Here is a 72,089-nt window from a genome sequence, read left to right on the forward strand (position 1 = left end):
AAAGAATAGAAGGGGAGAAAAAGAGAGAGACTAAGACAGACGTAGAAAGAGAGAGAGAAAAAAACAAACAACAGGAAAACAGAAGCAAGCAACCGTGTTAGAGCTGGGAGGGTGGTTTCCATCTTTTCGGAAGGAAGGCTGGCTCAGGTTTAAATGATCTGGGCCTTGCCTTACCTGACCAAAGCAGTAGCATCATTGTTTTCTTACAATGTACAAACTGAGGGTGGGCTTCCCTCATAGCTCAGTTGATAAAGAATCTGCCTGCAATGCAGGAGACCCCAGTTTGATTCCTGGGTTGGGAAGATCCGCTGGAGAAGGGATAGGCTACTCACTCCAGTATTCTAGCTTGGAGAACTCCGTAGACTATACAGTCAATGGGGTCACTAAGAGTTGGACACAATTGAGAGGCTTTCTCTTTCACAAACTAAGGGCAGCCTGACTTTTTCCACTTTAAAAGAATCTTATCTCTATAGAAATCAGTTATTGAACTAAGAGAATCTATGTTGTCTATTCAGGTACTCTAAAATACGTTTTCTAATCCTCAACTTCTTTCATTCTTGGAGGCACACCTAGACAGGCTATAAAATGATTCAAACCTGGCTCCCCAGAAAAAAAAACAGCAAAATAAACAAACCTGATCTATAGCATTTGCTAATGCTAATAAACGCTCATACCGTGGCCAGTTTCAAGCTAGTGCCACGATGTGAATGCTGAGCTGTGAAAAGATGTCCCTGATTGCCTTTTAGGACAGGGCAGAATCTGGCTCCATCACAGATGTAGTCAAAAGAACACTAAGCAGGATTAAGAAGACATGGGATGGCTTCTCATCCATAAAATGTGAACAAAACCACCACTCAGACTGTTCATGGGGTATACAGTCATGTTCAAATGGAAATAACAAAAGCAAAACTGTAAAGATCTTTGAAAATATGAAACATTGATACAAGTATTAGGCATTATCACCATTACCATCTCAGTGAACCAAATCTTGCTCAATTCTCAAGTTTTTTTTTTTTTAAGTAGATTGCATTTGATGCTGTTTTTTTTTTTTCTTTTTTTTTTGATGCTGTTTTTTAAATTGCATTTTGTAGCTCCTAGTCATAAAATTTTCACACTATACAGAAAGAGCCAGCAGCCCATTTGGCCATAAGTTCAGAACAATGAACTCATCAGTGTTATTTGTATATGCACTGTAGCTTGGCCTGGAACCCCTGGTCACAAGAAAGCTTGAGAGTGTTCCCAGCAGCTTTTCTGCCTTAAACAGCTCCAGGGCAATGCCTACAAGGCAATGCAATTCCCCTTGGAACTTCTTCTGAGGCCTTGTGAGATTTGCATAATTTTAACTAATTAATCTCTAGCTTGATTTTATAAGCAATAGCAAAAGGAACAGTAAACAAAGGGAATCTCTCTTAATAGAGACAGTCTGTCTATAATTATCTTTTCAGAAGGGCACCGTCCAACAGAAATGCAATGTAAGCAATGTATGTGATAAAAAAAAATTACACATTAAGAGAAGTAAAAAGAAACAGGTAAATTAATGTCAATGACATTAATTCAATCCAATATATCTAGAATATTATCATTTCAACATGTAATCAATATAAAGCATATTAATGAGACTTTATATCCTTTTTTTTTTTCCTGTAGTTAAGTCTTCAAGTCAAGATGGTTCACACTTGATTTTTTCCCCAGCACATCTCAGTTTGGACTTGCACATTCTAAGTGATCAGTAGCTACCTACGGCCAACGACTACCATGCTGGACAGTGTGGGTACTTTAATATTAGGAAGCAGAGAATCTCCTGATTGCAAGAAAATCCAGTGTTTATAGAAACTCTTTTATTCTGACTTCATTGGATTTTGTTAAGGGAATTTATTCCTGAGAGAAGAGCAAACTCCCTCTCTCAAATCTCCGTTTCTCTAACTTTTCGTTCTCTATTATCCACTGGTTCAGTTGTCAGAGCAACCTAGATTGAATGTGTTTACTGCTTGTAAAATGACCAAACATTCTGGTCTGCACAGGACTGAGAAGTTCTCCAGTGTGGGGCACAGTCTGACACAGGGAGAGACCTAGGCAAACCACGATGAACTGATCGCCTTAAATTTGGAGGAAAAGGTTAAATGCAGGGGGAAGCACCTATTTGCACTTATAAGTCTTAAAAATTTTTTTTATTGAGGTATGGTTGATGTACAATATTATACAAGCTTCAGGTATAATAGTGATTCACAGTTTTTAAAGGGTATCAGTCGCTCAGTCGTGTCCGACTCTTTGCGACCCCATGGACTGCAGTATGCCAGGCTTCCCTGTCCATCACCAACTCCTGGAGCTTGCTCAAACTCTTGTCCATCGAGTCGGAGATGCCATCCAACCATCTCATCCTCTGTTGTCCCCTTCTCCTCCTGCATTTGCATTATTATAAAATATTGACTATATTCCCTGTGCTTGTAGCTTGTTTATTTTATATATAGTAGTTTGTACCTCTTAATCCCCTACCTCTATCTTGCTCCTCCCTTCTCTCCCCAGGTAACCACTAGTTTGTTCTCTATATCTTGGATTCTGTTTCTTTTTTTTTTTTTAACTATATTCACTATTTTATTTTTCGATTCCACATACAAATCATATCATACAGTATCTGTCTTACTCTGACTTATTTCACTTAGCATAATACGCTTCAAGTCCATACATGCTGTTGCAAATGGCAAAATCTCATTCTTTTCTGCCTGAGTAGTACTCCACTTTACTTATATACCAACAGCTATAAATCATGAGGCTGCAGTCTTTTAGCATCTCTGAAAGCTACTTTGGATCTTCTTGTTCCGTCAACCTGGGATTCTGGGAATTGACCCGGGAGCCTGGGCAGCGGGCTTTGCTATACTGCAGCAGTTCCCACCCTTTTTGACACCAGAGACGGGTTTTGCAGAAGACAAATTTTCCACAGGGTGGGGGTGGGCAGGTGGTTTTGGGGGGAGATTCAGGACAATTCAAGCGCATTATATTTATTGTGTACTTTATTTCTATTATTATTACATCAGCACCACCTCAGATCATCAGGCTTTAGATACCAGAGATTGGCAACCCCACCTATACTGTACTCTTGAATGTTTCAAAAGTCTCTCTGGGCTCCTGGCTACTATTCTAACTCCCTGAAACAAGTGACACTGTTCCCATGCATATGACCTTCTAGGTTCCTTCCAACCACCGTTTGTAGGTCTGTGTTTGTAGCTCCCCATAATAGTCAAGGAAACTAAGAATACTATCTGTTGTATCATGCTGGTTGCTGATTTCTCTGCCTACATGTCTTGAGCTGAGTCTTATCTTCTTGTAAAGTCAACGTGTTAGAGAGATGTAAATAAAAATCACATTGAGGTATTACCTCATACCAGTCAGAACAGCTATCATCAAAAAGTCTACAAATAATAAACACTGGAAAGGGTGTAAAGAAAAGGGAACCCTCCAACACTGTTGGTGAGAATGTAAATTAGAGCAGCCACTATGGAGAACAGTGTGGAGCTTCCTTAAAGAAGTAAAATTAGAGTTACCATATGATTGAGCAATCCCATTCCTGGGTATATACCCAGAAAAGATAAAAACTCTAATTTGAAAAGATACACGCAACCCAATGTTTATAGCAGCACTATTTACAACAGCCAGGACATGGAAAGAACAACCCAAGTATCCATCAACAGACAACTGATTTAAGAATATGTGGTGTGGGTATATATGTATGTGTGTATATAGTCACACAAACACACACACACACACACACAGAATGGAATATTACTCAACCATAAAAATGAATGAAATATTGCCATTTACAGCAACATGGATGGACCTAAAGATTATCATACTAAGTAAGTAAGACAGAAAGACAAATATTGTATGATTATCACTTACATGTGGAATCTAAAAAATGATACAAATGAACTTATTTATAAAACACAGACTCACAAAGAAAACAAACTTATGGCTACCAAAAGGGAAAGGTGGAGGTGAGGGATAAATTAAGAGTATGGGATTAACAGATACATACCACTACACATAAAATAGATAAGCAACAAGATTTACTGTATAACAAAGGAAACTATATACCTATAATGGAAAATAATCTGAAAAAAAAGTAAGTGAATCACTTTGCTGTACACCTGAAACTAATACATCATAAATCAACTATATTTCAGTTAAGAAAGTGACTTTGACCATGTGCTTCAATCTTTATAGCGCCATGTAATATTAATTATACACACTCTTTTTTATTTTTTAGTTTACAGCCAGTGTCTTCATTCCTTAATTGGGTTTTTACTTTGTAAAATCATTCAAGACACACTATCTTTTTTTTTAAATTTTTTTAATTTTTTTTTTCACACTGAGTATCTTAATCGCAAAATAACTTGAACTCTCTAAGTCTCCATTTCCTACTTGGCCTCAGTTTCCATATTGGTGAACGAAGCTAATAAATATGACCTATTTCACAGGATTACTATGAGGATGAAAAGTACGTTTTAGTGTCTAGAACAATGTCATTTGCTTTAAACAGGTTTCACAGACAGAGAATATGTGCTCAGTTGTGTTTATTATTATGAAATTTTCATGTCTATCTTGAGGTCGGGACACACATTTGATATCTCAGTATCCCTCCTTCCCTGACAATGATTAATACACCGCCCTAAGAGTAAACTCTTGCCTGGAAAATCCCATGGATGGAGGAGCCTGGTAGGCTGCAGTCCATCGGGTCGCTATGAGTCGGACATGACTGAGTGACTTCACTTTCACTTTTACACATTGGAGAAGGAAATGGCAACCCATTCCAGTGTTCTTGCCTTGAGAATCCCAGGGACGGGGGAGCCTTGTGGGCTGCCGTCTATGGGGTCGCACAGGGTCGGACACGACTGAAATGACTCAGCAGCAGTAGCAGCAGCACGAGTAAACACTCACAGAACATCTGCTGACTAGCCGAGTCCAGCAATCCCAATTCTCCTGCTTCTGCTCTGGATTTAGAAGACAGTTTCTGAGGCCTGCAATATATATGGTCAATATGGTACCTCCCTGTTCTGACTGGGACAGACTGCTTCCGGTCGTGTCTGATGTTCTGCTCTGAAATATGACGTCATCAGCTGGGGCCATCTCCAGCTGCAACCCTAAGCGTTACCTCACATTGTCTCACAAGGCAGTCTTTGCAAATATTACAAATTGGCCCTTGCCAAGAGCATTTGCCAGTGACTGAAAGATAACAAGGGCATTTGCCATCTACCTCTGTGGAGATTGAACCCTGTGCTGCAGCAGCTGCCCATTTTCAACAACCCCCGAGGGGAATTCAGGGTGGAGAGTGAGGCACTCTGTGCTACAGGGAAACTGGTGGAACAGGTCTTTAGGTAGATATTTTCAGAAAATGACTTCATGATCCCAATCCTTGCAACACTTCATATCTAGAAAATCACTAAATCCCTTCATGGTGACATTAGCTCCTTGTGACTAATAGAAAACCTTTATGTAAAGTAAGTGCTTGATTGCTTGAACACCCCCTTCACCAAAATCTATATATTGACCTTCCCCCACTGCCTCTCTGGAACAGTCTCTCAGAGCTATCTGAGCTGCTGTCTCCTGGGCTGCAGTCTTCATTTTGCAAATCCCCCCCACCACCCCCCCCCAAAAAAAATTAACTTGCAACTCGCAAATTGTGCATCTTTTTAGTTGACACAAAACAGATAAATTCTGGCTTTTCCAAATTTAAGTATATCATGAAAAGGCAGCTCTCATGTGGGATTTAAGTGATGTGCATCATGATTGATTGCCTTCTCAACCAGTCTTGGTCCAGTTTTTTGTTTTCAGTGGAACCTGCCTTTCAAGATGGAGACTTCCCAGATGGAGATAGAGAACACCCAACTCACTTTCCTAGCTTCCCCTGTGCCTAGATCATGTGACCTAGTCCTATCCAATAGGACCAAAAGGGATATTTTCCTGAAGATTCTGGGACAAATTTCCTCCTTCCCTTTCTGATGATACTTTCTATATGGAATTGAGGCAAACTTCCTGAGAGCCTGATAGTGAACCAAGAGAATCACAAAGAAGATGAAATTGGGTAGAAAATAAAGAATGAGTATGTGAGTCACTGCTCCTTTGATGTCGTTTAAATTCTGAATAAACCAAGTTTGGAGCCCCCTGCCTCCAGATCTCTTATTTTGTGAGATTTATTAGTTACTCCCTGCTGTTTAAGTCATTTTCAGTTGGGTAGTTAATTTCTGTCCCTGAAAATATACTAACTGACTAGAATGAGTTCTTTGATGGCCCTAGGAAGAATTAGTCCTTAATTGAGCATAATCCCATGTTCTCTTTTCAAGACCACTGCTGCCAAAAGCCAACAGTAATCTGCTACTTCTAGAATTTCTCTGCCACTTCCCCAAAGTCAATGTAGTTTGATGGCTGTGAACACAAACCCAGGAGTCAAACCTCTGCAAGTGTGACCTTTGGCAAGTTCCTTAAGCTCTCTGTGTCTTTTTTTCTTTATCCATGAACAGCAGATAATGATAATAATGCACCTGTCTTATAGGGCTATGTGTTAAATGACGTTGTGTGTTGTGTCACACAAAAAACACTTAAAATAGTGTCTGGCACATAGTAAGCACTGTAGTTGAGAACCATTTCACTTATTTACCTTTCATTTTATATAGCCTTGAGCTCTCTGAGATATAGGTAGGTAGGCAGATAGATAGATATTTCTTCTCCTCCTTCTTGCGCTGTTCTTTCATGTATCAAAGGTTGTTATTACTGCTCATGAAGACAAACTCCATCTTCTAGAAGAGCATGTTTCTAGATGCCAGAGGACGTATGTCATCAATTACTAGCTGTGCCATGAATACTTCACTTATTTTCTCTGCACTTTGGTTTCTTCATTTGGAAAAGAAGGCTACTGACTTTGTTTTCATTCCCCCATAAAGAAACCTCAAAAAAGTTGTGTATGTGGGAGGTGATTCAAGGAAATTCCATTAAGGAAGTGGGGGAGTGAGCACTGAAGAGAGAGCAAGGCAGGGGAGCCAACAAGGAGTGTTCTATCAAGCCACTTCCCACAAGGAACTGTCGGCATAGAACATCACGTGCCTCAGAGGGGGCCCCCATGGGATGAGCTGGTTGGGCTATTTAAACACCATCTCTGCAGGCCCTGGTTGAGGGCTGCTGAGTGGCCATTGGTACGTCCCTCCTCAGGGAATTCTAGCCTGCTGCTATGGGCAGGAAGGTCAGGCCCAGGCTCCAGAGAATATTGGCAAAAGTATAAAAGTCAGACACAATATACCACGATGCAAAAGCATGAGACAGGGCCTCTCGAGGCTGGCATGGTGATTGATTCAGCTCAGTAATTATGTTTTTTGGGGGGTTGGGAGGTAGAGGAAGCTATTCTATATGAGGAACTTTGCTAGCTGAATAACCAGACACAAAGACAAGTAAGAAATGGCCCAGACTTAAAAGGTGTCACAATTGAGTAGCAGAAATGGATTGCTCTACAATCTCTATATCCTAGTGGCTGATGAACATGTGGAAAGTTCTTCAACATATAATAATAACTATATAGCTAATATATATTATAATATAACTATATTAATACCATTAATATACAATATAATCAGAGATAGCATTATATATTATACATATATACAATAACTATATAGCTAATATATATTCTATAATGTATATTATAATTGTATTATTAAGTAACATATTAATATATAATATAATCAGAAATATAATTATATCTATATTATACATATATTTACAGTAACTATTTAACTATTATGTAGTCTATAGATATAACTACATTCATAATTAATAAACCCTTAATATATAATATAATCAGAAATACAATTATATCTATATTATGCATATATTCATATCTATGTCTATCATATAATAATATATAACTTATAATTGGTTATTAGGAAAATATAAATTAAAACCACAAGGAGATACAGCTACACACGAGAATGGGTAAAAATTTGGCAAGATCCAGTATTGGTAAGATTGTAGATCAAATGGAACTCATACAGCACTGGGGGAAATGAAAAGCTTGGCAGTTTCTAAAATTAACCCCTGATCAGCTTTATCCCTCCTAGGTATTACCCGAAAGAAATGAAAACACAGTACACTACAATGGAGAACAGTATGGAGGTTCCTTGAAAAACTAAACATAGATTTACCATATGATCCAGCAATCCCACTCCTGGACACATACACAGAAAACTGTAACTCAAAAAGATACATACACCCCAATGTTCATAGCAGCTTTATTTCCAATAGCCAAGACATAGAAACAACTAAAATGTCCACTGACAGATGACTGGCTTAAGAGGATGGGGTACACACACACACACATACATATACACAATGGAATATTACTCAGCCATAAAAAGAACGACATAATGCCATTTATAGCAACATGGGTGGACCTAGAGATTCTCAAACGAAGTGAACCAAACCAGACAGAGAAAAACAAATATCATACGATATCGCTTATATGTGGAATCCAAAAAGATACAAATGAACTTATTTACAAAACAGAGACCTACAGACATAGAAAACAAACTTATGGTTACCAAAGGGAAAGGGGAGGGTGTAAGTTAGGAGGATGCAATTAACATATACACACTTCTATATATAAAACAGGTAAATAACAAGGACCTACTATATAACACAGGGAACTCTACTCAATATTTTGTAATAACCTATAAGGGAAAAGAGCCTAAAAAAGAGTAGATATAGATACATATGTACAACTGAATCCCGGTCCTGGACACTTGAAACTAACACGACATTGTATATCAACTATACTTCAATAAAAAAATAAAAGTTTTTAAAAAAGAAATGAAAACAAACATCCACAAGAAGATTCATGAATGAAAGCCACAAAGGCCCAGTCCCAGAGTCCCTCCCTCCCCCTGCTCCTGGCTCTTTGGGGGCTCCTTCTTCATGCCACTACCCTCCATACTCTTACTTGTTTGGGTGTCTGTTTCCCAGCTGGACTATGAGTTTCCATAAAGCACAAACTGTGATCTTTGTTAAGATACTACAACTCCCAGGTATTCCCTTTTAAAGATCCCCAGAGCTTACTTAGCTCATCGCCTGATGCATAGTGAGCACATAAGAAATGTTGAATTAATGAATCACCCTAATTCCAAACCAGTCATTCAGAAAGAGAGCCAGCGCCATGTGTTTCTATTCTAATACCACTGCCTGTAGTGCTTCCTGAAGCTAGGCCGTAAAGGCAAGATCATTTGAACTCAACTGTGTGTATTAGTTGCTGAGCCGTTTCAGATTCTTTGCGACCCCATGAACTGTAGCTCACCAGGATCCTCTGTCCATGGAATTCTCCAGGCAAGAATACTAGAGTGGATTGCCATTCCCTTCTCCAGGGGATCTTCCCGACCCAGGGATCGAACCTGAATTTCCTGCACTGCAGCCAAATTCTTTACCGTCTGAGCCACCAGGGAAGCCCTTGAACTGAACTATGGAAGTCTAAATACTCATTTGCAAGAGACAGAAATCAGAACTTGACAGTGACTGATGGTGTCTGATTCAATACAAAGTAGCTAAAATGGAAGCAAGATGTGGTATGTTATGCCCTGTTACACGTGGTATGTCAAACAAAGCAGAATCAGTAGTTCTTACAGGCAGCTGTTCTTAGCAGGCTGTAAAAAATACGATGGAAACCTCTGAATGCCTGGATGTTAACCCCAAGTAAGTTAATTAGTGATCACACAATATTCTTATTCTCCAGGACTCTCTATATGCTGGCCTGAAGAGTGGATGGGAGAGATGGCAAAAGATAGAGAAACAAATAGAAAAAGCTGTATAACACAACGAGAAAGCCTTTCTCTGAAGGTCTCTGGGCCATCATCTCCTAATTATTTTGTTCCATCCTCCCCAGTGAATACAGAATGTCTGAAATAATGCTGGGGTTCAGTTGGCACAGCTCGGTACAGCTTGAATTGAGAATAACTCTTTGTTCTTAAAAGACTCTGTCTTGTACCAAGAACAAGGAAACATTTTGGAAGTAACAGTTCTGTATCACATCCCAGGAATAGATGACAATCCTAAAAGAACATTTCCATTTCTAATTTCAAGGGTACTTCGATGATACAAAGGATGTAGCAGCTAACCTTTGAGCATATAAAACCCAAGTATAATGTCTATGACATAGCCATATTTTAACATTCATTTAAGAATACCAAAGAGTCTACCAAGGTCAACTTTTCTTTTACCACAATAAATAGCATTGGATTGCCACATTATGCTTTAAATCAATGGACATGAATTTGAGCAAATTCCAGGAGACAGTGGAGGACAGAGGAGCATGCTACAGTCCATGGGGTTGCAAAGAGTCAGACATGATTTAGCAACTAAACAACAACTACATGTAAAATAAAATTAAATCCAGAATAATTTTCTACTAGTTATTGCTTTGATATATAATTTTTACATTTTATACTAAATGTGGGGGGGGGGAAATTCCTAATGCCAATTTTTAAAAGAAATATCATGCAATCTTGTGGAAATATTCACTGATATTGATTTGCTAGAGCTGTGGATTGGCATCCAAAATATTTCGCTGTTCTGCAATTTTAAACAGAAACACAGACCTTTCCCCTTTGGCTGTTTCCCAGTGATAGCTATGAATTAATTAGTTTGAATCATTTTAATAAACACAAATGTTCTTCTCTAATTTGTGAGCCAAAGAAACGTTCCTTTTTTTGTTGCTTCTGTTACAAGGTCCAATAGACCATATTACTTCATGCAGTTTTAGAAATTGGGGGCTGTGAATCTGATTCCCAACTTCAGCTTCCAGAATACGTGACAGAGCTCCCTTCTGGTCTTCAGAGATGCTTGGAAGACTGGCTGAGCCACTGAAAGCTCAGAAGCAGCCCCCACTGTGGCATCTCTTACCATCTTCCCTCGAGACCGATAGAATCCATAGGAGGGTGAGTGAGTGATTAGATTATCAGCTCTTCTGAACCTGTGAACATTCTGCTTCATTTTCAGAGTCCTCCTCTGTGTTGTGTAAAAACAATCACATTCATATAACTTTTCATAAAAGTACAGATTACATAAGCAAAATTTGCTAAGAGAGTAGATCTTAAGTGTATACTACGCATGCAGCAAAGTAAATATGTGAGGTGATGGATGTCTTAATTAATGGATGGAGGTCATCATTTGACAGTGTATACACAGATGATGGGCTTCCCAGGTGGCACTAGTGGTAAAGAACTTGCCTGCCAATACAGGAGACATGAGACATGGGTTCCATCCCCAGGTTGGGAGGATCCCCTGGAGGAAGAAATGGCAACTCATTCCAGTATTCTTGCCTGGAGAATCCCATGGACAGAGGAACCTGGTGGTCCATGAGGTTGCAAAGAGTCAGACATGACTGAAGCAACTTAGTGCATGCGTGCATGGGTGCATGTGCCCACGCACACACACACACACAGATATCATCACTTTTTACACCTTTAGGGAAAAAATAACATTGTGCAACCTAAATGTATATAATTTTTATTTGTCAATCATACTTCAGTAGAGCTGGAAAAAATGACAGAATTATAGTTCCAAGCATAACTGGCTTAAACAGGTTTGGGAACAAATAAAGCTGACTTGAAGTAAGTCCATTGGTGAGGGACAGTGCTCAAGGGGTACAGTGATCTATGAGATGTAAGGATATAAGAGGGAGCAGAGGTGGGTTTGCCTCTGGAGCTGGTTGGCTAAGTGTCTTCCCAGGAGCTCCTGCTGCATCAAAGCAGGCTGGCTTTGGGGCAAATCATGGAGATTTTTGCACTGGCTTTTCATCCATGGTCATCAATCACTGACTAAAATAGAGAGCCAAGGAAGTTTATGAAGAGTTACAGCAAGAAAAAAATGAAACCACCCTTGCCTCTGGAAGCTTACATTCTAAGCAAATCTGAAATGCTACCTGATAACTAATTCACCTTCCAGAGGAAGAACAAACCAGAAGTATGTATCAAGAAGCAAGAAGTCATTTCTAAATGCCCTTTGTTGCTGGCCAGTCCCTGATTGCTAGCAAATTTCTAGGATTATTGAGGTTTTCTTTGTAGGCTCTTCTGTGATACTCAGAAAGGTAAAGGAGACCAAAAATGTCCCAGTTTCTCCTTGAAGGAGCAAGTCTTTGTGTACTGAGACCCAAGGACCTTACGAACAATAAATGAGTGTGTACATGTATATATATATTGCTATTGTGTGTGCATACTTCTTTTAACCTTGCCTCCTTTGGTTAGAATATTGCTTTTGGGTCACAGCATCTTTTCTTTTTCTAATTCGTAGTATACACAGCTTCAGATTTATGTCCCTACGAAGCGGGTATTCAATTCTAATTTACTTCTGCTATGTAATCTTATGACAAACTGGGCAAGATGGTCATTTCAGGTAGCGCTTGGTTACTGGCTTTTATTTCCACATGCCTATCTACACAGTCCATTTATTCCAGCATGAGATAAGCTTCCATCCATTGTGTGATGATGTTCAAGCACAGCAGAAAGTTCTTCAACTGGGGAACTTTGTCCACAGTGACTCCTGACCCCTGGCACCTAGCAAAACAGGCCCAGAGACCATGCCCTGCCCTTTCTTTCCATCTGTTAAATCCTCCCAACAATGATTGCACTGTCTCTCCTGTAATTCTGTGTGCTTCTACCATTCTGCTTTAAGAATACAAGGACTGTCTTTTAAGAGGCTTGATAAGGAAAAAAAAAACCCAGGAAATTGGGCAGTTGAAGATGATTCCTTATCATGTTCTAAAACTAAGGCATTATGGAGGCTCTCCTGGAAGTCTGGCCTTCTTTAGACGCATGGCGATCGCTGTTGTGGTGAGTCAGGGGGTTTATGCGGGCAGACATACCAGGAGAATGGACTGGCGGGGGCGGCCATCCTGTGGGAAACAGCAGCGGCACTCCAGGGGGCTCCCTTTAGAGCCTGTCTCAGCGGAACTAATCTTCCCAGTCACCTCCCCCACATTCTTGTCACCATCCATTTACAGTGAACCCTGCTTGCTGGCAGCTGGCAGCTCTCCGGGAGCGGGTGGGGGTGGGGCTGGGTTGAACCCCTTCTCCCTGGAGCTCCTTCTGTCTCCTCCATCAGACTTTCAAAACACACAAGCGTTTTTTCTTTTTTGTTCTTTTGTTATACAAAGGAGGCGTATTTTGGCCCAGTCAAGGAGGAATCTTTTATGGATGATAGAGTTTTATTTCTGCTCTCCAGCAAGTGGAATGGGGGAGGAATAAAAGGAGAAAACGGAACCCCAGCAGGTGGTTTTGTGCTCAGGGGCTGAGCTCAAACACTGGTACTCGGAGGTGGTGCTTGCATGAAAGTTACAAAGCAGGGCCATGCCTGGATTCCCCCGACAGAGAGGACCAAGAATTGCTCTCCTGGCACTCAAGATTCTGGTGTGCTCTGAGATCGATATGTGTAGTTACTGACCTAAGGTCTGTGGGAAGGCAATCTAACCAACATCATCTGTTTACCTGTGGGTCCAGGGAATAACAGAAGGAGGGCTCCACACCCTGGCCTTTGGAACATGGGCCTGTTTGAGGCCACAGTCCTTGGTGTGGAGGGGGACACCCCTCCCCATCACAGGGCTCATGACCACTCAAAGCAGAGATGAGTCTCAGCTTCAGTTCAGTTCAGTTGCTCAGTCATGTCCGTCTCTTTGTGACCCCATGGACTGCAGCACGCCAGGCTTCCCTGTCCATCACCAACTCCCAGAGCTTGCTCAAACTCATATCCATAGAGTCGGTGATGCCATCCAACCATCTCATCCTCTGTGGTCCCCTTCTCCTCCTGCCTTCAATCTTTCCCAGCATCAGGGTCTTTTCCAGTGAGTCAGTTCTTCACATCAGGTGGCCAAAGTATTGGAGTTTCAGCTTCAACATCAGTCCGTCCAATGAATATTCAGGACTGATTTCCTTTAGGATGGACTGGTTGGATCTCCTTGCAGTCTCAAGAGTCTTCAAGACCTCTGCCTGAATCAGGCAGAGGCAAGAGCAGCCTGGGGAATCCGTTCAAGATGGCCCTCCCTATGATGGGGGAATATAGGAGTAACAAACTTTGTCTCTTGGTGTCTGGTATTTTCTATCTGATTACAATAGAAGAAAAGTGCCATCTGGGCAAATGAGGTGTATTCCCAGTTTGGGCATGGTCCAGGGAATGAAGAATTCACACATGGGTTGAAACAGCATTGCCCAGAGAAGTGTTCATTCAGACGCTTGAACCCACGTCACCTGCGTTAACTGCTTCTAATACAATCTCTGTCCCAGTTTGCTGAGCACCATCTTCCAACAAGTCGGTGTGGCTGTCATGAATGAAATTCAGTGGGAGCAGACATCTGATTGATGTTAAGGGCTTTCATGCCCCATTGAAAGTTCCATTCTCTAAAAGAAAAGCCACCTGCTTTTGAAGAGCAGCTCTATGGCTCAGGGTCCACCTCTTTGCATAGTACACTATTATTTACTTTTGATTTTTGACTTACCAGATTCCTCTTGGACCCTCGACTTACTATCCAAATACATCATAGAAACATGGGAACTCTGAGGTAGTCAGGAATAAAAAATGTGTGGAAGTGGAAATAGTCTCTCAGTCATATCTGACTCTTTGCAGCCCCATGAATTGTAGCTCCCCAGGCTCCTCTTGTCCATGGAATTCTCCAGGCAAGAATACTGGAACGGGTAGCCATTCCCTTCTCCAGGGCACGTTTCCGACCCAGGAATTGTACCTGGTTCTCCTGCATTGCAGGCAGATTCTTTACCGTCTCAGCCACCAGGGAAGCTCAAAAAATGTTTAGTAGAAGAAAAAAGAGGAAACTTAAGAGAGAGAAATTATGCATTATTTTCTTAAAAAAATTTTTATGCCAGGCACAAGTATTCTACTATTCACCAATAGCAATTTGACCTAATACTCATTTTTTGAAACACTGTTATCATCTTGGAGATCTCCTTCACTTTCCATGAGAGATACATGAAACAAAAGCCAAACATCCTAATGAAACGTGGCTCCAAACACAGGGACCATGAAAACACCAAGATCACTCAAAAGAATGTCTACAGTACAAGGGATCATGTGCACTTTTTAGGCAGATGCACCTTGTGCTTGACTGTGTCACTTGAAAGACACCATCGTCTGACATCTCGGGAGTATGAAGACGGCGCTGGGCAATTCAATGATTTTTGACAGAAGAGCTTGAGGCAACTTATCCGGTTGAGGAGGAGCCTCTCTCTCTGAATTATTGAATTGCTCCTTTTCCTGCACACAGAATTCCTCCCATGAACCAGTCTACCCCAGAGATGCTGTGAATAATGGCAAGTAAAGATGAAGCATCGAACAGAGGCCATTTTTGAGAAGGAATATTCTAGGAACCTGTGTGCTGGGGTTTGGGGTTAATCAACTCTGTTAACTCTCTGCTCTCTGGGGGAGGAGAAGCTAATGCTCATGACAACACTACTGGAAATGACCTTCACACACAGGAATTTGATAAATGCTAGCTTGTCACCTACTCTCATGTATATTTGGGGGAACAGAAAATGGAGACAACAAGCAAAATGTACAGGGTCAGCAATCCTGCCTGGGGAGGGGACGTGATCTTTCATTCAGCTGGTCTGCTGTTCAAATCAGACTTGTTCATTTCACGCAAACAGAGCCACGTGAGGGCCTCATCATCCATGTGGAGCAGAGGTCTGGCATGAGGGTGGGAGGCTGGGCTGACGGTGCCCAGGGTTGTGGGCTCAGATCCTTCTCAGCTCCCAAGGTGAGGCTCTGCTCTGGTTTGCAGCAGCAGCCACCAGAGGCAGCATGTTGATGCTGTTTGTGGATCTGTTTGATAACAGCTTCTCTGATGGCCAAGCAGTCCCTCCCTGCCTGCCTGTTCTTTGACTCTAAGAGCAGTCAACACTGATCTCTTAGCCCTCAAAGAAAATGGGGTCAACTCAGTTGAGTGTGTGTGTGTGCTCAGTTGTGTCCGACTCTTTGCAAGCCCATGGACTCCTCCCGCCAGGCTCCTATGTCCCTGGAATTTCCCAGACAAGAATACTGGAGTGGGTTGCCATTTCCTTCTCCAGGGGATCTTTCCAACCCAGGGACTGAACCTGCATCTCCTGCATTGGCAGGTGGATTCTTTACCACCGCGCCACCTGGGAAGCCCCAACTCAGTTCAATCCTCCATCTATTCACCCCAGCCATCCCCTCTGATTCTTCTTCCAGAGGGCCTCCTTTCCCTGAGGCCATCAACTACTTGTCTCTCAGACTCAGTTCTCACTAAACCACTAAGGCAGGGTTATTATTCAACCTCCAAGCTACTGACATAAGTCATTTGTTGTTGTGAGGAACATTCTAGAGCACTGTAGGATGCTTCACAGTAAACATGGACTCTACTCACTGGCGGTGCCCCTCTCCTCACCCCACTGAGTTATGACAACCAACAATGTCTTCAGGCATTGTTAAATGTCTCCCTGGGGTGAAGCTGCCAGATTTAGCAAATAAAAATACAGGCTGCACAGTTTACTGAGAATTTTGGATAAACAACTCATAACTTGTTAGTATATGTATGTCCCACCCAATATTAGCCATTTACTTGAAATTCAAATTTAAGTGGGAATCTTTATTTTACCTAGTGGCCATTCTTGGTGGGGAGGGGAGGGAGATGGGCAAAACTGCCTGGCTTGAGAATCACTAGGTTTAGATATTTCTACTTTGAAAGAACAGAGGAACTGATCTCTAATTGTAAAACTGCCACTTTAGCAAGCAGAGGGTGAAGAAATGGCCTATAAGCACATGAAAAGATGCTCAGCATCCCTGGTCATCAAGGAAATGTAAATCAAAACCACAGGGAGATACCACTTCATACCCACTCAGATGGCTAGAATCAGCTAGACAAACAATACCAAGTGTTGGCAAGGAGGTAGAGCTGTTTGAGAGTTGTCTCCAAATAAATTCTTCTCTTAGCCTTGAGATAGATCCTCCTGTGGGTGATGAAATGGTGAGTTTACCTTACTGATATGGAGGGGAAAATTCCATGAGAACAAAACACACAGTATTATTTTCATAAAATCTCCACAAATATGGCAGATCCTCACTGTTCTCTTTGCATCGGGGTTTCCTTGCTCCCATCCATCATGCATGCTGCTAAAACAGTGGTTTTTCTAAACCAAAACTCTATTTGATCCTACTTGGTGAAAATACTGATGGCTGCCCATTGACAACAGGACAGTCCAAATGTCTTCCCACCACATTCAAGTCCTTCCACGTTTAATTCTAACTCTCTGTATGTTAGTTATTATGTTGGTAAATAACTGTATGAATGTTAGTAACCGCTTTATTGGGATGTAATTCACAAACTATTCACCCACTTAATATGTAAATTCAAAGTATTTCAGTAAATTTACAGGGTTGGGCAACCATCACCGCAATCAGTTTTAGAACATTTTCATCACCTCCAAAGGAAACCCCTTATCTATCAGCAGTCACACCTCTTTTACCCTCAACCCCTTCTGCTCTATCCCCTGTGACCTTTTGTGTCTGGCTTCTTTTACTCAGCATAAAGTTTTCAAGGTTCGTACATGTTGTAGTGCATATCGGGACTTCATCCCTTTTTATTGCTGAATATTCCACTATATGCATAGACTGGATTCATCAGTTGATGAACCATTTTGGCCATTAGTCTGATTAAAAAATACAGAGAACATGGGACTTCCCTGGTGGTCCAGCGGCTAAGACTCTGTGCTTCCAATGCAGGAAGCCCAGATTCAATCCCTGGACAGGGAACTAGATCCCACGTGCCTCAACTAAAAGTTCACTTGCCGCAACTAAGATCCAGAGTAACCAAAATAATAAATAAATATTTAAAAAAAATACAGAGAACAATGTAACCAACACCCATATATGAACTTTTGTTCCTGCAGTGGATTTTTGTAAAGAGTAAGTGATAGCTCTTGGATATAAAGTACCTAGCACAGAGCCTGGCTCCAAATAAAAGCTGAGTCAGTGGGAGTCAAGAAGTGTTATCTCCTGGAGATTAACATATCCATACTACCATATATAAAATAGAGCACAGGGAACTCGACTCAATATTCTGTAATAACCTATAAGGGAAAAGAATCTGAAAAAGAACATATATATATATATATATATATATATATATATATATATATATATATATATATATATATAAATACTTATATATAAACTGAATCACTTTGCTGTATACCTGAATCTAACACAACATTGTAAGTCAACTATACCTCAATTAAATAAATAAATAAAATAAAAACAAAAAACAACTGTCACCCCCCACCAGATGGGAACACCCCGTGGCTGTCATGGATAGACTCAATCTTCCATGAGAGGCAATCCCAAACTAATGAGATCTAATCATGTATTTTCTTCATATGTTTTTAAGTTAAGGTGGATCGAATTAGATTTTAACAGCTTTTGAGAGTTTTCCTGTACCCATACTCAGCCCAGGGGCTCGCCTGGGAAGTGTAAGGGCCTGTTGGGAGGCATAGTGATAAACAGTCTAATATTTGCACTGTTCAGTGTCAGAGCTGTGTCTGCTACACGTCTGAAACATTTTCCCCCTTTGCTTACCCCCATCTCAAACATATGTCCTTAAAGTATTTCTCACGGTTCTTACCAGTGTTATACTAACCAGTTACTGCTTGCAGGAATAATTATCATGTCTCAAAGAGCATTAGCTGAAATGAAAATACACATGATCGAAACTTCTACTTTAAAGCCAGTGTATAAAAAAACACTAACTCTAAGGCTAGAGTGAATTTATGCCATTTAGAAAGATTTAATTCACTTTCTGTTCATAAAATAATAGCCTTCAGGAAGGCCTGTTAAAAGCAATGACAATATACAAATAAGAAAAATCGTTGAAATCAAGACTTTGTTTCCGTGTGGCTTTTTCAACATAATGCAATGAACTACTGAGGAAATTCCTGCTGGAAGCTTCCATATACATCTCTGTCTAGACTGTTTGTGGGAAACCAAGGCCCGTGGGTCCATTTTAAATCACAAAAGTGTTTTAGTGATTCTGGCTTGAATGGTTGCTACAGTTGAATATAGAGGGATACAAAGACATAGGAAAAAGGGTAATTCGGGAGTTTGGGACTAGCAGAGGTAAACTATTAGATATAAGATGGATAAACAACAAGGTCCTACTGTCTAGCACAGGGAAGTATATTCAGTGATCTATAATAAACCACCATAAAAGAAATTTATCAGAAAAAAAAGAAAAAGACATCAACTGTGAGTTCACATGGTTCTAAAATAATTTATTTGTTCCATATGAACTAATTATTTCATTAAAAGAAATCTTTCAAACTTAATATTATTAAGTTCCTATAGCGTTCAAGGCCCTTAGTGCTCCTGGGTAAGTAGATAAGTCTGTGAATTGAATTCATTTTTCTTCAAGTTGGTTGTGTGGTGTTGGGTAGCTATAGGACTCAGAAAACGGCAGGTAGAGAAGAGTGTGGGACATTTCCATCTATATACATTCTAATAAACCAGCCGTTCAAAAACTAAGTGTGACAGTTTATAAACGAAAGCTGGCTTTTTGTTTGGATATTCCCTAAACAGAAATTCTTATATAAAGAGCAGCAATATCTGCAGTCATCTTATCAGTGCTAAACAACTGAAGTTTAATTATACTTAGCAACTGGTCATGCTTACTACTGACAGGAGAAAGGCATTAACTCATCTTGTTCTGCCTTGAGGCGGTAAAGGTATGAATCATCCAGAACAGATGTCCTTTATCGCCTACAAGATCTCAGGGAAGAAAATTCAGCTTACCTAGGTGAACCAGAGGTTTCAAACAGGAATTTAGGTGAATTTTCCCCCCATCATTCACTTTCACCTAACTCCCCAAATGACCCCAATTTATCAGGTTATCCACCTAATGAAGAAAGACAAAACAAGAACGTGAAGAGTCAAAGTGCAAGCTTTCTTTGGTTAAAAGTGAAATTCCAAACTTACACAATGTTCCATGTCAAATGTATTCAAAGATAAAAACAAAAATTCCATTTTATTTAGGCTAGTTCGTATTAGGCTCTCCATTGCCAGTTTTGGGTATTGTGTTTTGCTTTAATAATATGATAACAGTAATGTGACTGATGACTTATATAATAACACTCAATAGAACAATAAACATATGATTTAATAATATTAAAATATATTACTATTTAAATTTTAGTGCTTTCCAGAATACACAGAACCTCTCCATATTTTTATTCATTTAATCTTTGGCAACCTTCTAAGGTGTACCTGACAACCCAAACTGCACAGATAAAAAAACTAAGTTTCAGGAAAGTCAAATGACTTAGTAAAAGTCACTTGGCTGGAAAATACCAGTACTTTAACCCAGGAATCAGCAAACTACCCCTTTCGGGTCAAACCCAGGCAGTCACTTGTTTATACTGCTCTCAAGTTAAAATGGTTTTAACATGATTAAATGGTTAAATAAAAAATAATAACATTCTATGACACATGAAAATTATATGAAAATCAATTTTTAGTGTCCACAATAAAGTTTATTTGGAACACAGCACGGCCATTTGTTTACATGTTATTTATATCTGCTTTCATGCTACACTGGCAGAGTTGAGCAGTCCTGACAGAGACCATGTGTTTCTGGAAGCCTAAAATATTTACTGTCTGGGCCATAACAGAAAAAGTTGACCAACCCAGCTATAATCCAACCTTAAACTTTAGACTTGGATGCCGTCCCCTGGCCCCAACAATTTTCCTTTCTTTTTTTTTAAATTTTATTGAAGTATAGTTGATTCACAATGCTGTGTTTAACTTCTGCTATACAGCAAAGTGATTCAGTTATGCATATGTATATATATATATATATTCTTTTTCACATTCCTTTCCCTTACAGTTCATCCCAGGATATTGAATATGGCTCCCTGTACTATACAGTAGGACCTTGTTGTTTACCCATCCTATATATAATAGTTGCATCTGCTGATCCCAAACTCCCAATCCTTCCCTCCCCTACTGGATGGGAATATGGTGTAGAGGAGCAACGTTTGCCACCCCAAAGTGTCTCTTTGGCATGTGGATTATTTCTAGCTGAAAACAATCAAGGCCCCAAAGACTCAGGAAGACCCATGGCCTTCCCCCAAGCTGCCTGAAGAATGTAGACAGAGGACCTGTTCCAGGGAGCCATCACCATAGATAACTATGGCATGAACCAGGTGTGTGGACAGTGGGGAACCTAGCAAAGTCTGTTTATTAAAATTCTTCTCTGGGTGCCACTGTCTCTGTGTGGCCCAGTAAATATTTTTCAAACACTGCTTTTCCATCTCCATGTGCATGGCCTTCCTCCTCTTTGGTGTCCCAAACTCCTACCCCCAACATCCTCTGTCTTTAGCTGAAGATGGTATTTAAGGTGAGGGTTTTGTTCATTTGGGTGAATTACTCAGTTTTCTTCATATACGTGTCATTAAGCTGTTTTCCTGCATATATGTTATTAAAACTTTTGTTGGATTTTTCTCCCATTACTCTGACTTATGTCAATTTAAAATTCTTAGACCAGCCAGAAGAATCTAGAATGGCAGAGGAAAATTCCTTCCTCCTCAACAGTGGAAAATAATAAAAAGATCATTCATTGAAACTTGGCATTCACCTTGTCACTTTGTCACACATGCAATCAAACTCATGAGATAGTTTTGCTAATATGGCCATGAGCTTTTGCAAACAGGAGAGCATGGGCTAAACAATTATCATCACTCTGTGTTCCCAAATATTATAGAAATATTTAAATTATTTAGAGCCTTAAAAAAGAGATCAATATAAAATCATCAATATTTCAGGAAGTATTATGAAATTTTTAATATGCAAATTTGTCTATTGCAACTGTTGAGACTTCGGCAGTGTTATTTTGTGAGGATAATTAAGTATGCACATTTCAGTAATTAAGTTTTGGAACTTTGCCCCAAAATTAACCCTCACTCTGCCTCTTGTAGTATAAATTCAACTGTCTGCTTCTGAGCTCCCCACAGGTCTTTTGCTTTGTTTTCAGAAATACTTTATTTGCCCCATTTGCCATAGCAATGACATACATTACATATTCAGGAAATGTGACATGAAAATGATTTTGAAAAACAAAGTAAATACTTGGTTTTCATGACAACTTGAAGGAACTTCATTCCTCCCAACCCCCCATTTCATTCATGCTGCCCCAGCTTAGTTGTCCTCCCTTTCAAGAGCACCTCAAAGAAAAACTTCCTCTTTATTAGCATCATTCATCATTGGGATTGCCCTCTGGAGATACCTTGCAATTCTCCATAATATAGGATATCTGAACTGCTAACGGGATAATTTTACTGTTGTAACTTTACTGAGATATAAACAGTGTCCTTTGAAAAGCACAAGTTTTTAATTTTAATGAAGTCCAATTTATCAATTTTTTTCTCATACACTTAAAGCTTTTTGAGCTCTAAAAGATCTTTACTCATCTCCAGGTTACAAAGATATCCTGTGTTTATTTTAGAAGCTCTATAGGGAAAGGACTCAAATCGATAAAATCAGAAATAAAAAAGGAGAAGTTACAACTGACTCCACAGAAATACAAAGGATCATAAGAGACTATTATAAGCAAATATACGCCAATAAAATGGTCAACTTGGAAGAAATGGACAAATCCTTAGAAAATTACAACCTTCCAAGATTGAACCAGGAAGAAATAGAAAATATGAACAGACCGATGACAAGTACTAAAAATGAAACTGTGGTGTAAAACTTTCAACAAAGTCCAGGACCAGAGGACTTCACAGGCAAATTCTACCAAACATTTAGAGAAGAACTAACATCTAGCTTTCCTAAACTCTTCCAAAAAATTGCAGAGAGGAACACTCCCAAACTCATTCTATGAGACCACCATCGCTCTGATACCAAAACCAGATAGATATTACAAAAAAAGAAGCTTGATAATTTCAACATTTACATTTAAGTCTATGATTCTTCCTGAATTAATTTTTTGCATAAGATGTAAGAGTCCAAATTCTTATTTTTTTAAATATGTAACTCTAGTAGTTCTAGTGCCAGTGATAAAGAGGTCTAAGTATTTTTATTCCTATTATTTAAAAAAGCAAGACTTAAAAAAAAAAAAAAGGAAAAGCAAGATTTGAAAAGCCAAGCATTTTGCCCCAGCCACATGACTGTCTGGGTGACTCCAAACTCCATGCTCTTTTTATCTCACCACAGTACTTTCGATACCAATTGTGAATGTGACAGAACACCGTCAATTCCTCTCGTATTACCCCCTTCCTCCGAAGGAAACAAGAATAACATACCTTTCTATTGTCTCACTGATTCTTTTTCCTCTCACATGTGGCATTCCCAGCTCCCATACCAAGTCTTTTACTATGGCCATGATGATCTTTCAAAATTTATAGCATATTAAATACAGGACAGTGAAAGAAAGAAAAAAACAAAGACCCTGAAGACACGGTGTCCAAGAAATAACCATCTTTATGTGAGAGATGATGTTGACAGACATTATGCGTGTCTGTGCGTGCTCAGTCGCTCAGTTGTGTCCAACTCTTTGTGACCCCATGGACTGTAGCCCGCCAAGCTCCTCTCGGTCCATGGGGTTTTCCAGGCAAGAATACTGCGATGGGTTGCCATTTCTTACTCGAGGAGATCTTCCCAACCCAGGGATCAAACCCACATCTCTTGCGTCTCCTGCATTGACAGGTGGATTCTTTACCACTGTGCCACTTGGGAAGCCCCATGTTAATTAGACATTAAAAATTTTCAACAGAGATCCTGTTAACTCAAATAGCTGCCTAGGATAAAACACCCAAGGCCTGAGAGGATAAATGATAGAGGGTGAAATTTTAAGGATTTTCAGTTCCCAAGCTTACCTCTGCAGATGTCTGTGCTAACCCTAGTTTAAGAAGCCTTACATTAAACCTGTCATGTAAGCAGATCACTTGGCACCAGTGTAATCATCCAGAGAAGGGCAAGTGTGGACCTTGAAATTGTATGGCAACCTAGGGTTATAAGGCGGTTGGCCAGATAACCCAGAATTTGCCTGTGTAAGACCAACTTAGAAAAGAACAACATTTAATGATTCCCATAGAGAATTTAGGGACCCTTGAACATATGTGCTTGGACCTCATCTGAGTGAAACCTATTTAAGAAGGAGCAGAGGACGAATAATCCAAACAGCAGAAAAGAAAGGTGGGAAGGCCTGGGAAGTGGTGGTGAATGGGGGTTCTGGTCTATTCAATCTTTCAAAATGAAGTCTTTAAAACCTAAGAAAGATGAGGCAAGGAAGGGAAGCCTTCTCTACCGTTAAACTAGCAAAGCCCTGGTTTGGTTCCAGCAGTGTCTTGTGAGTCTCTCTTGTCCATATGGGTTCACAAAGACCAGGGAGGCTAAGGACCATACCCTTTGCCAGTTCAATGGCATTGTCCTGGCCAGGACTGCTTGGCCTGAATTGCTTCCTACAGGCAGCTCTTGTAGGCTGCCTTACACCTGGATAAATATGGTTAATTTGTAAGGCACTGTGAAAGCGAAAGTCGCTCAGTCTTGTCTGTTTGCGACCCCATGAACTATACAGTCCATGGAATTCTCCAGCCAGATACTGGAGTGGGTAGCCTTTCCCTTCTCCAGGGGATCTTCCCAACCCAGGGATCGAACTTAGGGCTACCGCATTACAGGAGGATTCTTTCCCAGCTGAGTCACAAGGGAAGCCCAAGAATACTGGAGTGGGTAGCCTATCCCTTCTCCAGCAGATCTTCCTGACCCAGCAATTGAACCGGGGTCTCCTGCTTTGCGGGCGGATTCTTCACCAACTGAGCCATCAGGGAAGGCCAATGATATTATATGTATTACGTACAATATTAACCTTGTTTGGGGGTCATTGTCTATAAATTCTTAAGGCCTTAGTTCTAAAGACTATTCATTATTTTTGTGACCAAGTGGTTCATTTGATTATGCATACTAGTGAGTCTTCAGTAAACTTTCTCTATTTAGATGTGCTACAAAATGGAATTCTCATTTTTCATACAGTGATAGCCACCCGAGTCAAGAATCCTAGGGCTCCAGTGATAATGCTCCAAGGACAGAGACATAAATATTCAGGTCTCATTGCGGGAAGACAAAAGTCAATTCATTGTTTAAAAGTGTTCCATTTTTCCCTTGGTTTCCGAGAAGGTTTGAGGCTCCTACTAATATGCTGACCTTCTCAATCAATACATTTGGCTTGAGGCATTTGTGTAGTCAATTCTCCATGCCTACTCTTCAGCATCCTCTCTATATAAAATGGCTGGCTGTATTTGGTTAGAACCTTCCTTTCCTCATCAATATATCAACGTTATACAACAGCCTGCAAGGCATGGTTAGATGAAACAATTATGTTAACCCTAGTGGCTTGAGATTTCACTAATAATTCCCAAATCCTGTAACATTTAAAATGTCTCTCTATTTTTATAGAGCTACTACAGGAAAATAATTTTTTAGGAAAACTTGGTCTGGGCTATAAATGTATTCTTAGACAAGCAAAATCTGTCATTATAGTCAAGATTGATTGACCTGTCTATGTATCAAATAGATTAGTGTAGGTAAAGGTTTATAAATTAATGACTAGCATGTATTTTCCCCTCACGTCCATCTCTTTATTTCAGTGTTTGAAATCTTGACTGCCTTTGACTGTGTGGAACATAAACTGTGGAAAATTCTTAAAGAGATGGGAATACCAGACCACCTTACCTGCCTCCTGAGGAATCTATATGCAGGTCAAGAAGCAACAGTTAGAACTGGATATGGAACAACAGACTGGTTCCAAATTGGGAAAGGAGTATGTCAAGGCTCTATATTGTCACCTGCTTATTTAACTTACATGCAGAGTATATCATAGGAAATATTGGGCTGGATGAAGTACAAACTGGAATCAAGATTGCTGGGAGAAACATCAATAACCTCAGATAGGCAGATGACACCACCCTTATGGCAGAAAGTGAAGAGGAGCTAAAGAGCCTCTTGATGAAAGTGAAAGAGGAGAGTGAAAAAGCTGGCTTAAAACTCAACATTGAAAAAACTAAGATCATGGCATACAGTCCCATCACTCCATTGCAAATAAATGAAGAAACAATGGAAACAGTGACAGACTTTATTTTCTTGGGCTCTAAAATCACTGCAGATGGTGACTGCAGTCATGAAATTAAAAGACTCTTGTTCCTTGGAAGAAAAGCTATGACAAACCTAGACAGCATATTAAAAAGCAGGGACATTACTTTGCCAACACAGGTCTGTCGAGTCAAAGGTATGGTTTTTCCAGAAGTCATATATGGATGTGAGAGTTGGACTATAAAGAAAGCTGAGGGCTGAAGAATTGATGCTTTTGAACTGTGGTGCTGGAGGAGACTTTTGAGAGTCCCTTGGACTGCGAGGAGATCAAATAGTCAATCCTAAAGGAAATCAGTCCTGAATATTCATTGGAAGGACGGAAGCTGAAGCTGAAACTCCAATACTTTGGCCACCTACCTGATGCGAATAAATGACTCATTGGAAAAGACCCTGATGCTGGGAAAGATTGAAGGCGGGAGGAGAACGGGACGACAGAGGATGAGATGGTTGGATGGCATCACTGACTCAATGGACATGAGTTTGAGTAAACTCTAGGAGTTGGTGATGGACAGGGAAGCCTGGCATGCTGCAGTCCATGGAGTTGCAAAGAGCTGGACACGACCGAGTGACTGAGCTGAATAATATAGTTTATCATGTGGGAAACAGACATTATACTCCTAAGCTCTGAACCTTGAATTTCTCAATGTAAACTAAAATAGTGTGATTCACGCTGACTTTAATGGGAATTGGGCATTTTTGTTCTGTAAAAATGTGCATGGATTTGGAAACAGACAATGGGTATAGGTCTTAGCCCTACACTTATTGCCTAGAAAGTCTTGAATGAACTACTTAAATTCAGAAACAATTCACTTAACCCCTTAAACTAAAAAAAAATTTAATTGAAGTATAATCAATTTACAATACTATGTTAGTTTCAAGTGTACAGAGTGATTCAGTTATACATCTATACATCTTTATATATTCTTTTTCAGATTCTTTCCCCTTATTTACATTATTATAAGGTATTGAGTAGCGTTCCCTGTACTATATAGTAGGTCTTTGTTGATTACCTATTTTATATATAGTAGCGTGTATATTGAAGTGACTTAGCAGCAGTAGTAGCGTGTATATGTTAATCCCCAAATTCTATTTTACCTCCCCTCCCCCTACTGTCCCTTTTGGTAACTGTAAGTTCATTTTGTATGTCTGTGAATCTATTTGTTTTGTAAATAAGTTCATTTGTATCTTTTTTAGATTCCACATATTAAGTGATACAATATTTATCTTTCTCTGATTCACTATACTCAATATGATAAGCCCCAGGTCCATCCATGTTGCTGCAAATTTCATTATTCTTATGGCTGAGAAATATTGCATTTATAATATTCATATATATGTGTGTGTGTGTGTGTATATATGTATATGTACATAAGACTTCCAGAGCTGGAACTATGAAGTATTCAAGATATCTGATTTGTTCTTTGCACTCTAGACCGTCACCAAGGCAGGTCTTTTAAAGACAGTATTTAAACAGGGGATTAATCAAGATTTGACACTCAAATAGTTTCTTAAATACTTTTGGGGGAGCATAGAAGTTACTGGTCTTATAAAAGTTCTATAGTAGAAAATTGTTTCATATTTCAGCTCTTGGTTTGGAGGTTTTAAAAGGTTCAGTGTTTCTTTGGTTGAACATTGAAATAATTTCTTCTTATCTGCTTGTGAATCTTCTTAGAATTTTGGTCAGGTGGCTGCTGCGCCTGGTCTGTGTCAAACAGAAGACTACAGGAAGTCAGTATGATCTCCTCACCCAGCCGACTAACATACGACTCAGCTTTCCAGTAAAAGTGGAACCAGCCTGGCCCCCAAAACCTGACCCTGAAACATTTTCAGCAACTGTGAGAGCCCAATGTTGTCACATGAATCTGTACAAGCATTCTTCGGGAAATTTATGCTAATTCTTTCTAGAATAAATATTAAATCATCCATGCCTGTAATGGGCTTCCCTGATAGCTCCATTGGTAAAAAAAAATCCGCCTGCAATGCAGGAGACCCCAGTTCGATTCCTGGGTCGGAAAGATCCACTGGAGAAGGGATAGGCTACCCACACTAGTATTCCTGGGCTTCCCTTGTGGCTCAGCTTAGTAAGGAATCTGCCTGCAATGCATGAGACCTCGGTTCGATCCCTGGCTTGGGAAGATCTCCTGGAGAAGGGAAAGGCTCCCCACTCCAGTATTCTGGCCTGGAGAATTCCATGGACTATATAAGTCCGTGGGGTCGCAGAGAGTCAGACACGACTGGGTGACTTTCACTTTTGCCTATAATATCTAGAGTTTCTGAATTCTACTTTTAGAATGGGGTTGCAGTATCAAGTTGTAAGTTTGAGACCCTGATATGATGGCAGTTTGCTTCTTTCTGTGGCCTTGTTTAATCCTTTATTACTTTTTCTACATCACAGGGTGTTCATTTACACACTCGGTTAATAAAAAGGTTCTTGAACAGTGAACCTGAGTCATAAGGCACAAACCAACGATCACCGCTTCCCTTCACAAGAGGAGATTCTTGACCCTTCTAAATTATCTCCAACATGAATGCAGGAGGCTAATAAGAACAGTCTTGATAATCTTAAGTGATGTACTCTCTGCTTTTCTCTTTTTATTTGATTGTTTTACTCTGTCAAGTCCTTACAAGCCACATTTGTATCTGTGTCATTAACCCTTTAATTTGATTCAACTTCACAGGACCAGGAACATTCAGTGAGTGTTTCAATTTACAGTTTTGCAAGACTGCTTTTTCCTACACACCCATGTGTGCTTAGTCACTCAGTTGTGTCCGACTCTTTGCGACCCCAGGGACTATAGCCCGCCAGGCTCCTCTGTCCATGGGGATTCTCCAGGCCAGAAAACTGGAGTGGGTTGCCATGCCCTCCTCCAGGAGGTCTTTGCAATCCAGGGATTGAACCCAGGTCTCCTGCAGTGCAAGTGGATTCTTTACTGTCTAGCCACCAGGCAAGCCTATAACCATAACTAATCATTCTTTCCTATCAATCTGTACTAATAATACAGTGTAGCTCATGGGATGTAGTAAGGATTACACAAGTTTCTACCTATTTATTTTTTGTCTCCGAAGTCTACATAAAAAGAAAGGCTTTTATTTTCTGATGTACCCTTTAAAATTATTTTCCTCTTTCTCTGAAGCTTTAACTCTGTGTCCATTACTATCTTTGTTTCATACAATAGCCGTTCTCACAGATACTTGAAATTTTTTCAGAAGGTAAAATCAGAGTTTCCTGGAAGTTATAAAGGTGAAAGATTGTATAAGCAGGCATTTCTGGTCATGAATAAGTTACTTGCTTCCTTGAAAATTCCAACTATCTTTGTGTATACATTTAGAATTGCAGTTATCGAGTTGGACAGAGATACCAGAGTCACTGGTGAAGGTAGCCAAAGGTTGCATTTAGTCTTGCCAAGATTTCTGTCACTGGCTCTTAAATTTGAGCACTTCTCTCATTGGGGAGAGAAGCTACTTTGGTTTCTTAAATAATCATTTTCATCAAACAAACATATCATACCATGAATTTCACTATTTTAATAAGCACCAGGGAAGCCCAATAGGCTCATCAGCATGCACCAGTTTTCCTCTTTTTTTTTTTTTCACAAGTTTAGAGAAAAGAAACCATTCACCATTTTACTTTTATCAATCAAAATAATTGGACTGAAAATCAAATGAAACTTTTTGAGCCAATCAGTTATAATAATTGCTGTATGATTCATGTTGAGTGGGCTGTTGAAAAATAAGCTCTCTGGTTGATGGGCAATATATTATGCTGGCTATTTCTAAAGGCTGCTGCTCTGAAAACAAATCTATTGCTGAAGGAAGTACACTGAAATGGGGAACAAATTGTGCATTAGAAGGCACTAGACTTATGAATGTCAGTCTGTAATGGAAAACGTATAATTCAGAAACATTCTTGTTGGGAAGACAGACAAAACTTGAAGTCATAGGAAGGAAGGGCAGAGATGGAAAGAATCATTTACAAAGGGCTTCTGAATGTGATGTTCAAGAACACTGAGGCTTTTCAAAAATCAATTTTACTGCTGGAGACGATGTGGAGGAAAGGGAAGACTCCTACACTGTTGGGTGGATTTAAATTGGTGCAGTCACTATGGAAAACAGTATAGAGGTTCCTCAAAAAACTAAAAATAGAGCTACCATATGATCTAGCAATCCCACTCCTGGGCATATATCTAGAGAAAAACATGGTTCAAAAAGATACATGCACCCCTATGTTCACTGCAGCACTATTTAAAATAGCCAAGACATGGAAACAACCTGAACGTCCATCAACAGAGGAATGGATAAAGAAGATGTGGTTCATCTATACAATGGAATATTACTCAGCCATAAAAATTAATGAAATAATGCCATTTGCAGCAACATGGATGGACCTAGAGATTATCATACCAAGTGAAGGAAGCCAGACAAAGACAAATATCATTTGATATCACTTAGATGTAGAATCTAAAATATGACACAAATTACATATCTAGGAAAGAGAAAAAGACTCACAGACAAAGAGAACAGACTTGTGGTTACCAAGGGGGACGGGGAGTAGGAAGAGGGAATGATTGGGAGTTTGGGATTAGCAGATGTAAACTATTATACATCAGGATGGATAAACAAGAAGGTCCTACTGTATAGCATAGGGAACTATATTCTATATCCTATAATAAACCATAATGGAAAAGAAAAAAAATTAAAAGTATATCCACCAATTCTTTGGAACTTCTCCTCTTCAAAACATGGAGACTAATTCCACTCCCTTTGAGTGTAGGTTAAACTTAATGACTCACTTCTCAATCACAGAATATGGCAAAAGTGACCTTGTGTGACTTCTGAGACTAGATTCTATCAGCACAGTGGTTTCCTCCTTCCTTTCTTTCCCATGGCTTAGCTGCCAAGTTATCAGGATGCTCAAGCAATCCTATGGAGAATCCCGCGGTGAGAAACTAAGGCCTCCTGCCAATCACCACTGAGTACCCCATTTTGGAAGGGGATCTACTAGCCCCAGTAGAGCCTTCAGATGATGCAACCCCATGAGACCCTGAGACAGAACCACCTGGCTTCCTGACCCCTAGAAACTGTGAGCTAAGATACGTTTACTATTTTGAGCCAGAACATTTCTGGGTAATTTCTTACAAGGAGGTACCTAACTAAGGTAGGACCTCAGTGGGTCATTATGCGGGTCCAGTTTCAGGATCTGGGAGTTTTCTCCTCTCATCCTTCTATCTAACAGCAATATAAGGCTTCATATAGGAAAAGGCACTGAAGAGACCTCCCTGAACTCCTGGTATTGGGGATGTAACGTTTGACTCTTTACTCCCCTGCTGAGTCAAAAGGGTTTTTGCTGAAGTGGTTTTCCATGTGGGGGAGGAGCACCACTTGGCCTGTGTGTATTCTAGTGACAGAAACTCCTTTAGGAAGTTCATCCCCAACTCAATAAAGGATTGCATTTAATCCTGCAATGATCCTATGATGTAGGTACTAGTTGCCTGACCTCAACGTCATGGGAATTGAAATGTTATGTTTTAGGGATGTACATAAATTTGGGGAAATAGTAAAAGTCTTGTGGGTTTTCCTCATAAATATCTGATGACTTCTGCATTGTAGAAGAGACAAAGCCAGCCATTAAGAGAGGGACAGATAGAAAGCTCTGAGCACAGGGAGAAAGCTGCTCTCCTGGCTCTGGAAAGACACCCTCTTAAGGATTGCTTCCTGAAAGGCTGTTTGAAGGCCTAACCAACTTGACATGGTCCTCAACCCCCAATTCCCTTGATACCTTGGAAACCCTGCCAGCTCGTGCCTGAACAATGGGCCTCCACAGGGCTACTTTCCTTTGAACTTCTGCCTCCTTTGAAGGAAGCAGCTGAAGGTTTTGCAGGGCATAAGGGGCTGATCCCTATGTTCTCAAAGACAGTGTGAGCTAGGGAATAGAATGGTTCTGTTTGGAGCCTTACGTTGTGTCAGGAATTTGTCAACCACCATCTGGGGAAATTACATGACAGGGTTGAACCTGATATGGGATGTAACAGACACCCCAGACATGCTGTTCTACAGCAAAGGACATCCACTGCTCTGGCCAGGCTTCGAAAAGGAAAGCATCAGTGATCTGAAGCCAAAGAGATCCTTGTCTCTCCCTTAGTCTTGGTTCTACTACTAACAAGCTGTGTCCCTTCACTTTAAATGTTGCTCTCTTTACCTGCAAATGCAGATAAAATGTTTTCTCAGATCTTTTCTGGCTCCGACACTTATGATTTCATGATTCCTCCAGACAGTTGTAAAAGCCTCCAATCCTTGAAGTGAATGGATCCACATTGTTTTCTTTGGGTATTTTCACAAGTATTCTCCTTGGTAAACTACAGCTTTTCTCGATTAGCGTTGGGTTTGTGAAGACAAACTATTCAGCTGTGAAAGATGGAATATACTTGGTTTTCCTTTGGTCTTCCTGGAAACATCCAGAAAAAATGATGGAAGGCTGTTTATGAATAATTCCCATTTGGTTAATGTTGTATAACATCTTAGAGTCATTTTATCTTATTTTATCTATTTGTGTAATGGAAATGTTTCTTTTTTATGGAAGTATAGTTAATTTACAATGTTTGACAGTCATTTAAAAAATATAAAGAAGTCTTTATTTGAGGAAAACCTGATCATTAGGAGGCCTGGCTATGTGCTCATGTGCATCAAGTAGTTAAGATTTTCCATTTGTTGGAGAGGAGGAGGATTTTTTACATCTGTAAAACAACTCAGGAAATGTACATCAAATACTATTATCGAGACACTTCCAAGAGGAGCTAAAGCAGAGGATATGGAAGAAGGCCCCAAGGGGTCCTGCTCAGTTACAATTCCCCCCTTTTCTCTGATACTCCTCAATCTTGAGAAAATAAGCTTTGAACAAGAAAAGGCATAAAGGTTCAAGTAAGGAAGTTACTCATAAACTTCACAGAGGCACCCACATTAATGGTTGGTAGTGTTGGAGTCTGACACAGATACTCCATTTTTACTTCCAAATACATTTCTCTTTTCAATAAGCAAAGGTGATGTCACGACTAGTGATTTTAAAGCTCTTCTAGATATGAGAAGATGCAAGAATTTGGGCTCATAAATCCTTGTGAAAATTATGTAACTATCTGAGGACCTGTTCTGCCAGTTTTTCCCAGAGCACAAAAGGCTTCATTCCTGATCTCCACCTTGAACTCCTTTCATGGGGTGTTGAAGGTCAGCAGCTGCAGTGGAGAGGTAGGGCTCCTGCTGTCGCTGTTTAGTCACTCAGCTGTGTCTCTTTTCCACCCCATAGACTGTAGCCCACCATGCTCCTCTGTCCACAGGATTCCCCAGGCAAGAATACTAGAGTGAGTTGCCATTCCCTTCTCCAGGGGATCTTCCTGACCCAGGGATCAAATCTGCATCTCCTGTATTTGCAGGCAAATTCTTTACTGCTGAACTGCCAGGGAAAGCCAAAGACCAAAGAGAGTATGATTCAAAATTTCAAGAGATAAGATTAAAAAGTCTGAGTTTTCCTCATAGTCAGAACATTCTCTGACCTAAATCATAGCAATGTTTTGAGTCCATCTCCTAAAACAAAGGAAATAAAAGTAAAAATAAACCCATGGGACCTAATTAAACTGAAAAGCTTTGGCATAGCAAAGGCAACCATAGACCAAATGAAAAGACCATCTACTGAATGGGAGAAAATATTTGCAAGTGATTTATAAACAGCTCATACAACTTAACATTAAAAAACAAACAACTCGATTAAAAAATGGGCAGAAGATCTGAATAGACATTTTTCCAAAATGGAAATGCAGATGGCCAACAGGCACACGAAAAGATGCTCAACATAGCTAATCACCAGGCAAACACAAATCAAAATCACAATGATATTATCACCTTATACCTGTTAGAATGGCCATCAAAAAAAGAACTGGGGTCTCCTGCATTGCAGGCAGATTCTTTACCAACTGAGCTAAGAGAACACAAGTAACTAACGTTGGCAAGGATGTGGAGAAGAGGGAACCCTCATACATTGTTAGTGGGAATGTAAATTGATGCAGCCACTAGGGCATTTCTCAAATAATTTCTCTTTGAAAACAGACTGAGCACTAACAGAGTATTGGAAAAGGGAATATTTTATTTGTGACTCAGTTATTAATTTAATAAGGAGTCAATACAGGCTATAGGGGATATTTCACTTTTTAATTTCCTTTCTGGCATATTTCCTCAAAGTGACCAAAGTAAATGACCATTTACAGTGAGCAAATATTGCTTTTCCCCAGAAATTCCTAATGTATGTGTTCATTTTAGTTTAACATAGTTGTACTAAAAATGACAGAAACAATGACCTAGGCTTCTGTGGTGTTTTCCTTTTAGAGAAGGAGATGGCAACCTACTCCAGTATCCTTGCCTGGGAAATCTCATGGACAGAGAAACCTGGTGGGCTATAGTCCATGGGGTCACAAAGAGTTGGACACAACTTAGCAACTAAACCATGACCACCAGAGAAAATGTACAATGCATGCATTAACATGGATGGGCCTCGAGATTATCATACTAAGTGAACTAAGCCAGACAGAGAAAGACAAATACTATCTGATATCGCTTATATGTGGACTCTTAAAAAAAAAGAAAGAGACAAATTTATTTGGGACTTCCCTTGTGGCTGAGAAGGTAAAGAGTCTGTCTGCAATGCAAGGGACCCAGGTTTGATCCCTGAGTCAGGAAGATCCCCTGGAAAAGGGAATGGCTACCCACTCCAGCATTCTTGCCTGGAAAATTACATGGACTGGTGGGTTACAGTCCATGAGGTCACAAAGAGTTGGATATGACTCTTTTATTTATTTACAAAACAGAAAGAGACTCATAGACACAGAAAACAAAGCAAGCAGAGAACAAAGACCGAGTTCATCAAGCTTCCTCTTAAGAACCCAATTTCTCTCCCTCTCCGGTGGTGGTGGATTAGTTGCTAAATCGTGTCCAACTCTTTGTGACCCCATGGACTATAGCCCACCAGGCTTCTCTGTCCATGGGATTTCCTAGGCAAGAATACTGGAGTAGGTTGCCATTTCCTGCTCCAGGGGATCTTCCTGACCCAGAGATCAAACCCGTGTCTCCTGCAATGCAGGCAGATTCTTTTACCATTGAGCCACCAGGGAAGCCGCTTCTCCCTCTCTACTCCCTTCTAATGGAGAATGAAAAAGAATAAAAACCTGGTAGAAAGGGCCTGCACGTCTTCCTCCTACTCTTTCCATAGAGGACACAAGACAGGGCTGAGCAGTGTTTCCATTCCTTCTGGAATTCCAAGGTGATGTTGGCCTGAACTTGCATGGAACATTGCGCTGCTCACTTGGGTGTAACCTGACACATGATGTCATTGTCAGCCGTCTGGATTCATCAACTCCAGCTGCCAGACTCTCTGCTCTGTGTGGGGGTTCAAGCCTCCCCATCTGTTCCTGGCCCCCCTCCCCCACTTTTCTCTGCTTGAGCCTCCAGCCATGCCAGATGGCTCTTTTTTGGTATCAGAGATCATTTTTCTCTGATCAATGTCTCAGCCCCAATCCGAGCCGAACATTTCAAACCACCTCCATCACTTTCATTGCTTTAGGCATTTTGAGAGATTGATTTCCATGACACATGAATACGTATGTGCATGTACATAGTGACTACAATGCACATGCGTATAGAACTTCATTCTTTTTAACTTTCACACACCCCACAACCCAGGCTCAGAAACAGTATTTCTTCAATACTCTTGAACTTGGGTTGGATTCTCTTACAGTGGCTGTGGATGAGAAACAGGGCTTCTGACAAGTTGAGGATCATCTCCAAAACCCTTCTCTATTACACTGGAGTACTTAGAAACTACAAAAAGTCAAGTTTACCAGCCCCTAGGGTCTATTCTATATCCTGCTGATCTGGTCAAGCAACTTCATTTTTGGCTCTGGGAAATCTTGCCTGTAATTACAATACTCAAGTTCCAACAACGTGGGGATTTTCAGGAGTGGTTGAGAAAGACCGGCAGCTCACAGACTCTGCCTGGCAGCTGGAGCCCTGAGCCAAGGACTGTTCTCACCAGCAAACCACGGGTTAGGCTTCTGAATAATGTCTTTCACCATACCTGCGATCACAGTCATCTTCATGGGTGAAAGGGCGTAACTGATACAAATGTGTCACTTCCTTGAGGGAATATTTTAAAGCAACAGTAGTGTTCATTTACTATTTTAGGTCTGATCGTTAGCACAGTTTTTGCAATGATGATGAAAGCGGTTCTCTTTAAGACAATATCTAAAATAATCTACTTGGCTTCCCTTGGCAATCTTTATGCTTCATATAGGTGAAAAAATATTACTTCTATCGCAGGGGTTCTCAGCCAGGGGTGATCTTGCACCTTCCCCACCCACCCCGGGGGAGGTGCTACCAGTATCTAGTGGGTGGAGTCAGGAATGCTGGTCAGCATCCTATAGTGCCCAGTCAGCCTGACCTGCACCAACAGCAAAGAACTGCCTGGCCCAAATGTTAACAGTGTTCAGACTGAGAAGCCCAGCTCTCTCGGATTATGAATTATTTACGCCATCTGATGAAGCCCTGCTCTTTACAAAGGAGCACCTAAGACTGTAGCCTGAGGAGCCTGACAGGCTACAGTCCATGGGGCTGCAAAGACTTGGACGCAACTGAGCGACTAAGCATGCAAGAGTATAGGATTTCAGGTGTGAGGCCATCCTCCTTACAAAATCTTTTGAGCCAGGTGAAGGTTCACCCTAGAAACCAAAAGCTGTACCTGTATCTTGGCTAACTTCTAGGCACCAACAAGATTTCTATTTAATTTTGGTAGGTCTCTGGAGCTTGAGGCCTTCCTCTTCCTCTTCAGAGCTTTTTCCAAGACTAAGGATTTTATTGGGCTTCCCAGGTGGCATTAGTGGTAAAGAATCTGCCTGTCAAAGCAGGATATGCAGGAGACATGGGTTTGACCCCTGGGTTGGGGAGATCCCCTGGAGGAGGGCATGGCAACCCACTCCAGTATTCTTGCTTGGAGAATCCCATGGACAGAGGAGCCCCGGCGGGCTACAGTCCATGGGGTTGCAGTCGGACACGACTGAGCACTTACTTAAAGATTTTATTACCCTTGGTCCCTTGGTACAGTTTAATTATACTCCTTAAGAAACAAACAGAATTGTGTATAACAACAACAGAAACCTCGATTAAACAGTCAGGAGGTGCTCTCATGCCCTTCAACGACAGTCAACTCCCAACAGGAAGAAGACCCTTCTTTCCTGGCAAGGGCTCAGCCAATGGAAAGCATGGACTCTGTTTACTATAGCTCTATCACCTCTACAAAAGTGTTCTTCTTTCCCTGACATGTGGAGGCTTACCCATGGCTTGCCAAGGTTGCAGACCCTGAACTGCAATTCTCTGCTGATAGCTAATAAACCCATCTTTCCTAAAGAAGTATCTGGCAGACTGATTATTTCAGGTCAGCAATGTGCAGAAAACAAATGGAAGATCTTATAAGACTGATTTCTTTGGTGTAAAAAAGTAATAGTGGTACCAGCTGGGTTTGGGAGGAACTCGTGACCCTGTGAAGGTTTTCACAGGTCAACTTGCCTTCTTTTTGTTCTAAGTCATGAAACTTCTACAAAGCCAGTCTCACCCACGAAGTTCCATTTTCGTTCATCTGCAGAGCCAATGTTCAAGGGAGTGTTTTTTTTTTTTTTTTATTGTCATAAGCTCTCATTCTCATTAAAAAAAAAGTGATCAGTATATATTCTCTTAAAAATGAAAAGAACAATAACCTCAAAACCCACCTTTTGGGATCAGCGTTTCCAGATTACAGCATTACACAAGGATGACAGTTCAGTTTTAGTCTCTCCCAAATATCATGCTGCTCCTACTAGTGAAATATACAGGGCCAGGCCCTCTTTGGTGGACATGTGAAACTTTTCAAGCAAGTGTTCAAGAAAAGAACCACGTGATCTTTGTCTTTGGTAAGTTTCTAGTATAGCTTCTAGTTCTCAGGAAGAAATAGACTGTTAAGGATGCTGTATTTTTAAGTGGGATGATGGTGTTTAGTATGTTTTAAAAATTATTTTTAGAGTTAAGTTCTTAACTATTTATGGATTAAAACAATATAATGTCTGGAAAGTGCTTCAAAATAGTTCAGGGGAAAAGGTATGGATGAAATGAAGTTGGCCATGAGTTGATAATTGTTTTAAACTGATGATGAATACATGAAAGTGTATGTATTCTCTAATCGAAATGCTCCAGTGGAGTGGGAGAAATTGATGACCAAGGAGAGAGAGGAAATGGCCTAACAATAAAATACTTAAGACATGATGGACTGCAGTGAGGTATTACCTCACACTGGTCAGAATGGCCATCATCAAAAAAAGTCTACAACAATAAATGCTGGAGAGGATGTGGAGGAAAGGGAACCCTCATACACTGTTGGTGGGAATGTAAATTGGGATAGCCACTATGGAGAAGAGTAGGGAAGTTCCTTTAAAAAACTAAAAATAGAGCTACTCTATGATCCAGCAATCCAACCACCAGGCACATACCCTGAGAAAACCATAATTCAAAAAGACATGCACCCCAATGTTCATAGAAGCACTATTTACAATAGCCAGGACAGGGAAGCAATCTAAATGTCCACTGACAGATGATTGGATAAAGATGATGTGGTATGTGTAACACACACGTATATGATGGAAATTACTCAGCCATAAAAAAGAATGAAATAATGCCATTTGTAGCAATATGGATGGATCCAGAGATGTTCATACTAAGTGAAGTCAGAAATAGAAAAGCAAATACATGATTACTTATATGTGAAATCTAAAAAAAGATACAAATGAACTTACTTACAAAACAGAAACAGATTCACAGACTTAGAAAACAAGCTTATGGTTACGGAAGTGAAAAGATGTGGGAGGGATAAATTAGGAGGTTAGGATTAATAATACCCACTACTACATATCAAGAAATGGCAACCCACACCAGTATTCTTGCCTGGAGAATCCCATAGACAGAGGAGCCTGGTGGGCTACAGTCCATGGGGTCACAAAGAGTCGGACATGACTGAAGTGACTGAGCATGCACATATAAAGTAGATAATCAACAAGGACCTACTATATAGTACAGGGATCTCTACTCAATTCTCTTTAATAACTTGTATGCAAAAAGAATCTGAGAAAGGAAACATGTATGTATAAATTAATCACTTTGGTGTACACCTGAAACTAACACAACATCTGCTCCAATATAAAATGAAAATTTTTGAAAAGACATGATGGGACAGGAGGTAGACTTCAGAGACTAGAATCTCTCAAGTAATTACTATAAATTCAGCCTGATCCTTGAGCGTATTGAAAACATCTCCCTCCACTCTGGCCATTTTGCCAGATGTGGAGACATTTTGAAGAGGAGGAAGTTGTTTCTAAGCCATATTAATTTATACTTTGGCTTGATTTTTATCTTGATGCACTTAACATATTGGGAGCCACACTGGACATACTTTCTTCCTTTAAATGTCAAGGGTTTATTGAAGTTGTGAATCAATTTTCTTTTTCTAAAATATTGGCCTTGTGAGGCTGATATCTGGGCCAGTATGGTCAAAGATTTTACAATAGCATTTTGGTTGATGTCATATTCTTACTCTCCCTCAAAATAATGAGTGGCATGGGAACTGTAATGTTTCTTCCTCCATGAGGTCATGAGCGGGTGAAGCTTTCAAGCTCCTATCACTTTTTCCGAAAGATATCACTCATTCTGACTCCTAATTAATCGACATTATTATGTAGCAACCAAATAAATAGTCTCCTAAAGAAAGCATCCTCTCCTTGGCTGTTCCAGCAAACTCTGCTGACTCATTTGGTGTTGGATGTGAGTAAGTTTGCAGGCACATAATGCCTAAGAAACCACACTTTCTCTGAGCCATTCCCCTGCCTCCTTGTCCCTACCAAATAGGGGAAGCTAACAAGAAGCTTTGTTCTGGGTTTTCAGTATCCTTGCAAGAGAGGGGGTTTACCATGGCTTTGGCGACCACCTCTAAAGAATATATTCTATAAGCTAAAGACTCCTTTGCTACATTTGCTTGTTTTTCAACTGGAATTCCTTTAAACGTGTATCATATAATCTTTTATGCTCAGGTTCTGGGCTCGCAAGAACTGTATTGTGGCCACCTTGGTTGCCCCTTCATCACTGGGTGTTTCTTTTAATTAATTAATTTATTTTAATTGGAGGTTAATTACTTTACAATATTGTGGTGGTTTTAGCCATACTTCCACATGAATCAGCCATGGGTGCACACATGCCCCCACATCCTGAACCTCCCTCCCGTCTCCCCACCCCATCCCTCTGGGTTGTTCCAGAGCACCGGCTTTGAGTGCCCTGCTTCATGCATCGAACTTGCACTGGTCATCTGTTTTACATATGGTAATACACATGTTTCAATGCTATTCTCTCAAATCATCCTACCCTTGCCTCCTCCCACATAGTCCGAAAGTCTGTTCTTGACATCTGTGTCTCTTCTGCTGTCTTACATATAGGGTTGTCATTACCATCTCTCTAAATTCCATATATATGCATTAATATACTGTATTGGTATTTCTCTTTCTGACTTATTTCACTCTGTACAATAGGCTCCAGTTTCATCCACCTCATTAGAACTGATTCAAATGTGTTCGTTTTTATAGCTGAGTAATATTCCATTGTGTATATGTACCACTGTACCACAACTTCCTTATCCATTTGTCTGCCGAAGGATATCTAGGTTGCTTCCATGTCCTAGCTATGGTAAACAGTGCTACAGTGAACATTGGGGTACATGTGTCTCTTTCAATTCTGGTTTCCTGAGTGTGTGTGCCCAGCAGTGGGATTGCTGGGTTGTATGGCAGTTCTATTTCCAGCTTTTTAAGGAATCTTCACACTGTTCTCCATAGTGGCTGTACTAGTTTGCAGTCCCACCAACAGTGTAAGAAGGTTCCCTTTTCTCCACACCCTCTCCCAGTGGGTGTATCTTTAAGAGAATCTATCTAGATGACAGATGAAGAAACTGAGGCCCAGAGAATCACCTCAAGGTGTGATATGGAGGCTACCCAGTTGAGTAAAAGCAAGGTTAAGAGTTAGGAGGGTGAAAGAGGAGAGTGAAAAAGCTGGCTTAAAACTTAAAGAAACTAAGATCATGGGATCTGGTCCCAACACTTCATAGCAAATAGAAAGTCTCAGCATCCAACAACAATAGATACAACAGTGATAGCAACCATACTAATCACACTAAGATATTCCACAACTATACATTTACCCCAAGAATCCAAATAATATCAGTAAGATGGAACTCAGTTTGCAGGAGAACCCCTCTGATGAAATTTTGCTAATGTGAAACTGGAAAGCAAATGAATCCAACTGAATTCAATGGAAGTGACACCTTCTTTCCATTTTTTATTCTAGATAAGGTGGTTTTAACTGATTTGAGGCCATGTATTAGAACTGGCCTCATTTGTGCTTATATTTTCATACTCGATGACTTAATGTACTCAGATCTACCCCAGGTTGGTGGGGGCCTGCATGTGTGTACAAGTGGTTGCTTATTGAAATCATGCTTAGTAGAGTACATCAAAGTCAGTCTTTAGCTTATGGCCAGTGGCACTTCCCTGTTTCCTTGGTGGGAAATTCCAGCCTTCAGAAGACACGCCTTTCAAGAGTTCAGTGGTGGAGAATTGCTTATAGTTCCTGGAGACAGAGTTAGGAAAGCAATCAACTCCACTCATTTGGCAGAGGACACAAGGAATAAGCAGAAAGAGCTCAGAGGAGAAGGAAGCCTGAGGTCCAGGCTTCCTTTGAAATCTATTTTTATCTGAGTGAATCACTTCAATTCTCTGCACCTCAGTTTCTTCATCTGTAAAATGAGGGTTTGGAATGCTAAGCCTTTTTTTTTTTTTTTTAACAATTTTAAAGGTTATACTCCATTTATAGTTATTACAAAATATTGGCTCTGTTACCCATGTCATACAGTACATCCCTGAGCCTAACTCACCCCAATAGTTTGTACCTCCCACCCTATATTACTGTCTCCCCCCAGTAATGGTAACCAATAGTTTGTTCTCTATATCTGTGAGCCTGCTTCTTTTTTGGTATTAGAATGTTTACTCTTTATTACTCTGGCTTTTTCATTCTGATAGTCTATTTACTAATGACTAGGTACTAGGTACAGTTCCTATAGGAAATGCAAAATTTTCTACAACCTAACACCAGTCTTCAGAATGCTTCAAATCTCATTGGGAAGAAAAATTTCAACTATTAACAAAAAATGTCATGTGGTGGTGACAGGCAGATTACAAAAGCTCGGCCTTGGAGGGAACTTCATTTTGGTTGCTGTTTGGTAGGAAATGTGTGCAGAGAAACATTAATGAGGTGGTTGGATGGCATCACCGACTCAATGGGCATGGGTTTGGGTGGATTCTGGGAGTTGGTGATGGACAGGGAGGCCTGGCATGCTGTGGTTCATGGGGTTGCAAAGAGTCGGACACGACTGAGCCATTGAACTGAACTGAATTGTCTCAAGTGTTGGTTCTAAATGAAACTGATTTATTCCCAGTACTGGGGTTGGAAGACAAACACAAGAGTAAGGGACTCTACAATCTAAAACCTCCCCAAAGGGATACTACTATATATGGCTAGCAGTGCAATGCAATATGGTCCAAAGCCCAAGGGGGCTTATAAACTGTGAGGGATACTGCTTAACTTGAGCTGCATAAATGAGAGAAAGCTTCCCAAAGAGGTAACAATTGAGACAGGTATGGACTTTTGGAAGGAAGCCATGTCAATCAAAATCAACACGGTAACAGTTGCATGTTTCCCATACACAGTTGTGTGAAGTTCAGGAATCTATAGTTTAAAAAAAAAAAAAGATTCTGATGTTCAGCCAGATTTAAGAGCCGATGCATTATCAGTCATATTTCCATGGAAGCACTGTGTTCAAATTAGGAACTTTTAGTTCAAAAGAGAGCTGTAGAACTTGGATAGAGTCCAGAGAAGAGAAAGCAAAACCACTAAAAGTTCAGTGGTGGAATTCAAGAAAAAATGGTAAATGAAATAGAGAAGGCTGAGGGGGAAATAAGATTTCAAATATGCAAATCGCTATCCTATGAGTAGTAGCTGACTCTTGTTCTCTGGGTACATCCAGAATGAGAAAAATGGGAGTGATCAAAAATGGGAGCAGTTAGGACTTAAAACAGATGTGCAGGCAAAGTCCTGACAAGACTGGTGAGATGATGGTATCTAAGTAGATATTCTTAAGGTATAATTTGCATTGATCTGACAGGACATAGACAAGGCAAAATATTATTGCTTCATATATATTCAGATTACTCAGGGCTAACTCCCTATCTATATCTACCAAGGAACTACAAACAAGGATTGTTGTTGTTCAGTCGCTCAGTCCTGTCTGACTCTTTGCAACCCCATGGACTGCAGCACGCCAGGCTTCTCTGTCCTTCACCATCTCCCAGAGCTTGCTCAAACTCAAAAACAAGGATACATTTGCAAAAAGTCGATTCACATATGCCTGGTGATTGTAGACATTTCTCATGTGCTTAGAGGATGGACATGATCTCTCTCATAAGGAAAGATCATTTTTGTTCCTATAAATGCTGGAGAACAGAACAAATTGCAGTGAGTTTTTAAAAATTCTTAGGTTCCCCAGCAGTTGGTCATGATGGAGGTCTACTGTCATTGGTTCATTAAGTGGGGACAGCTTGGAATCAGATCACAGAATGGTGGATCTGGAAGGGAGCTAGTCTAGTGCTTCTCCAAGTGTGGTTGAGAAACAATCAGTGTGGGGATGTCCTGAGTTTTCTTCTGAAAAAAAGAAAGGGGACTTCTCTGGTGGTCCAGTGGTTAAGACTTCACCTCCCAAGCAGGGGGTGTGGGTTCAATCCCTGGTCAGGAAGCTAAGATCCCACATGCCTCAATATTGTAACAAATTCAATAAAGACTTTAAAAATGATCCACATTAAAAAAACAAACAAAAAAACTGAAAAAATAATAAAAAGAAGGAATTTTGTGGTCTTATAAATTTATATAATCCTGAGTTAAAAAGTTAAACAGATTTACTTATTGCAAGGATTCCCAGAGGCTTCATTCTTCCAGAAGGGAATAGGGACAAGCAGATGCATTCTTGTATCTCATCAGATCATTTTTCTATGAAATACACTCTGAGACAAAGGGAATGATCCAGAGCAGCTCCTTCATTTATCTTTAAACAATAGCATCTCAAATTTAGAGAGGTAAAGAGAGATACCTAACATCATACACAGACAATAAAACATTGAAGCATAGAAATAAGTCTCCCAACTCTATGGAGAGTGCCCTTTTCAGGTCCCCACTCTGTGAAAGCTATACCCCCATTTTAGGCAAACAGTCACCACGTCCAATGTACATTTGGGACAACCCAGTGTGTACAGTTGGAATACACCCAGTGGAGCAATACTGAGGACCCCAAAGTCAAAGGGATCAGCTGTTAAGCTCGAAATGCCATGAGGACATGATGTGATAGTGACCAATGAAAAAGTTGTGGTTGGAACTAATCTTGCACAGGAGAGAAAAATCTGCCACTCCAAAATGCATCTCTTTGACATGAGGATTCATTTACTGACTGTTTTTAAGAAACAGACAACTCAGGAAGTTTTCTTTTACCCACCCCCCCCCTCCCCGCCTTGGCTCAGATGGTAAAGAATATGCCTGCAGTGCAGGAGACCTGAGTTTAATTCCTGGGTTGGGAAGATCCCCTGGAGAAGGAAACAGCAACCCACTCCAGTATTGTTTTGCCTGGAGAATTCCATGGACAGAGAAGTCTGGCATGTTGCAGTCCATGGGGTTGCAAACAGTCAGACACAACTCAGCAACTAACACTTTTAGATATTTAAAGAATTTACATAAAGGACCAGAATAAAGCAGTCACCAGAAATGTCTTCAAAGATTATGGGGTGAGGTGTAGTGGGGGCAACTGGGCAGGCCAGGAGACCAGAGTCCACTCAGTATCCCATTGTCTCTGCAGGACCCAGCAAACATTTGTTTACCAAATGAGTGCTTTTCCATCTCCATGTCAATTGCTTTCCTCCCTACTGAAGTCCCAAAGGACTACCCCCAACCTTCTCTTTTGTTTTCAACTAAAGATGGTATTTAAGGTGAGGGTTTTGGCCATTTTGCTGAGTGACTTAGTTTTCCTTGGTCTCTCCCATGTTTACATGTCATTAAACTTTTGTTTGATTTTCTCCTGTTAATCTGCCTCATGTCAATTTAATTCTAGATCAGCTGGAAGAACTAGAAGGGTCAAACATTTCTTCCTCCCTGACATTTATAACCATTATATTTGTGAAACTGAAAGTGTTTCTTGCTCAGTTGTGCCCGACTATTTGCAACCCCATGGATTGTAGCCCGCTGGGCTCCTCTTTCCATGGAATTCTCCAGGCAAGAATACTGGAGTGGGTTGCCATTTACTTCTCCAGGGGATCCTCCCCACCCAGGGATTGAACCCGTGTCTCCTGCATTACAGGCAGATTTTTTTTTTTTTTTTAACACCTGAGCCACCAGGGACTCATATCAGTGTATTGACATGACCTGTATTATACTGCAACACAAAGTTCTGTGCAAAGGTCTCAAATTTTTATAGAGACTCTCTGAAAGTGACAGTTGCTCAGTCATATCTGGCTCTTTGAGACCCCATTCTACATGAATGCTGTTCTAGGATTTGGACATGTGGTTTACATGTATATACATGTCTACCTTAAGCATGGGGCTAGAGGGTAGCAGAAGAGAATGCTTTGTAGATGGGTGTTAGGAGTGAAGTAAATTGCTTGATGATGCCACCAATTAGGTGGTCTCTAGATATATACATATATATCTATGCCACTTACTCCCAGGAATAGAAAGCATTAATCCATGTATCTGAGTAGCAGTCACAGATCATTAATTAAGCATAAATTCCCAATTATAATCTGCATTTTGGGCCACTTTATACAAAATGGAGTGAATTTACTTTTGAACAAAACATCCAGAGTAGTAAATAGAAGTGAAACCAAATAATTGCTATCTTTTAAAAATAAATATTTAAGAGCTTTTTAGAGTCTTTGTTTTGGATGGAGCTTTTCAAAGCCTGCTATATTGGTGCCTGTTGGTAGAAGCTGACTCCTGCTGTCCGCTTCTTGGGTGCAGATGCAGCATATTCTTTGGGTGTATTTTAGTCTTTTTTTATGCTGAGATGAATAGGCTATTTGAAGTGAAGGGAGGACTGGTAGTTCCTGTTGGAATAAAAGGATCATAAATCCGTTCATGCCAAACTGTGAACACAGTTAGACAATGCACTGAAGGCAATTTTTATTTGGTAATTACTGTCTTTGTTCAGAAGCTTTGCCAAAGCTGATTGAAAAGCTCCCAGAACAAAACAGTGAAAGGATAAAGCTCCCTCATTAGCCTAAACTGCATTTGAGTTATTCCTGTCTCTTGTGACACTCCAGTTTTTCTTTTTAAACAAAGGGTTAATAGGCTCTTTAGCTTGTATATTCAAAATCAAGGGGGATGGAAGAGGATAGTTATCTCCTATCTTCCTAATCTTGACTAAAGGGTTGGAATGAGACCAACAGATTTTCCCTTTGAGAGCTTTGCCTTTATGGCTGCCTCCTCAAAGAGCAAGAGTCAGCAAGTGAGTCAAATGGCTAGAGACTCTCCTGAAGATAGGAGGAATGAATGAGCACGCTGAAACATCCTCCCACTAAAAGTGAGTACACAGAATGCCCATATCAGCAAATACTCTCCTTGGAAGCACTGTGAATCTCTATTACCATATTATCAACATACAGGTATTTGGCTGTTTAAGGCATTCCCTTAGTGCTTCAGGATGTCAAAGATGAGAGAGGGAGGGAGGGAGAGGGAAACTAGGAATGACTAGTATGATCACACTCAAGACTTACACTCAAGTTTGTAGGTAAAATAAAGTCTTCTCTATCTTGTTGAAAGATCCATTATTCAATTCAAAGAACATTTATGGACAGAGGGAGGAGACAAGATGGCAGAATAGAAGGACTTGAGCTCACCTGTTCTCATGAAAACACCAAAATCACAACTAACTGCTGAACAACCATTGACAAAAAAGACTGGAACCTACCAAAAAAGATATTGTACATCCAGAGACAAAGAAGTCACAATGAGATGGTAGGAGGGGCACTTTCCAGATATAATCAAATCTCATAACTGCCTGGTGACCAACCCATAAACTGGAAAAATAACTATATCACAGAGGTTCTCCCACAGAAGTCAGAGTTCTGAGCCCCACGTCAGGCTCCCCAGTCTGGGGGTCTGGCATCAGGAGGAGGAGCCCCCAGAGCACTTGGTTTTGAAGGCCAGCAGGGCTTGAGTGCAGAAGCAGTGCAGGCCTGGGAGAAACAGACTCCACTCTTGGAGGCCATGCACAAGTTTTCATGTGTACTAGGACCCAGGGCAAAGCAGTGACACCATAGGAGACTGAGCCAGAACTACCTGCGGGTCTTGCAAGGTCTCCAGGAGAGGTGTGGGTTGGCTGTGGCTGGCTGTGGAGGCAAGGACACTGGTGGTAGAGGCTCCAGGGAAAACACATTGGCATAAGCTCTCCCAGAGGTTGCCATTTTGGCATTGAGAACTGGCCCCACCCAACAGCCTGCAGGCTCCAGTGCTGGGACGCTTCAGGCCAAGCAATCAACAGGGTGGGAACAGCCTCACCCATCAGCAGACAGTCTGCCTACAATCATACTGAGCTCACAGTCACCTTGAAATCACACTCCTTAACATGGCCCTGCCCAACAGAGGAACAAGACCCACACATAGACTGGCTGAATGGATACAAAACAAAACCCATATAAATGCTGTCTACAAGAGACCCATTTCAGATCTAGGGACACATACAAAGTGAGGGGATGAAAAAATGTACGAAGGGGAAACATGGAGAGTAGTGATAAATTAGGAGTTTGGGATTAACATATACAACTGCTATGTATAAAACAGATAATCAACAAGGACCTACTGTACAGCACAGGGAACTCTACTCAATATTCTGTAGTAATATATATGGGAAAATAATCTGAAAAAGAATGGATGTATGTACATGCACAACTGAATCACTTTGCTATACACCTGAAACTAACTCAACATCATAAATCAACTATACTCCAATGTAAATAAAAGTTAAAAAATGGAAACAAAACAAATAAAAAAAACCCAACAACAACAAAAAACACTTATGAATTACATTGTATGTTCCCAAAGTTACTTTCTGATGGTCTAATGTTGCTAATAATCTAATTGGCCTACATGGTGCTTATTATGTGGTTCTGGTTGGCCAGGAAATATTGGAAGATGAAGATACTATGTGAAAAGACAGTCATTTCAACTACTATTAATTGATACTTACTTTATGGTAGTCATTGGAGGTAAAACATGAGTAAGTCACAGCCTCTCCAATGAGGAGACTGATAATTAAACATTATCAGTGTGCTTGTGCCAAAATATTTATTATTCAAATACAGACTGTTCAGGGAAGCAAAAGTCAACATAATACTTAAAAAATACAATAAGGAAAAAAAAATACAATAAGGAACTGACTACTTGGTAAAATCTGTCCCCAGCCAAGCATCCCTCTTTGATACTAAGGCATATCGCTGCCTATTGGGTCAGTGTCTTTGGTAATGTCAACCAAAACAATGCGGAGGTCTGCCAACAAGAGTTTATTTGAGGTCTTAAGAAGTGCAATTTGGGAGAAACAGATTTGGATAAAGCCAAAAGAGGGTTCTGGATAAGAGCAAGAATCAGAAGCTTATAAAGGTGAAAGTCACAAAGATGTATACTGACACAAGAAAAGAAATATTTGCCCTTAAGGGTAGGCTGCAATGAGCTGTTTTAGGGTAAGCATCCAACAAGTATCTTGAGTTTCTGGAACACTGTCCAGATGTTGTGGATGACTGTGTTAAGACAATGAATGGTCAAAAGGTCAGATTCAATCAGGGCTGAAATGTACATAAATCATACTTCCTCAGTGGCCTCCTGGTTCCATTTTAGAGAGCTCTCTTAGCAACAGTGACTCCCATCTTTATTTGCCTTTCACACTAGTCAGTATTTGCAGATTAAGATCTTAAAGCAAAAGCAATTAAATTTGGCTAATGTTAACTGGTGCCTACTTTATGCCAGTCATTGGTGGTACAAGTCACATCCTTTCCATTCAAGAGTTCCTAACCTAGTGAAGGAGCCTAGTGTGTCATTACATGTGGGTATTGTAAAATATGACAAAATAATACAAGTAGTTTTTAACTGAAATCACATTGCTTGTTAACAGGAAGGAGTCTGCAAAGCTGATGATGCAGGAGAATGGCTCAAATTGTTGGCAAAGCCAAAATAAGAATGCTGGAGTTAACACTGGAAGAAGAGAAAATGAACAAGGATGCTATGGAATACTGTCCAGGATGAGAGTTATTCAGAATGGCTGTCTTGTGTCCATTTCTCACTCCGAAGCAGCAATTTCACCCTGCTCTCCAAGTGAAGGTTAACAGAACACAGCACCCCAAAATATGCCTCTTTGGCATAAAGATTATTTTGAGCTATTTTGGAGAAAAAGCAGACACAATAAAACTCTAAAAAGAGGAGAATTTACTCATTTGTAAGGGAAATTTACATTTACAAAGGAAATCTTCATTTGTGAGGGTGTCTCCCTTTCTGTGGCTGTCTTGGTGGCTCAGTGGTCAAGAATGGGTCTGCCAATGCAGAAGATGTGGGTTTGAGCCTTGGCTCAGAAAGATCCCTTGCAGAAGAAAATGGCAACCTGCTCCAGTATTTTTGCCTGGAGAATCCCATGGACAGAGGAGCCTGGTGGGCTACAGTCCATGGAACTGCAAAGAGTCAGACACGACTGAGCATGCATGCACGCACACACTCCCTCTCAGTATCAGAAGAGAAACAGTTACCAATGGAGAGAGTAGCCTTATACCTGTTTACCATGCTTTTCCTGGTCACCTCCCACAACTGGTTCCCCAACCCTTCAACATCTTTCTTTTGTCTTTAGCTGAAGACAGTTATTTCAGGTGGTGGCTTGGACTATGTTTACTCAGTTTTCCTAGGTCTCTCCCATGTATATAGGAGGTATGCATGTTATGAGACTTTGTTTTTCTCTTATTAACCTGTCTTTTATGATGGGGAGGGGGTCTCAGCCAAGAACTAGAAGGGTAGAGGGAAAATTATTTATCCTCCCTTACAATGTCAGAATATGGGGTCCGGAAAAAAAAAATTGAATATCAAGAGTTTTAGAGAGGTCTTTGGGGGAAATTGATGAAATATTTTTGTAAAGTCCTTCTTTGTGACTGTGCCTAAAAGTCAACTGTGAAGAGAAGGCCAAACAAAACCATCATACAATTATGGTCAAAGAAAAATCAACACTTGTCACTGTTGTTGATTTTAAGAATATATGGCAATTACATTGAATTTTTAATATAAAATTGTTTTGCACAATGCATAAAATTATTTTAATTTTTTAAACAAATTTTTTTTCAGAAAGAAATTCTAAAAAAAAAAAGAAATTCTAGTTTAATTTTTTTTTCAATACTTACTATGACATTTTAGTACTTACTATGACATTTGATTCCTATTTTAGATTTGTTTTTAAATGATGTTTTTGAGATATAAATTATCTGTGGATAATGAAGGCTTCCAATATTTATGAAACAATATGATAAACATGTATAAAGAGATAAGCACAGACAAAAATAGAAGAAGAGTTGGAACTGAAGGATTCTACTTTTGAAATAAACCCTTAGGCATGCATGTTTCCTGTGGATACTTTACTGCAATACTCTTTTGAGTTAGATGCTGTCAGGGTTCAACCTGTAGGAAAGTGACAATGATGACTCTTAACTGGAGATTTGCCTCCTGACTCTGACATGTGATTTGACCCTTTGTTCTAAGACTGACAGTCCCACCATTCACATTATCCTAGATCACCTCCATATTTGCCAGATTATTCAGGGTCTTGAGGAATGCAGGTTCCTAAGCCACTTCTCTCTCATTGCGAGAACTGACAAACCAGGGAAAGAGTGGAGTGTTTGCTGGTAATTTTAGAAAGCCTTCTCCAGGGACAAGCATTTGTATTCATTCCAATTCCTTTCCTCTACGTTTTAGAAGTCTTGATTCTGAGTGATGGAAATCTGAGAGCTAAAAGAGGCTGACTTTGGCAGTAACATTGGATTGGACAATCATTTAAAGTGCTGGTGTTTCATTCCTCACGGTGAAGTGGAGATGGATGGATAAAAGAGTCTTGGACTCCAGTGACTAGAAGCAGAGCAGATGCTCCTTTACACGTGTCATATCAGAGTTACTTGGAGCTCAGAGTTGGGAAAACTGACCTGGTAATGTTACATTGCTCTTCTGCAAGCTTTTACCTCTGCCGTCTTACTCCTTTTTTCCTTTTCTGTTGGTGACTCTCTAGATGTTCTATTCCAACTGCTATTAGGCTGTGGGAAATGGATGGAACTAAGCCCACGTGCCACAACTACTGAGCTCATGTGCCACAATTATGGAGCCCAGGTGCCTAGAGCCCATGCACCACAACAAGAGAAGCCACCACAATGAGAAGCCTGCACACGGCAACTAGAGAATAGCCCCCACTCGCTGCAACTAGAGAAAGCCTGTGCACAGCAACGAAGACCCAGGGAAGCCGAAAATAAATTAATTACCTTAAAAAAAAAAAGACACATTCATCCTACAACCCTAATATTTCTGGCTTCCACTGAGACCAATCAGTACAGAGTCACATTGCAAAAAAACCAAACCGACATTTTAGAAAGTATGGAAACCACATGTAACTTCACAGAAGTCTCTTAGACTAAGGGCAAGATGATTGAGAGCACACAGCCAAATTTCTACAGCTCACCGGAGACATCCACCTCTACAGTGGCACTCAGCACAGGGTGACAGCTTCAGCCCCAACCCCCTAGAAACTCTTGAAACTCTTACCTGAAGGTCCCTGGCTTGTCTCCACCTCACAGCCTTTTCCTTTCAGGATTATGTCTTCCCCAAAACAGCTCCCGCTTCTCCAACATCAGACCACCTAGCCTTTCCTTCTTCCTGGCACCCATCTTGCTGCTTCAGGCCCAGGAAACAGGAACAGCTGTGAAGACGATCTTACCTTCGTGGTATCTTAATACTTATGGACTCTGAACGGTTTGTCTCTGTTAGAATCCCTTAAGGGAATTCGGCCATTACCTTGAGCAAACATCCCTTGAAAGTGGCTTTTCACATGACAATGAACGTCTTCCTGAAATTTCTCTTCAAAGCAGCTCCTCAAGGACCAAGTAGTAAAGATGTTTGGCATTGCAGGCTTTAAGGCCTCCATTGCACCTACTCAACTCTGCCATCATGGCTGGAAAGCAGCCACAGGCAACATATTCATTAAGGGTGGCTCTATTCCAATTTATTTGCAAACACAGGGTAGTAAGCCCTGCTTCTCAACTTCTCTATAGGGCTTCTCAACTGGAGTCGTGGATCACTATCACCTTGGGAACTTTGGAAACTCCTGGCTCTCAGGCCAAGCCCAGACCAATTAAATTAGGATCTTGAGGGTCGGGGGTGGGACCTCAGCGTCAGTATTTTAAAATTCCTCAGGTGAGTCCAATGCGCAGCCAAAGTTGAAAACACCTGCTGTAAAACTGCTCGGCAGTCCTGCCACAACAGGAGTCCCCAAGCTCCGGGATCTAATATCTGATGATCTGAGGTGGAGCCGATGTAATACTCATAGAAATACAGTGCACCGTAAGTTTAATGTGCTTGAATCATCCTGAAACCATGTCCCCCAAACCCAGCCCGTGGAAAAGTTGTCTTGCATGAAAGCAGTCCCTGATACCAAAAAGGCTGGGGACCCCTGCCATAACCAAACCTGAAGCATCGAGATTCCCCTGGTCCTGAGTGGGCTGCACGTGTGCATAGATATTAATCCTCCCCGTTTCACAATGGTCACGGGGGTCTCCTGTGAACGGCTCTGCTGCTTGATCCTATGTTAGAGTTACTAAAATTCCTTGAACAGGAATAAGGGGAGCATTTTATTTTTTTGATAAGGCTAAATTTAACTATTCACTCTCTTCTAAACTGAGAAATATCAATGCATTCCACTGACACTTCTTGCTTCTACAGGCTACATTTAAAGCTGTGATTTTAACAGGAATGTCTCTCGAGTGAGATGAAAAAGAATGTGGTTATTTCCTGCAAGTAAATCAGAAATTCACTCCTGGGCCCACAGCTGTGCTTCTTTTCAAATCTTCCAGGGCACATCTGAGTTGGCCCCAGTGGAGGACTGCGTTAGACTCATACTTCCCTGTTTTCATTAGAACCAGGTTCAAGCAGATTAAAATGTTTAAGTCATTCTGAGGTCCACTTGCTCATAACCATTTTATTTGAAGTACAATGCTTTCTAGAGACCCAACACTTCATGGAGAGTACTCCATGGTACCTGAGGTGCTGTTTCCCTGCTATCACCAAAGAAAAGCCTTGCAAGTAGCCATTACCCATGAGACAAGTCGCTGCTTTCCCCGTCCTTGGCTGAAATGAGCTCTCAATGTCTTAGAAACACTGACCTAACAAGAAGATACTTCCCTCAGATTTCAGAGCTAGCAAAAGCACGTTGTCCAGTATAGAGCTAGGATCATGAGGATCCAGGGGAGAATAAACACCTGTGCATGTCCCTCTCCCCCTCCTCTTGGCTCATGGAGCATGTGTTGGCTTGGAGACTTTGGGTTGAATCTCTGCAAAGCCCACTCATGGTCTCACATGCAATTAGCTCATGGCACATGCCCTCCCAGGCCTCAGTGGGTTGACTCCAAAAAGGTTATATGAGTTTATTAATGCAGGCTCAAGGACGGCTAAGGATCCTTGCAGAAAAGAGGGCAAGTTGAATGTATTTTGACATCTCAAAAGGCTTTCTGAAAAATTTCTCATGACAGCAATGACTCAAGGTGGTCCTCTCCAAATTTTCAGTTCTTTCCATGGCAGCTCCAGAAGGAACTTAAGAACAGTGACCTATTTGGTGGTGGCTTGGCAGGGCCTCAGAGATATGTTGGCAAATGAATTGATATTATCTTGGCAAAATATTATAGGTGCACATAAAAAAAAGGGGGAGGGAATCTGATGGAGATTGGGGAGGGAAATAAAGCTGCCCGACTTGTGAATGTTCCACTCACACTCTTGCCCTTGGCACTGCTATTGAGTCCTTTGGATTCCCAACTTGAGTGGCTTGTGTAGGCCTAGAATTGGACTGGGCATTTTTCAATGACTAACTCTGACCTGAGTGAGGAACTGAACTGTAATAGGAGTAGGAGAAAAGTATACTGCAGAGGGTAATAGGTGCTATTAGCATCTTTGCACAGAATTTTTTAGTAGACCCACTTTCTGTTCTTTGTTTAGTCAAGGTTCTTTTGTGGTTTGTGGGAGGGCAGAAATTTCTAGACACCTGACCATATCCAGAGAGAAGCAGCCCTAGTCTATTATGGTCTTCACAGAATCCACATAAGACAGCTTTTTTTCTGGCCCTGACCAAGTTCTTCGCTCAGTGGCAGGGGATGCTGAAACCAGACCCAGAGGGTTAGCTGTATTGGCAGAGGTTGGCCTAATTCACAGAAACTTAATAGCTGCCTAGAGAATCCACCCACAACATGAATGATGTCATTTAATAAGCACCAGCATTACTGGATAAATAACTAAACTAAGTGGCAGGATCCCATCAAAATCAGAAACAGAACAAGGATCTCTCCACCATTATATTAGTTAATACAATTCTAGTACAGATATAGGAACATTATTATTGACAAAGAGAAAACAAAAAGCATTATTTGGGGATGATGTAATTGTCTATCAAGAAATCCCAAGATAATTAAAAACTGGTTATCTTTATTGATATTTAGTAAAATAGCTGGTTAAAGATAAGTGTACTAAAGTAGCAGGCTTTCCTGCCCTCCCCAAAGTAGCTAACAGAAAAATATACGAGGTTTTGCTCCATTTCAAAACATACAGATATAACGTTAATGTTAAAAATGAATATATGAAAAATTGAGTACATGAGGAATGTAACAAAATTTACTGAGAGTTCAAATAAAACATATATATAAAATCATAAAAATAAATGACTATATATCCCACATAACAGGGTGAGAAGAATAACTATTACAGAAGTATGTTTTTTCCAAGAAAGCATATTGCTTTAGCACAACTCCAAGAGTAGTTACTTGAGCTGCACTGCTAGATATAAAAGCACAATGTAAATTTTAAAAAATTATGTCAGTGGATCCTGGTTCAACAGCACCTTTAGAGGAAGATGCATTATTTTATTGTTCTACTCTTTGTGTGTATGTACACATAGCCACACATATTAAAAAAAAATAGGGACAGGAACATCATGACACTAGCATGAAAATGGATATATTCATCTATGGAAACAAAGCAATTATAAAGAAAGAATCCTAGTATACAAGATAAGATAATATATAATAAAAGAAGCATTATAACCCAGTGGTCAAGAGATAATTCATCAAAGAGTTAAAAATAATTGACTGGAGGAAAAGGGTTATATCTAGGTTTCATATCCTACAAAGAACAAAATGCAAATGTTTTTAAGAATTGCAAAAAACAGTGGGAAATGTTAATGATTGACTGAATTGGGGAAGGACCTTTTAAGCATAAGTCAGAGAGAAAAGTTAAAAGGAATAAGACTATTACAGAATAAGGAAATAGGATTGTTTCCTTAAGAAAATAAATTAAATTATTATATTTGACCATTAAAGATATAATTCATTTTTGCCAAAAAGATTATAGATTTATACTAAGATATATATCTATAATTTCAAAGTAGGGTTTCTCCCAGCACTGAATGAATATTTTAACTTTTAGAATTCAATCAATGTTTCATATCATGTTTTAAGATTAGAGCATAAAAACTATATTCTTTGCAATTAATAAAATAATTCAACAAAAGTAATTGTGATAAAAGTTTCTAACAAACCAGGAATAGAAGAGAATTTCCTTTATCTGACAAGTTATATATGTTATCAACCTTTTTAGCAGATATAATACTGCATCAGAAAGTGTGGAATCATTCCCATTTACAACAGGATTGAAAGAATAAACTCATTGGTCAATTCTGCATTGGAGATTCCAGATAAGCAAAGAAATAAGAGGTCTAAGAATATTTTAAAAGGTGATAAAACAATCCTTATTAGTAAACAGTATGATTATCTCCATAGAAAATTCAAGAGGTTTGAAAACAAACTTTTAGACTGATAACAAAGTTTGGCAATGTGCTGGATACAAAACCAACATATTAACATTTTTTGCATTCTTACACATAGTAATAACCAATTAGAAAATGTTTTCAAATAACATTCTCATTTTTCGTAGCTACAAGAAGTATGTTTCATAGCTACAATACCTAAGAATAAATTTATACAAGATGTGCAAAACCTTTTATGGAGAAAATTACAAAAAAAAACAGCACCAAAGAATATGAAAGATGATAATATATGTAGAGATATAACAGGTTCATGGAAGACAAGACAAAATCAGGAGGATGACACTTGTCCCCATATTAATCTATAAATGCCATGGAATTAAGATTAAAAGTCCAACTGAGTTTCCTAGGAAAGATGACAAGCTGACCCTAACACTTGTATAGGAGAGAAAAGAGCCCACAATAGTCAGGACTCTCCAGAGAAACAGAAGCAATGGGATACAAAAAGAGATGTATTATGTGGAATTGGGAACTGGCTCATGCAATTATGGAAGCTGAGAAGTCATACACGATCTGCTGTCTGCAAGCTTGAGGCTGAGAAGAGCTGGTGGTTTAATTCCAGTCCCAAGAACCAGGTCCTAACTAAAACACACAGGCAGATAGGGAACAAATCCTCCCTTCATTTGTTTTTTTGTTCTATTTAGGCCCTCAAGGGACAAGACGATGCCCACCCCCACTGGGGGTGGTAATCTATTGAGTTCATCAATATACCCTCACAGACACACCCTGGAACAATGTTTAATCTGGCCCTCCCATGGCCCAGTCAAGTTGACACATAAAATTAACCATCACAATAGCTAAGACACAGCCAGAGGGCTTGCTCTCCCAGATACTTAGACTTATAAATTATTTACTTATTAATTACTTACTGATAGTAATGTAGACAGCAATGCTATTTGAGTTGGACAAAATAGGTGCCAGGCACTTATAGAGACTTGATGCTGCACAGGGAGGACCTTACAAATCAGGGTAGAATGCATGAACTAGTGAAGAAATGAATCTGGGAAAATTCGTTATCCTTCTGGAAAGAAAATTAAGTCACTATCTTACACTTTGCAAAGACAAATTCCAGACTATCCAAATGTACAAAAGAAACCACAAAAACATCTGGAAGAGAATAAAGGAAGACCTCTTTATGACCCTGAATAAATCATGTAGATTTCATAGATAAGCACAAGAAAAAAAAAACCTTAATTAAGGAAAAAGTAGACAAATATAACTATGATAAAATGATAAACTTAAATACAACCAAAAAATACCTTTAACAAAATTTAAAAGATAAGTCATAGCCAGGAAGTATAAGATACTGAGGGCATATAATCAGCAAATGTTGTTCAGTTGCTCAGTTGTGTCCCACTCTTTGCAACCCCATGTCCTTCACTGTCCTTCACTGTCTTTCAGAGTTTGCTCCAATTCATGTCCCTAGCAAATGTTAGTATCTAAAATATGTAAAAGTATTTTTATAATTTGTCAAGAAAAAGACAAATATCCCCCAGTGGGCAAAATATACCAAGGAACACATTCAAAGAGGAGGAAATATGAGTGTTAAATAAATGAAAAGATGCTCTATTTCTTTCGACATGTAGAAAATGCTATCTCATAGCCAAGAGATTGGCAAAATGAAGAAAAGGGAGGTTTTATACACTGTGGGTGTAAATGTTACTTGATAAATCAGGATTGAGAAGAATTTTCTCACTCTACCTTTTGTGGGTCTATAACCTAGAAAAGGTCGAGGAAGCATGCACCAGATTTTCCTTTGCAGCATTGTTTATGATAGTGAAAACTGGAAATAACTCACATGTTCATTAGCAGAAGAACAGGCGAGTCAATTGTATTTTATTCAGTAACAGAATATTATCAAGCAGATAAAAAAGAGGGAACTAAATCAACAAGGGTAAGACTCATCAAAACGATGAAAGAACAGACAAGCTGTTGAAAGGTGCCCCATATGATGCCATTTTCAAAACTATGATCTTATTATGAATATATGCATATATGGTAATAGGATAAAATATGCAAAAGGTTGATACCAGATGGGGTAACAGTTATAGGAAGAAAGGGAATACATCAAAAGGTGGATATAGAGAACATCAAAATGCTACTATCTGATGGATCTGAGTGTTGAGGGTGTGGCTGGGTGTCAGTTATATACTCTCTAGATTAATATATGTTTGAAGCATTTTATAACAAAAATGGGAAAATTGTTGCCTGTACTTTAAAAATTTATTCCTGCTTGTAGAAGGTTTATGGTAGGAATCTTATTTCCCCTAAAACATCATTTGCCATCACCTTTGCTCCCAAACAACAGTGATTACTTGACTTCTTCTACAACTTGGACAACTAATAGTTTCTCAATCTTATATACAGTAAAAATAAAAACATCTTTAGAAAACTTTACTAGTCTTATTTACTATGATATAAATTCTAAGCTAAAAACTGTGTCTTTGCTGTGCAAATATAATTTTAGACATGCATGCTTTCCCCTTTCTAGGCCTCAGCTCTACAAATGGTAGCTTCTAAGTCTGTCCTGCATAGAAATTCCAGGGCTACCACTTCATGCACCCTCCAAACACCATGACAACTAAATGATTAGGAAGTTCTGGAGTTGCCCCTCTCCATTAATGGCCAGAAATATAACTGGAGAATTATGAGCTCAAGAGTGTATGGAACAAAGCTAATTCCTTCTATTCCGTGTATGCTGTGAACAAAAAACATCTTGGCCACAGTTAATGCGTAGCTTCCATCTGGCATTTTTCATATTATGTAAAATTGTTATGTCAGCAACAGATGGTAGAGCTAAGTGTTAGGAGATCTTACTTATGCCCAACTATCAGGTTTGCAAATCTGAACATTAAACAGTTTGCAGGTCTGTGGAAATGCATGAGGTGCTAGATTTTCTCCTGTTGTGCTCGCAGACTTGCAAAATATTAGTTTTTTTTGCCTCTTTCTCCTTTCCTCCTTCTTAACAGTCCTTGATTTTGTTTTGATATCCCCATCTGAGTTCCTGAGCTGACTCCTCCACCATTAGTTCAGCAAGCCTTTGGCACATGTTTTTGGTAACTTGAAGATGGACTTATAAGCTTGTACAAGTGAAGTGTTTGTATCTCTATTTCTCATCTGATGCAACCAAAGGAGATAATAGATGTGATTTCTTCCAGAAGCCACTTAGTGACCATGAGAAAACCTCAGCTTTAGGATGAAACTAGTGTGAGGATGGTGGAAGGAGACTCAGAGAAAGCGTGAGTCTTTAACTTTATCAAACTGTTGATTACCTACGAACTGCCCAACCTCTGGGCACGGTGTTTGTCAGACGAAATATTTTCTTGTTCAAGCCTGTGAGTCAGGATTTCTTTTCCTTAGATCCCAAAGCACCCTGCTAAAAGATAGAGAAACCTTAATATTCATTAATTTAGAAGTCCCTTGCTATAAAATTCATGAAATACAGTTGATCCTTGAACAAAGCAGGGGTTAAAGGCACCAACCCTCTGTGCAGTTGAAAATCCACATAACTTACAGTCTGCCCTCCATATGAACAACTCCTCTGTATTTGCCATTCTATGTCCACAGAGTCTACCAACCACACACAGATGGTGCAGGACTGTAGTATTTACTACTGAAAAAACTCTGTGTGTAAGTGGACCTGCGGGGTTCAAATCCATGCTGTTCAAGGGTCAACTGTACAAAGAAAAGGAACCATAGACCTGGATCAAGAGCATTTTTGGAAATTATAATGGTCAGGATGGGATAGGTTATGCTGCAGTAATAAACGCCCCCAAATCTCAGTCGCTCACAACAGCAAAGGATTATTTCTAGCTAGTGGGAACTGTTGGGTTGGCCAACACCTCCATTGCATATTGTTCTCACTCCAAGCCCTAGTCTGATGGAACTACTTCTATCTGAATCGTGGCTGGTCATCATGGCAGAGGCAAAAGTGCATAGCAAATCACCTGCCAGCTCTAGAACCTCTGCATGGAAGTCAAGTGAGGCAGATTCACTCTAATTGCATTGGCCAAAGCAACTTAATATGACCGAGCGTGATGTTAATAGGGTGGGGAAGGATGATCCTTCCCTATAGAGTGCTAGTGACAATGAACACAGAAAACTTGCCATATTTCCAATGAACTTCCATTCTAATTCTGTGTCCCTATACCCAATAACACACAAACTTAAGAATGAACAGTTCAGGGACTTCCCTGATGGTCCAGTTGTTGAGACTCCACACTTCCACTGCATGGGGCACAGATTCCATCCCTGGTTGGGGAACTAGGGTTCCGCGTGTATGATGGCATGGCCAAAAAAACAAAATAGAAGAAAAAAAAAAACCTAAAATAAAATGAGCAGTTCACAGGGCTATGATGTCATTCATACTTGGATGTAACTGATGATTGATGAGGACAATGTTTCTCAAAATGCATCCTAGTTGTGTGAGACATTGGTAAAGAACGGCTTGTATGGTCTTATGATTTGGGAAAACACCATATACTAGATTCTCCCTTGTAACTTGGAAACAGATGGTAATATGTGCAAATCTCTGAGAAGTCTTACAAAATGCTGGACTTTAATCTCAAACTTTCCAAATCTATTTCATCATGGAGCTTTTAGTTATTTTCCATAACTTGGTTTGTTTTGCATAATAGCTATTGGCATCTCACAGCACTATGTTCCCTGGCTACACTTTGGGCTAGACTGTTGTAGTGAAACTGGGCTTGGGGTCAAGTCCAGGGTTTTAGCTCCACCTCTTTCACCAAATAGCCATGTGAACTTGGCATGTCATTTAATTTCTACATTTGTTAAATAGAAATATTTTAGCCTGTGAGCCTCTAGTGTGATCATTAATGTGAATACTCCTTGAATGATAGTGTTTTACATATGCCAGGAACCAGCCTTGGACAAACATTTCAAGATGTCTTTATCGGAGTCCTAAATCTCTCTGCACTGCCTGTGAGTCGCTTCTCTGAGCCTGTGTCAGAATGGGGATAAACCATCTAATGGGCTTGATGTGAGCCGCAGTTCATCTGCTCATTTTTATAGCTGGGTTGTAAGCATCGAGCCCTCCTCTCCCTGATGGTTCCCAGATACAAACCATACATAAGATAGTATCTGGGAATATGCCTTGTAAACTGTGAAGTGTCATACAAATTTCACAATTTATAAACTGTGGCGTTTTCCCCTTATTATGTATTAGTTCTTTTCAAGTTTTGTTATAACCATAAGTTGCCCTTCAAATGCTATATTTATCTCTGAATTCAATAAGGAATTCTCTTTGGACAATTGGAGAATACACACATTGGAGAATACATGCACATTTCCAGTCATTCATTCTTGCAGCAAGCACATACTGAGAGTATATGTATATATACACACACACATACATATGTGCGCACACATACACAGATATACCTGGTTTTATGTCCTCTTAAAACTTAAGTTGATTACAAATATCCATGAGGTACAACAAAATAAGAGATAAATAATTTGATAATTTGATGAAATGAGAGAAAAACGTAATTAGGGGTGGAAGAAATAAAATGAGTACAGAAGCAATTCGGCTCCCCCCACCACCCATATATCCCATAAGGTGCTGTCCTGCTGTTTTGGCCACTGAAAACAAGCTTACTTTGGAGTTTTCAAGGCCAATAGAAAGACTAACACACAGTTCATTGCAGATTTCCTTCGAGGAAAGCTGGGAATGCAAATGATGATTTGCTATATTCCAAGTTTTAAATGCTGACAGCTAATTTAAATTTGTTTAAAAACTGTGCACTAAACAAAATATTTGTGAAAACTGAATCTAGCACATGGGTCTCAAGTTTATAATCTCAAATGTCTGCGCTGAGGGAGGATAGCTTTCACAGAGGAGAGGCTGGGGCCCACTCTATCAAATGGATGCAACACAGAATCTGGGGGAGGGGGAGTGCTATGAACTGAACTGTGTCCCCCTCAAATCCATACACTGAAGTCCCAATCTCAAATGTGATTGTATTTGGAGATGGGGCTTTAGGAGGTAATTTAGGGCTTCCCTGATGGCTCAGATGGTAAAGAATCTGCCTGTAATGCAGGAGACTCGAGTTTGATCCCTAGGTTGGGAAGATCCCTGAAGAGAATGGCAACTCACTCCAGTATTCTTGCCTGGAGAATTCCATGGGCAGAGGAGCCTACAGTCCATAGTGTCTCAAAAGAGTCGGACATGACTGAGCACCTTAACACTTTCACTTAAGTCAAAGGAGGTCATAAGGGTGGAGTCTTTTTTTTTTTTTTTTGGAGTCTTAATCCAATAGGATTGGTGGCCTTATAAGAGGAAGGCCATCTCTCTCCCTGTATACACACCAAAGAAAAGCCCTGGGAGGACACTGTCTACAAGCTGGTGAGACACTGTCTCACCAGAACCTGGCCCTGATGGCCCTCTGGTCTAGGACTGCCGGCTTCCAGCACTGAGGAAATCAAGTTCTCCCTTTTGAGCCAGGCAGCCTACAGTATCTCATTATGGAAGCCAGGGTAAACCCCAGAACTTAGTCCACCTTCCTAGCACCTGTGAGGGATGAACTCCTGAGCCCAAGAAAACCCTACCAACAGTGCATTCACCTTTGTAGGATTTTAGAGACATGTTTTCGCAGGAAATAAAAAGGAGAGAAAAAGACTTGGGAAGAGCCTTCTATTTCAAGGCTGGGATCCCAGAGGAAGTGATGGAAAAATTACTTTCAGATGAGTTCCACTAAAAATATATTAATAATTAGTATATGATGATAAATGAAAATTAGTTCATGCAAAATACAGATACCGTTCAGAAGGCTTCCAATACACCTTTGCGTTATATGACTGGACTTTTCAGACCGAAATGAACGAACCCCAACCTACATTTTCAAGGTCTTCTGTTTCCTCTCTTCTCCCTTCACTTTTGGTTACAGTCACCTGGCTCTTCAAATATACCTGCAAATACTACCAGATATGTTCCTGGAAGTTAGCTTGTTGTCTTATTTAAAGCATGATTCTAAATCTTGGTTTGAGGATAAAAAGTCCAGCTATGACCATTACTCCATGATTTGGGGCAAGTTATTTAATATTATTGTGCCTTAATTTCCTTTACTCCAACATAGGGATGACACTAATAGTACTTACCTCCTAGGGAGTCTGTGAGGAGAAAATGAGTTAATATTTGTAAAACGTCTGCAACATTGCCTGAGAAGGTAAATTTTGTGCGTTTATTAAATAAAATGCCCCTGTGTGTTTGTATGTGCTTTTCCTGCTGCAGATGCTTATCCTCCACTTTTTCAGCCCCCACTCCATGCCTATGACATTTTAAACAGCTTTATGAAGGTGTGACTGATATGCAATAAACCACACATATTTAAAGTTTTGACATATGCAAACTTTCCAAAGGGAAAGGTGGGGCGGGGAATAAATTGAGAGTTTGGGATTGACATATACACACTATTATATTTCAAATATTAATAGATAACCAACAAGGACTTACTGTATAGCACAGGGAATTCTACTCAATATTCTATAATAACCTACACAGCAAAACAAATTTGAAAAAGAACAGTATAACTGAACCACTTCGCTGTACACCTGAAAGCAATACAACATTGTAAATCAGCTATAATATAAAAGAAAAACTTTTTAAAAAGTTTTGACATATGTATACATTCATGACCTCATCACTACAGTCAAGATAATAAACATATCCCCCACCTCCAAAAGGTTTCTCACGCCCCTTGTAACTCCCTTCTTTCTCCCTGTCTCCTCTTTCCCCACACCTGCTGGTCTGTTTCCTGTCACTATAGATTGGTTTGAATCATCTAGAGTCTTATAACAATGCAATCATAACATAGAGTCTTTGGTGTCTGGCTTCTTTCACTCAATATAATGTTTCTGAAGTTCATCCATATTGTAGCCCCATAGCAGTAGTAGTTCTTTTTTATTGCTGAGTCGTTTTGCATTGTGTGGATAGACTATGATTTCTTTATTGATTACCTGTTGACAGATACTGGGGCTTTGTCTCTTTGTAACAGTTGTTTTCCTAGTGCCTTGAACACTGCCTGGAACTACTGAATACTTGATAAATAATTTTAAATGAATAAATGGAAACATGTCTTTCTGGTGTCCTTCAACTTGTCTTTAAAGCTCAAATTAGTGCTGCCATGAATACTATGTAGCCATTACAAACTATGTTTTCAAAGAATATTTGATCATATATAAGGATGCAGATAGATGTCGGGCCATAAAAGGCAAAGCCCCAGAGTGTATAATGGCATAGTATGCATGGAGGACTAAAACAAAAAATATCAATAGATGTCCTCTCTGACTTTCATTTCAGTATTTTCCAAAAGTTTGACAATGGCAAGAGATAAACGATTTTTTTTTCAAAAATGGAATTAAGAATTTTTATTATTTTTAAGAATAATCTGCCTACATGTTACTTCCTCCATAAAGTCTTTACCATCTCCCTCCAGCAGCATCAATTTCTGCTTCTGTAAAGGCAAAATGGCATGTATCAGTCAGCTCTTGCCAAAGTAATACTGCCCAACAAATCACCCCAAATCTCCATGACTTACAAATATAAGCCTTTATTGCTCACTTTGGGGTCTACAGGTTCGCTAGGTAGGGGGTATGGTGCTTTCCTTCAGGCAGAGTTTACCAGGGTTGCTCTCATTCTTAGCCTCAGATCTTCTCCAGATATGGCCTTCTTCTAGAAAACATGAGTGCAAACATGATGCCTCTCAAAGCTGAGGCTCTGAACTGCCTCAGAGTCCTTCATACTCACGTTCCATGGCCCACACAAGACACACCAGGTTCATGTCAATATGGCAGAGAATGATTCCTTCCATGGAGACCGGTGGAAGTGGGAGACTAAATACTTGCTGAACGATAATTTAATCTACCACAAAACAGAAGACAAAACCCTGGTTTGGGAGGGGGCGGGTTTTCAAACTCGGCTTTGGAAGCTAGCTCCACCATTTAAGAGCTTCCCAGGTGGCTCAGACAGTAAAGAATCTGCCTGCAATGCAGGAGACCCGGGTTTGATCCCTAGGTTGGGAAGATCCCTGAAGAGAATGGCAACCCATGCCAGTATTCTTGCCTGGGAAATCCCATGGACAAAGGAGCCTGGTGGGCTACAGTCCACGGGGTCACAAAGAGTCGGACATGACTGAGTGGTTAACACTTTCACACTTGACCACTTAAGGGCCACGTGTTTTGGGGAATTTTATTTAAGCCCCACTTCCCCTTTTGTTGACTGGAGATTATAAAATGCTTGGAGGAGGGGTTGTGAGCTCTGAACAAGATGGGTGTGTGGTAACCAGGGAAGTGTGCCAGATGGAGCTCCTTCTAGAGAACTTGCTGCGGGGAGCCCAAGTGTTTCACAGACTTGGCTCTGGATCCTCCAGGGGGTTTGCACGCTGCCCCCAGGCTGCAAGTGGTCAACAATGAAGCACAGAAGAAAGGCAGAGAGACCCTTGCAGGCCCACTGCTGGGGAATGAGAGACTCCTCTAGTGGGAGATGAAGACTTCCCATCGATCTGGCCCAAGCCTTCTTAGACCGCACTGCTGAGGGCTCCCTTCCTTTCATCCTCTCCCCTGTGTCAGACCTGCACTGAACCAGAAGCCTCCCCTTGCCCTTTCCTTCTTCCTTGGCTCTGCCCTGCATAGGTGTTTCCCCGGGTCTCTAGAACATTTAATTCCTCATGTCCCCTTAGCGTCTGCTTCCTGGAGGACCTGGACTGACACAGACTATCAGGTGCCTGGGAAAGGCTCTAAGAAAAAGTGTGAACTCAATACGTTTTGTTTTTAAATGATGATTTCTTCTCTTTACTCTTAAGATCTTTGACACATATTGCATCTATAGCTTTTGCTGTACTTCAAAGGTAGTTATTTATTGTGGCAAAATATGTAGAACATAAAATCTACAATTCGACCATGTTTAAGTATAAAACTCAGTGGTATTAATTACACTCACAAACTTGTACAGCCATCACCACTATCTGTCTCCAAAATGTTTTTATCACCCCAAAAAGAGACTCAGCAAGATCACCTCTCTTCCTTCTCCCCTAGTCCCTGAGAATCTCTGTTCTACTTGCTGTCTTGCTGTCTCAGAGAGCTATACTGTTACCTACCACCCTGCTTAAATGAACTCAAAGACTGGAATTTTGTTCCAGTCCTTTTTGTATTTTAGGGAGTGTACAAAGTTTTGACAGTAATGGAACAAGAACTAGAAACAGGGATGGTTCCCAGATCTTTTTTAACTTGGATATAATTTTGGAGGACGTTATCATCTCTATATTTTTGCTTCACAGTAAAATTTGTAAATAAGAAAGGGGTGCTTCTATGCTCCTGCACTTGAAGTTAAAGATGTCTCTTATCTTTCCCTGTTGTGTCCGGTTTCTCGCCTGGACTGCATGTTCTACAAACTTCAGTGCATGACTGTTAAAGCAGAAGGCCAGAAGTAGGTCAACAGATGATTGGGACCAAGGACCAAAAGAAGAATAAAAAGCCACCCCTTGTTCAATGTTAGTTAGCCCGGAAAAGTTAACATGATGTGCTATAGATGTTTTATCAGAGGGGTCTTTCTTTGATCTGCATTTGACTTTCTACTCAAATCACATGAACTAGCTGATAGATTTGAAAAGAAATGTGCATATGTCTTCCTAATTAAAAGAAGCTCGGATCACTTCAAAATAAAAGCATAGCCATTACCTTCTGAGAAAATCCACAGCATACGGTTAGGAACACGTTCCAGTTTAGACACTGCACAGACCGGGCTGCCAGGCCTGATGAAGTTATCCTAGAGCAAGCAGTGGGAAGATCATCAGGCTGGGCCTGCTGGAGTTGAGGAGGGGGAGGTTGGTGGTGGTTTAATGTTTAAGTCGTATCCAACTCTGTGACCCCATGGACTGTAGCCCACCAGGCTCCTTTGTCCATGGATTCTCCAGGCAAGAATACAGGAGTGGGTGCCATTCCCTTCTCCAGGGATCTTCCCGACCCAAGGATCAAACCCATGTCTCTTGCATTGGCAGGTGGATTCTTTATGCTGAGCCATCTGGGAAGCCCTAGGGGATGTTGAGGTCAACCATATCAATCGCATATCACTCATGTACCTGTAATGGGAGACTGGAACTACCGCTCAAACAAGGGAGGGATTTAGAGCAGAGTTCTTCAACCTTAGCACTGCTAATTTTGGGGGCTGGGTCATCATTTGTGATGGGAGCTGCCACATGCATTGTAGGACATTCAAAGCAGCATCCCTCATCTCTACATACTAGATGCCAGCGTCACTTCACCTGCCCTGGGCGTCATGACCACCCCAAATGTCTCCAGACATTGTCAAATGTCCCCCGGGGAGCAACATCACACACCTGGTTGAGAATCATTGATTCTGACGAAAATGTCCATGAACGAATTTCACCATTGCATTATGCCTGTGCTTCTGCATTTTGAATCTGGAGATAGTGTTTTTTCAGGTGCTTCTTCTAAAGCTTTTGTCTGAATTTCTGCATCAGAACGAGGAAATGGAAAGAACACTCTCAAGGACCTCCTATTCTCTCACATCTTTCTTTTTAATCACACCTGCCAGGGGTATTTTTTTCCTCTTCCTATTGAGAAACAACTATTGTCTTAATGAACTGATTTAGGCTTCTGATTTAATCTATTTACCTACTGCAGTAACTCAATAGGTGGATACTTTTTCATAACAATGTAAAAAATAAAGTTAAAAAATAAATATAAAAAATAAATATCTTTCTGACAGATGCTTAAACTAGCTAGACTTCATTTAATAAAGCATTCCAAGGGGTTTCATTTGATAAAGCACCCCAAGACTTCACTCTCTAAGCATCACAAAAGTTCTAAAAGTTTATTCAACCCTCTTTCAAGAAAAAGGCTGTCAGGCTCTAGCCCCCTGGCCTTCTGTTTCCTAGAGGACTTCCAGTAGCTTGAGGGGAAAGTGGGAACTCACTCCATACTGGCCTAAGACTATTAGGGAGCTAGAAGCTTAATTAGTGTTTGTAAGACATTTGAGATGAAAATCACTATTAGCCAAACCACTGCTATGAAAAGTGTTATTTTCAAAACCTCACTGACACATTAACATCTGTCTTAACTAGTCCTGAGGGAAAGAGAAAGGACTAGAAGTACCAAAGGGTGATAGAAGAAATGATGAAAGTCCTAATAGGACTCCAGGTGCCAGGGAAGGTGATGCTTGAGATAATGACAGGTTTGGTAGCTGGCATGCTATACACAGTCCTGCTAACCAGAGCAGCCTCAAGCAACCAATTATTTATGTGAGTGAACAATGAAATGCTTCTGTTTGTTTTAGGCCTTGGATGTTGCCTAACCCTTTAATGAAGAAGTGATCTAGAGCCTAATTTCCTTTAGGAATAACCACATTTTGCACGAAGTATATCTGCATTGACTGTTCCTAGATAGTAAAATCTTTCATAAATGTAAGCCTAAGGTTGTTGGTACAAATGTCATTATGGAGAAATTGAACAAATCAAGAAATGGACATAAGAAAATGTGATTGTGAATACTATTTGTCATTAAAGAGTTACAATTCTTTTAATAAAATATATAGATAACACAAAAAGTGTATTTCATTTCCACAGACATTAGCATTGATAGAGATGCCATCATCTCTTGACTGGGTATCTGCAAAATCCTATGGTGAGTAGTGTTGTTACAAATACTACCATCTCATCCCAGAATATCTAAAAAAATGTGAGGATAAGTAATATTATTGTAGACATGTGATTTCTTACCTGGGTGTCTGCAAAATACCAGGGTAACTAACATGGTTGAGGACACATCACTCCTTACCTGGACAAGTAAAATATCCCAAGTCCTATAGCAGGGTAAAGGACAGACCATCTTACCTGGATACAAGCAAAATTCAAAGGGCAGCACCGTAAATACAGACACAGCCGTTTTCTGCCTGTATACCTGCAAAATCTTTGGGTTATAAATGTACTCAGACAAATACCCTCTCTTGCCTGAATATTTATAAAGGCTCAGGATCAAGATCACAGTAGGGATATGTCATATCTTACCTGGATATCTATAAACTCCCAAGGTCCTTAAGCCAACCTAGTGACCATGTTTATTTGCAAGTGTCCTTTAAGTTGTGTTGACCAACCATCACACTGATCAAGGAAATTTCAGATATCCTGTCACACTATGAAGGTGTCTCTAACTAATGTGTTTTCTTGAAATTTTTAGGCAAGAGTAGATGGTGTTCCTAATCAAGATAATGACCTTGGAAGTTTACAAATACCCAGATAAGATATCACACATCCCTACTGGTGTCTGTCTGGATATCTGCACAATCTCAAGAGCTCTAACTTTGGTACAAACATCATCATCTTATAGTTAGAGGCAAGTAAAATTCTGCCTCCAATACTGTACAGAGCTTCTCAACAGTCTCTTAATTGGAATCTACAACAACTGAAGAGACACCAGTGTTTAAGGATAATTCTACAGTCTGGATGCTGGAAAATCCTATGAGCACTACAAACTTAAAGGGAACCATTAAGTCTACCTGGATATTTTATTTTCAAAAAAAAAAGCAGGGTCAAGACTTTGGATAGACATAATATCTCCTCTTCAGTAAACATCTGCAAAAATATCAATCAAGAGATGATGGCCCAACTAATAATAAGATTCAATTTTGCATTTTGCTGGTGGTCCAGTTAAGAGATGATGTGTGGCCTTCTTTTGGTATTATACATACTCTTTATTTGGTATTATAAAGACAAATGATAAATAATGAATTAGGAATACATGTATTATCTGAACACTTGGCAAAATTCCATTAAATTAATGGGGCCAATTGAATCCACCTGAAAACTTGCAAAAGTCCAAGATCAACACCTTAGTTAGACACAATCCTGTCTTTGACAAGAAAACTGCAAAAAGCCATGGTAAACAAAAAGTTTCTCAACAATTACATGATAAAATAGAAATCTTTTTAAAAATATAAAACAGGAGGGTGACATGGTTGCTAGAACTGGTGAAATACTATCAATTCTTACCTGAAAACCTAGCCCCCAAATGCCATGGCAAAACAGTAACAAATATCACTTACCTAAGCGTTTGAAGACTGGGTGGTCTCTGATGTGATGAAGGTGCCTATGATCACTTACCTGGATACCAGATATGCCTTTGAGAACAACCATTATCAGGTTCACCATGATTTCTTGACACAAAGGTGAAAAAAAAAAGTATGATGCATGTAAAAAGGACACAATTTGTTCTACCAAGACACCTGAAGACATTGCTTTCATCATCATAAGAACATCAGCTCTCATTGAATACCGGCAGGAATCCAAGTTAGGAATAATCCCAGGTAAGCAGACATTTCTTAAGGGCACATGTGCAAAATTTCCACAGTTGCTATCATGGCTAGCTAGGTTCGTTGTGCTAATTATCTCTGATTATGTGAAATTACTCAATACTCTGAGAAAGACAAAATTAAAAAAAAAATAACAAATGAAAACTCCTGGTTTCTAGAACTGGTAAGGGGTCCACTGTTTCCTATCTGAAAGGCTGCAAGGAAATCATGGTAACAAGTGTGAGGAACACCACCATCACCTACCTAGCTACCTGGAGACTGGACGGCCTATGCAGTGGTTCAGGCCCACACCATCACTTTCCTGCACACCAACCATGTCTCCGCATCAACAACCAATGTTAGGTTCACTGAGATTTCTAGAAGAAAACATGACAGATATTATGAAGCATATGTTAAAGGGCACAACTTTTTTTTTCTACCAGGACACCAGCAAATAACCTTGGTCACCTCCTCATGAGGACACATCAACTTTACCTGGGTACCTGCAGGAATCCAAGGTTAACACCAAGGTTGGAAGACTATCATTTCTTGACTGGACACCTGTACAAATCTGATGGGTAGTATTGTGGTGGGGAAAACCACCATAAGTACTTGTATACCTGTAACCCTTGAGCATCCCTATGTTAAACATAAATTTCACCTGAAACATAAAAAGTGAAAACTCACAGTCTCTAGATTTGGTAATGACTCTATCATTTTATACCTGAACATCTGTATCTAAGTCATACTGACAAGCATTCTTGACACCTGCCATCACTTACCTCCATACAGGAAGACTGGATGGTCTGTGATGTGGTTTAGGCCATGCCATCACTTACCTCAGTACCACCTGTGTCCCCCTATCAACTGCCACTGACTGGCTCGCTGCCTGATCTCTTGGCAAGCCCTGAAAAACACACTGTGAAAAACGTGCTTGGTATAATGCTGCATGTAACCTGTGCACCTGCAAGCCCCTCTGTCACCTACATTATTTTGAGATCCATCAATATTACTTGGATACTTGGAGAACTCTGAGGATAAACCCAATTAATACACACACCTTCCTCCCCTGAAGGGTTACTTGCAAATATCCTGTGGTTAATAAAGCCATTAGAACAATATAACAAACTGCCTGGATGCTTGCAATCTGTCTACCAGCTCAAGTGAGAAACACACATTATATCTGTACAAGATTACAATAAAGAACTATCACTTGCTAGTATTACCAGGGACAAATTAATTTAGCTTACACTTGTGCCAAAC

The sequence above is a fragment of the Cervus canadensis genome, chromosome X (assembly GCF_019320065.1).
Source record: "Cervus canadensis isolate Bull #8, Minnesota chromosome X, ASM1932006v1, whole genome shotgun sequence".
NCBI classification, from domain to species: Eukaryota; Metazoa; Chordata; class Mammalia; order Artiodactyla; family Cervidae; genus Cervus; species Cervus canadensis.